Source organism: Elaeis guineensis, chromosome 4, assembly GCF_000442705.2.
Source record: "Elaeis guineensis isolate ETL-2024a chromosome 4, EG11, whole genome shotgun sequence".
Taxonomy (NCBI): domain Eukaryota; kingdom Viridiplantae; phylum Streptophyta; class Magnoliopsida; order Arecales; family Arecaceae; genus Elaeis; species Elaeis guineensis.
The window spans coordinates 61708642-61780730 of record NC_025996.2 but is presented as its reverse complement, the minus strand read 5'-3'; positions in this window follow the sequence as shown (position 1 = coordinate 61780730).

The window sequence follows — 72089 nt, the reverse complement described above, 5'->3', positions numbered from 1 at the left end:
TCTATTCTAAACGTGTTTATGATTCTAGATTTTATTTATAAAGATTAGATAACTACTTTTCACATAATGTATCACATACACAATCTTAGAGTTTTGTAAAAAAATAAATTTTTCTTATCACATTCATCTTCATGAGATATAATCACAATGGCACCCCTACACATCATAAGAGGATCCAATTGAATAGTAAAAAGAGAGATCTAATTTTTATTACCTCCTATGACCAGACGGCCTGGTCACAAACCTGATCCGATTACTTCGCTACTCAGATAATCTAATCTTAATAATTTAGATCTAATCTAAATTATTTCAGATCTAATTATTATATTTTGATCATATCAAAATCAGATAATAATCATCATAAATAAATTTTAATACTTCAATTTAAAATTAGATTTTATAAGAATAGTACAAACTAAGATAACTTTTGTACTATAAGAGGTAAACCTTACAGCAGGACAACCTTATATCAGTTTGTGCGATCAGATATATAACTAATTTTAGATTTAAATATTATATATCAGATTTAATATAAATAAAATTATAGATCTAAATATATATAATATCATGTCATATCGAACCGTGGCTTTGATACCACTGTTGAAATACGTAGGGGTTTCATGCATGCATTTCAAAAATTTTTCAGTGAAAGAATATTAGATTAAACTATTTAATCTATAAATATATGTATAAGATCTAATCTTAAAACTCATTCAAATGAATCTATGATATGAATTTATATGCATAAAAATCTGAATCTAAAATGACAAGCATGTGAACCAAAAATAACATTTAGTAATAGATCTAATCTACTAATTCTAGGGTTTCGAACCCAATATCTGAGTATGGATAGTCAAACTCCATGATCAAAAATATAGATCTGAAAGTCTTCTCTAATCACTCACAGCCGCACAAGTGTCCGACCTCTACGGATGGTCCATACGAAGCCCTCGGACCGATCAGTCCTCTACGAGAGTGCTAGCTCGTGCAGTCGGCTTCTGATGGTAGATCTGATTTGATCTCCTTCTTCGATCATCTCGGATCTTTTTGATATCGAAGATAGATTAGAGAAGATGATATATGGTGAAGAAAAATTTGATGAAGACTCTCTTCTCTTTGATTTTTTCCTCACCCAGAAATTCTAGAACAGTTCTAGGTCTCTTATCCGAGAGGAGATCGGTCTCCTCCTTTGTTCACGCCAAGGAAGATAGAAGCCCACCAAAACCTCACACCCCAAAGAAGGTTTTCAGCCCCTCTTTTCTTTTGGTATCTCATAGTGAAAAGCTCTCTCTTTTTGGCACACAAAATTATAGCCTTTTTATGGTTGTCACACAAACCAGGTTAGATAGGATAACAACTGGAGTTTGTTGCAATTCAAATCATTTTAATTTTAATTTGACTCTAATATTTTTTCACTCTTATCTGACTTAAAGAGGGACTTACCAAAAAAATTTAGATATAGAAAACAATCAAGAACACTTCCTTTTCTCACACACAATAGGAGCCTTCATAAGAAGCAACATGTGGAAGGATAGGGATAAGTTTTAGGTTGAAATTCAAACCATTTTGAATTCAATTCAAAACCAACCAAAACCTATCCCTAATGGATGACAAAGAATAGTTAGCTTCTAATTTTCTCATACATAAACTAATTTTGTGCAGTGAGAAAAGCATGAGACCTTTTAGGTGGTGCAAGGGAGAGAGTCCCATTCATCTAGGACTCTAGGGTTTAACCAATTGAATTTTTTTCAAACCCAATCCAATTAGATCCAAATAAAATATGATGAATCTAATCTAATTAGGCTCTTATAATCTTAATTAAATTAATAAATAATAAATTAATTAAGCCATAGATCCGATCAAATCAAGATCATTTCTCCTTACCGATTAGGTCATCTCATAACCTAATCAGACTTGATCTGATTGAATCCAATTCAATCAGACTTGATCCAGACTTTAATGCTCAATCAAATTGAGCTAATTAGTAATTTAATCACTAATTAATCTCCATTAATGATAGAGTCTAAGTTTAGTGGGACACTTCATTCGAGTCTCCATCCAGTAGGACTCTTCAGCAGAGTCTCCATCCACTGGACTCTTCAGATTAGCCATGTGATCGGAGAGAAACTTTTAATATGTGTGATCCATAGATTCGAACTAATCTGATAGCACAGGAATAGATTTCTATACCAATCGAAGTAACCACCTAGCAATAATATCCGACGTCCGGATAGGCTGAATGTATGCAAAGCAACACTTAAGAACCTATTTGGATATAGTTACCATATAATTCATCTCTTTGACCATTGATACTTGGATAACTTAGAATTTAAGCTATCAACTCTTAACAGTACATCCATTATATGTCTCACCTAATAAATCTTGTGACTCCTCACAAGGATTTGTTGGAAAATGTGTCCAAAAAGCCAATCGTCAAGCTGTTGATGGTTGAGCAACCAAGTATTGTAATTGATTTGTTAATAAATAAAATATATTTGCATCTTCATCATAAGCTTTCATCTTCTAATGAACTCTGTTGTTATGATGAAGTCCTTAGGACTATTTAGATTCGATAAAGAGAGGATTTATCGATTAGTCCTTAAAACAGTTCACGATCAAATGATAGGCTGTTAATAAGGACAACAGCTTCTATCGAGCATAGTCGCTGTAGGTCATATGGGTTGGTTGTCTTTTAACCAAAGAGTGTAAAGACACTGGTATGCATACAGATGAGATGTACTGTACATCATCATGAACGTGACCAACTCTAGATTCTGCTGTCGAAATATCTCTGATGGATATAGCTATAAGTGTCCTTAGACCTGAGATCGCCTCAGTGACTTGCAAGCAACTCACTGTGCTTTGATACTGGACTAACTGAATTTTAATTCAGAGATGGAAGGCTTCTGGCACAGTCAAGTACTGCGAAGTCAGAGTGTGATCGAGATGGGATTGACCACTCCAAGAGTTGGAGAGAATGAGTCGCTGTATTCAATTAGCAAACCTTGACCAGGATAATCCATCAGATGGATTTGATATTTGAAATACAATATGGACAACTTGATCAGAGTTGACAGTGAACTCTGGGTGTCCTATGATCATTTTGTCAAGGAATGAATTATATGAAAACTATATCCGCATGGTTCTAAGGATGTTGTTCTACACATTCGACCTATCCGGTCATCGGGTATCATTGCTAGATGGTCACTTGATTGGTACAGAAATTTATTCTTGTGCTACCGACTTAGGTTCGAACCTATGAGGTCACACACATTAGAGTTCATGATCCGATCGGATAGTTGATCAATGATTAAAAATCATTCTAAGGTTAGATTAATACGATTGACATTTAACCCAGTGCAAGTGTTGCAGGAGGATCGATTAGCAATTGATTGCTAATTGGCTTAATTTGATTAAGCCAATAGACTGAGATTAAGTCTAATTAAATATTATTTAATTAAATTTAGTTTGGGCTTGATTGGATCAAGTCCAATTGGTTTATTGGATAAGCCAAGTGCAAGGAAAAACTAGTCCTAGTTCAACTAGGACTTGGGTCAATCTAATTTCTAATTTGATTAGAAAATTAAATCAGATTTAAATCTAATTTAATCTAATTAAATTAAATTTTTAATTGGGTTAAGATCTATTTTAATTAGGTTGATCTAATTTTAATTTGATTTGGTTTGAGAAACCAAATTAAAACAAGTCATAAGATAGAATCCTAGTAAGACTAGGATTCCACCTTGCACCACATAAGCCTTCCCTACGTCCTCTCTCTCATTCAATGTCAATATCCTCTTATTTTGTGCAACAAAAGCCCTCTCCCAGGTCTCTCCCACATTCACAAAAGGTCTCCTCTCTTCTTTCTTATATGGAAGGTGGTTTGGATCAAATCAAAAAGGAATAAGTTTTGATTTCGAATTCTATGAGATAGAGTTTTAGAAATCCAAAACTCTTTCAATTTTGCACCGAATCTATCCAAATTTTTTTTGAAATTTTCATAGCTTTTAGGGTACACATTATGCATCCTTTGCTGATGATCCATGTATGAAAATAAGGAGGAGGTTCTCAAGAGTTGGGTGCCCCTTAACTTGCCATGTTTGGATAAGCCTTGACTAGGTATTTGACCTAGATAAAGACTCTATCATATCTCTCTGTATAAAATGAGTTTCTTTATGAAATTTTTGAAAAAGATAGATATTTGAGAGACCTTTGGCCATCCAAAAATTAGAGAGAAAAACCTTTGGGTCGTGGAGATATAAAAGATACAAGTTAGGGTGTTTAGAGAGAGAAACGAGAAGAAGAAGAGGGTCTTCTTCTAGGGTTGTTTGTTTTCATATCTTTCCTCCCTCCATCTTGAGTTTCCTGAGAGCATCTCAGATCTGAAACTCCTCTTTCTACTTTTCATCTTTAGAAGAGTCCAAATCAAGAAGAAGGAGGCACCTGATCAACCATCAAAGAAGGATCAGCGCAGTACTAGCATACTGTGCTGATTTCCTGAAGCAGGACTTTTGATCGAGATTCGTGGGCTCGTGTGGACGACTCCTAGAGGCCAGATGTGTGTGCGGTTTGCAACATCATCCTCAAGCCTGGATCAATGAGGTTAGAACATCTAACTTGCAAGGTAATAGATCTGATCTATTGTTTAATACATACATTAGATGTAGTATAGAAACATGTTGATATGATCAACATGTAGTTCATGTTATATTTATATATTTTAATTTTTGATTTAATGCTATATAATAATTATATAATAGGATCTTAGATCTAGAGATTTTCTGATTTTAAAAAATAAATTTTGATTTATTTTAGTCTTCCGCTGTATGATCTTGAAAAAGTTTCAAGATCTAATCCTGAAACCCTAGATCTGGTTCCTACAATTGGTATCAGAGCCTAGGTTCTTTATTACATGATTATTTATACATGCTTAGATTATTTTTTAGATTAAATCTAATTTATAATCTGATTATTAAATCTGAAATTAAAATTTTAGATTAATCACGAACAGCAAGGTTGTCCTGCTGTAAGGTTTACCCCTTACAGTGCAAAGGTTGTCCTAGTTTGTGTAGATCTATCTTTAATCATAAATTTGTTAGATATGATCTAGATTAAATTTATGATTTATTAGATTTAAAAAATATTTAAATCTGAAATAAAATCTCTTTGTTAATAATTTTTGTGCAAAGAAATTGTTTAGTTAAAATTATTTCAATTACATGAACCTGTTTAGATTAGATCTAAAGTAGTTTCATGTTTATTTCACTTGTATCTTGATTATGAATCAAACATGCAATATGGTTGGTAGAATCATATTATAAAATTATTTTACAAATATAAAAATTATTTTTGAAAAAGTCGAACCCAACCCTCAGTCCAAAACTTAATTAAGAATTAAGAAGTTGTTTGATTAGGTTCTAGGATTGTGAATTGAAGAACCTAAGACACAAATCATAACACATTGGGTTAATGGGTTAGTGGGAAGTAGGTCCATTAATTGGGTTAGACCTATGGTTAGATTAAAGATGGACTTAATTAGAGAATTGACTAAATCTAATCAATTGTTGTCTTAGATTAGGTCAAGGATTCTCTAGATCAATTATAATAGTTGTAGTTGGTCAAGTCCATGTCTTTAACGAGAACCAAATAGATTTGATTCTTGGCTAAGCGGTCTAGCACGAACTGTTAGGTTGATCTAATCGAAACTAATTAAACCAGTTGGTGTCTAAGGTAAACCAGACCGGTGGTTTTTAATTGGGAGCCCGCTTACCTGGCCATTTCTGATGGTGTCTAAGGCAAGCTTTGGCCGACCCTCCCACTGATCGAACTTACCTGGCCTCTTGGTAAAATTATGTTTTGATCGGATCACTTGACTATTTGAGCTGACCCATGTCAGCTAGGTAAATCAGTGTGACTGATTTAGGTGCTCCTAGACCAGCCCTTTTAATGGTCTCCCTTAAGCTGACTTGGTGAAGCCAGTGGGAGGATCATGATAAGCTGATTCATCTGACCTCATCCTTTATATTATTTAAATCTTCTAAAATTATTAAGTCCTTAAAATGATAAAGTTATCGAGATAACTGAGTCATAGCCTCCCATTAAGGTGTTTGATAATGAGTCCATTAACTCAATAATCATTGCAGACCCAAAGGCCTGGTGCTTGTTGACTAATGGAATTATCACTCATCATATGATGACTTGAAAATGTCTCTCTAATGGTGGTTAGGTGAGCCAACCAAAGTTGGGCTTAATCATTCATTGTTTAGATATACCAAGTATGATCATGTTAATGGTTGGACCTAACCGGATCCTTATAGTGGAGGCCAAAGCCTACTGATTAGGTTTCTGGGGCAAAATTAAAATTACTAAAAATTATTTAGAGAAATAATTAGTTATGAACCTACCCTTAGATGTACATGGGTTGGCCAACCAAAGTTGGGCTTGTGTGCAGTCTAAGTGGATTCTAGTACCCATTAAGGAATTAGGGTAATTCCTCGAATTGGAGGTAGAGGCTACCAATTTGAATAAAATAGTGGGAGAAACCTTTTGATTAAAGTCCAAATCTTTAGGTTTAATGAATCAATTACTAATTAGGTTATGGTTCTCCTTTGTGCAAATATGGCCACTTCCCTATCGCTCCGATCATTGTTGGACAATGATAAGTTGGTGGGACCCAACTTCGATAGCTAGTACTGAAAGTTGAAGATAGTCCTGGAGCATGAACAGATCCTATATGTGATAATGGATCCTGCACCTGAGGAGCTAGCTGCAAATGCACGTGGAACAGTCAGAGACACTTACCAGAAGTGGCTCAGTGATCGGACCACGGTGCGCTGTATCATGCTGGCTGCTATGAGCGACGAGTTCAGTCACAGATTCGAGACGGCTCAGCCAAAAGACATGCTTCAAGTGTTGGAGGATGCCTTTGGCACATCCGATGACGTGGAGAGGCACAAGACTAGTTGTGCCATCTTCAACGCCAAAATGCGGGATGTTGTCCAGCTATGCAACCCAAGAAGGGGGGTGAATTGGGTTTCTAAAAAATTTAAGCTTAACTTATGTCTTATGAAAAATATTTGACAATAGCTAAATAAATAGGGAGAGTAAAGTTAATTCAAGGCTAATGACTAAATGCAAGAGAATAATGAAGAGTTAAAGAAGAGCAATTAGGCACAACACAAACAAAAAGATTTATAGTGGTTTGGTGCCAACCTTGCACCTACATCCACTCCCCAAGCTCCTACTTGGGAATTTCAATCCACTAATCTTATATTCAACCTGAATACAAACGTCGGAAACTCTGACTCTAGCTATCCCAAGCTAGTCCACTTATTTTTTGGGTACAAACCAACCCAATACACTCCGATTCAAGGTTTGGATCAACCTTCCCTTGTTTTGGAATCCTTCCAAAATAAAAACAATAACTCAAGCAAAGTATAACAATGAATAGCACAAGTACAAAGAAAGCTCCTTTAATGAGCGAATGAGACTTTAAATATACTTTACTCAAAGAAAAGAAGACCCTTTTTAATTTTCTCAAGGTGGTTGGAGACTTGAATGTGCACTTGAGGAGTTGGTGAGCTTGGATTAAAGGCTTCTTGAATACTTTGAGTGAACTCTTGCTTAGGGCTGAAAAGTTTGCTTGAAATTTCTTTTTTAGAAACTCTCTTCTTTTTTTTCCTTTTTGATTCCCACCTTTTTGTCCCTTTTATAGCTTTAAGAAATGGTGAAAAATATTCTGGGCTGAAATAGAGCCGTTAGACCACATTAAATGAGTATTAAAAGCACTTAAAATAGGTTAAAAACTAGTCGTTGTGGAACAATCCCATCACAGGGGTCGACTCATGGGTCGACTCATGCCTGGGGGTCGACTCATGGGTCGACCTCTGTGGAAGAACACCAGAAAACCAACAGAAAATAAGGTTCTGTGATTTTTGACCTAAAAACAGCAGGGGTCGACTCATGGGTCGACTCATACCTTGGGGGTCGACTCATGGGTCGACTCACAGGTTGTGCCAAGCCAAAAAAATCTGCATGCCAAACAGCTCATTATGCGATAAGTTGACTCATGGATCGACTCATGTTTTTCAAACATGCATATCTTTTAAAATACAAGTCCAAAAATAATAAAATTTTCATCAATGGATCACAAATCTTTTGTTCTATCATTTGATGCTTTCAAATCAGGGTTTTGGTAAAATTATGATTTTACCCCTGAAGAGCAATAAGTCTTTTTCAAGTGAAAATCATTAGTACTCCTTTAAATGCTTTGTAATCATCAAAATCAATCCAAGGAGCAACACGGGATGGTGCCTCTGTCACTGATCATGTATTGTACATGATCGAGCTGATGGAACGATTGAGTAAGCTCGGCTTTCCCTTGCATGAGCAGCTTGGGAAAGATGCAATACTGAACTCACTACCCAAATCTTATCTCCCATTCCTCACTCATTATAGAATGACAAAGCCTGAAGAGAACTACCACAGATTACTGGGGTTGCTTCAAAACTTTGAGAAAGATCACCAACTCCATATGGAGTCGGTGAACTTAGTGGGAGGTTTGTCTTATGGTTCTCGACCTTTTAAGAAAGGGAAGAAGAACAAGAAGAAGAAAGTGAAGAAGGTGCAAGTTCAGGTTGAGAGATCAGTACAGAGCCAGACCAGAAAGATCAAGCTCGATAAGAATCTATTCTACTGGCAAGCACCCTAGATTAGATAGTTTGTCAGATATCTACTTATGGCACTGTAGGCTAGGTCATATAAACAAGAACAGAATAAACAGGTTGACTCAAGAGGAAATCCTCGAAGTCAGTGATTGTGAATCACTTCCAACCTGTGAGTCCTGTCTTCTTGGTAAAATGACCAAGTCACCTTTTACTGAAAAATGTGAGAGAGCTACTGAGCTCTTGGACCTAGTACATACTGATGTATGCAGGTCCATGAGCACTAGTGCTAGAGGTGGATATTTCTACTTCATAACTTTCACGAATGACCTATCCCGATATGGATATGTCTATCTGATGAAACATAAGTCAGATTCATTTGAAATGTTCAAACGATTCCGAAGTGAAGTAGAAAAATAAACTGGGAAGAGTATTAAAACTCTTCGATCTGATCGAGGAGGAGAATACCTTTCAAGTGAGTTTCTCACATATTTAGGAGAGAATGGGATTCTCTCCCAATGGACTCCTCCAGGAACACCACAGCATAATAGTGTGTCTGAAAGGAGGAATCAGACTCTGTTAGACATGATCCGATCCATGATGGGTTTTGCTAGTTTGTCGATATCCTTCTGGGGATATGCACTCGAATCGGCCTGTTATCTGTTAAATAGGGTTCCAAGTAAGTCTGTAATTAAGACTCCATATGAGATATGGACGGGACGTAAGCCAGCACTTTCACACCTTAGGGTCTGGGGGTGCCCGACCTATGTCAAATGATTAGTCACAGACAAACTTGGACCTAGGTCTGACAAATGCTCATTCATAGAGTACCCCAAAGAGACAAAAGGATATTTTTTTCTACCATGCTGATGAACAAAAGGTGTTCGTCAGCCTTAAGGCAATCTTTTTAGAAAAGAAATTCCTTGGTGAAGGAACCGTTGCCTCTAAGGTTGAACTTGATGAAGTTCAACAGGTAGAAGGACCGACACCAATAGCTGAACCTGAGTCTGATATGATTAGATCATATCCAGAGCCCAATGTACTTGCACCATTAAGACGATCTGGTAGAGTACCGTGTCAGTCGGATAGATACTACGGTTTCTTGGTCTGGAACGGTGATCCCATCGAACTTGATGAGAATAATGAGGATCCGATCACCTATATGGATGTAATGCAGAGATCTGATTCTGAGAAATGGCTTGAAGCCATGAAATCCGAAATGGAGTCCATGAAGGTCAACGATGTATGGACATTGGTTGACTCACCTGAAGGGGTTAAACCCATTGGGTGTAAATGGGTCTTCAAAAGGAAGAGGGGCACAGACGGAAAGGTGGAGACCTATAAAGCCCATCTGATCGCCAAGGGGTATCATCAACGTTATGGTATTGACTATGATGAGATATTTTCTCTTGTGGCAATGCTCAAATCCATTCGGATAATGCTTGCAATAGCTGCCTATCTGGATTACGAGATCTGACAGATGGATGTAAAGACAGCTTTCCTGAATGGAGAGCTGACCGAAGAGGTGTATATGATATAACCTGAGGGGTTTACATCCACAGATGAGTCCAAGGTGTGCAAGCTTCAGAGATCCATTTATGGATTGAAGCAAGCTTCTCGAAGTTGGAACATGCATTTTGATAAGGTGATCAAAACGTATGGCTTCATTAAGAATGGAGAAGAGCCCTGCATCTATAAATGGACAAATGGTCTAGTTGTGGTATTCCTTATCTTGTACGTGGATGACATTCTCTTAATCGAGAATGACATCCCCGCACTACAGGGAATAAAAGTTTGGTTGTCATCACAGTTCTCCATGAAGGACTTGGGTGAAGCATCCTACATTCTAGGGATGAAGATCTATAGGGATAGATCTAAAAGGATGCTTGGGTTATCCCAGTCCATGTACATAGATACTGTGCTGAAGAGGTTCAGCATAGAGAATTTCAAGAAGGACTATCTACCGATAGGCCAAGAAATTTCTCTCTCTAAGAAGGATTATCCGACAACTCCTGAAGAGAGAGAGCGTATGAGTAGAGTCCCATATGCTTCAACTGTGAGATCTATCATGTACGCCATGACATGTACAAGACCAGATGTGGCATACTCACTAGGAGTAGTGAGTAGATACCAATCTGATCCTGGAGAAAATCACTGGAAAGTGGTTAAAGCCATCTTTAAGTATTTGAGAAATACTAAGGACCAATGGTTGGTTTATGGCGAGTCAGATCTGAAACTTGTGGGGTTCACAGACTCTAGCTTCCAATCTGACCATGATGACAGCAGGAGCGTGTCGGGTTATATCTTTACTCTGAATGGTGGAGCCATCTGCTGGAAGAGTTCCAAGCAGCATACTGTGGTGGACTCTGTTTGTGAAGCAGAGTACATCGCAGTATTGGATGCCGTGAAGGAAGCTATGTGGCTGAGGAAATTCATCAACGAGCTCGGAGTAGCACCCTCCCTCGATGGTCCGGTCCTGCTCTACTGCAATAGCACTAGTGCCATAGCTCAGGCGAAGGAACCCAAAGCACATCAACAGACGAAGCACATCTTGCGCCGCTTCCACCTGGTCCGAGAGATCATGGATCGAGGTGACGTCGACCTTCAAAAGATCGACGGAAAGGAGAACCTGGCCGACCCCTTCACTAAAGCCCTGGCGATAAAGGAGTTCGACAACCACAAGTCAAAGATGGGTATTAGATACTGCGCCGAGTGGCTTTAGGACAAGTGGAAGTTATTGGGAAATGTGTCCCAAAAAGTCAATCGTCAAGCTGTTGACGGTTGAGCAACCAAGTATTGTAATTGATTTGTTAATAAATAAAATATATTTGGCATCTTCATCATAAGCTTTCATCTTCTAATGAACTCCGTTGTTATGATGAAGTCCTTAGGACTATTTAGATTCGATAAAGAGAGGATTTATCGATTAGTCTTTAAAACAGTTCACGACCAAATGATAGGCTGTTAATAAGGACAACAGCTTCTATCGAGCATAGGTCACTGTAGGCCATATGGGTTGGTTGTTCTCTTAACCAAAGAGTATGGAGACACTGGTATGGCATACAGGTGAGATGTACTGGTACATCATCATTGAACGTGACCAACTCCAGAGTATTCTGCTGTCGAGAATGTCTCTGATGGGATATAGGTATAAGTGTCCCTTAGACCTGAGATCGCCTCAATGACTTGCAAGCAACTCACTGTGCTTTGGTACTGGACTAATTAAATTTTTAATTCAGGGACGGAAGGCTTCTGGGCACAGTCAAGTACTTGCGAAGTCAGAGTGTGATCGAGATGGGATTGACCACTTCAAGAGTTGGAGAAGAATGAGTCACTGTATTTCAATTTACCAAAACCTTGGCCAGGGTAATCCATCAGATGGATTTGATATTTTGAAATACAATGTGGACAACCTGATCAGAGTTGACAGTTGAACTCTGGGGTGTCCTATGATCGTTTTGGTCAAGGGGATGAATTATATGAAAACTATATCCGCATGGATTCTAAGGATGTTGTTCTACACATTCGACCTATCCGATCGTCGGGTACCATTGCTAGATGGTCACTTTGATTGGTATAAAAATTTATTCCTATGCTACCGGCTTAGGTTCGAACCTATGAGATCACACACATTAGAGTTCATGATTCGATCGGATGGTTGATCAACGATTAAGAATCGTTCTAGGATTAAATGATCAATACGATTGATATTTAACCCAGTGCAAGTGTTGCAAGAGGATCGATTAGCAATTCGATTGCTAATTGGCTTAATTTGATTAAACCAATTGGTTGAGATTAAGTCTAATTAAATATGATTTAATTAGATTTGGTTTGGGCTTGATTGGATCAAGTCCAATTGGTTTATTGGATAAGCCAAGTGCAAGAAAAAATTAGTCCTAGTTCAATTAGGACTTGGGTCAATCTAATTTCTAATTTGATTAAAAAATTAAATCAGATTTAAATCTAATTTAATCTGATTAAATTAAGTTTTTAATTGGGTTAAGACCTATTTTAATTGGGTTAATCTAATTTTGGTTTGATTTGGTTTGAGAAACCAAATTAAAATAAGTCATAAGATAGAATCCTAGTAAGACTAGGATTCCACCTTGCACCATATAAGCCTTCCCCACGTCCTCTCTCTCATTCAATGCCAATCTCCTCTTATTTTATGTGACAAAAGCCCTCTCCCAGGTCTCTCCCACGTTCATAAAAGGTCTCCTCTCTTCTTTCTTACATGGAAGGTGGTTTGGATCAAATCAAAAAGGAATAAGTTTGGATTTCGAATTCTATGAGATAGAGTTTTAGAAATCCAAAACTCTTTCAATTTTGCACCGAATCTATCCAAATTTTTTTTGGAATTTTATGGCTTTTAGGGTATACATTATGCACCCTTTGCTAATGATCCATGCATGAAAATAAGGAGGAGGTGCTCAAGAGTTGGGCACCCCTTAACTTGCCATGTTTGGATAAGCTTTGACTAGGTATTTGACCTAGACAAGGACTCTATCATATCTCTCTGTATAAAATGAGTTTCTTCATAAAATTTTTGGAAAAGATAGAGATTTGAGAGACCTTTGAACCATCTAAAAATCAAAGAGAAAGACCTTTGGGTCATGGAGATATAAAAGACACAAGTTAGGGTATCTAGAGAGAGAAATGAGAAGAAGAAGAGGGTCTTCTTCTAGGGTTGTTTGTTTTCATATCTTTCCTCCCTCCATCTTGAGTTTCCTGAGAGCATCTCAGATCTGAAACTCCTCCTTCTACTTTTCATCTTTGGAAGAGTTCAAATCAAGAAGAAGGAGGTACCTGATCAACCATCAAAGAAGGATCAGCGCAGTACTAGCATACTGTGCTGATTTCTTGAAGCAGGACTTCTGATCGAGATTCGTGGGCTCGTGTGGATGACTCCTAGAGGCCGGACGTGTGTGCGGCTTGCAACATCATCCTCAACCTCGGATCAGCGAGGTTAGAACGTCTAACTTGCAAGGTAATAGATCTGATCTATTATTTAATACATACATTAGATGTCGTACAGAAACATGTTGATATGATCAACATGTAGTTCATGTTATATTTATATATTTTAATTTTTGATTTAATGCTATGTAATAATAATGTAATAGGATCTTAGATCTAGAGATTCTCTGATTTTAGAAAATAAATTTTGATTTATTTTAGTCTTCCGCTATATGATCTTGAAAAAGTTTCAAGATCTAACCCTGAAACCCTAGATCTGGTTCCTACAGGATTGCCTTGGCCAAGATCATACTAAATTGAAATACAAAGTATTCTCTCCAATCTCTTAGAGTGGTCAATTCCATCTTGACTCATGCACCGAATTCACAAGTACTTGTCTATGCCCAAAAATCTTTCGATCCTAAATTAAAAATTCAGATGTCCTATACCAAAGCATAGTGAGTTGCTTGCAAGTCACTGTGGTGATCTCAGATCGGACGGATACTTATACCTATATCTTTTTGGAGTGACTTTTGATAGTAGAGTGCTTCAAAATTGATCATGTTCAGTAAAATATACTCCTACATTTCACCTGCATGCCATATCAGCATCTCTACTCTCCTTGGTTAAGAGGATAACCAACCTATATAGTATACAACGACCTATACTTGATATGTCTATCATCCCAATAATAGCATATCATTTGGTCGTGAACTCATTTAAGGACTAAATGATAAATTCTTCTTTATCGATTTAAAATAGTGTTAAAGACTTTCATCATAACACAGAAGTTCGATATAAAAGATGTATAAGCTTATGATGAAAATTATCAAATAAATATTTTATTAATTAATTCATATATAATTACATCAAATAGTATAATCATCAATAGGCTGACGATTGATTTTGGGATACATTTTCCAACAATCAATTTATTGGTATATAAGAAAAGCAACGGGGAGACCCCCATCGATCTCTATTTATCTGACCAATTTGAAAGATTGAATCTTAAATATAGTTGCTTGATGGTCTGATTTAATCCATGCTAATTAGATCGATCATATGATGACTGATTAGATAAGATCTAAACCTTAAATCTCTCCATAAATATTCAGTCTAGAGGTCTTCCATCATTATAGATGTATGGGCGTGCTACTGGTATTGATTGTTCGTGGCTGGTTATAGTGGTTCAGTTGCACTGTGAACACGCAACCGCACTATTAGGAAAGAGTTGCTCCAGGGCAAAGATGGGGTTAGGCCCAATATCTGTCAGGTGAGGGATCCAATGACGGCTTTGCACCTGCTTGTAAATGGTGGGTCAGGTTTAACTAAAAAGTATGATTAATATCTATCAGGTGAGCCCATATGACTTAGAGATCAAATAGTTGTAACATGCTTAGAGAAGCATCTGGACAAGGAGTTGTCCACACATCAGTGTGTGTATTATCAATATCTATCAGGTGAGGTGCACAGTATCGGTGAGACCGTAGCACCCACTAAAGACCCAGTTGTCGCATTAGGATTTTTGCTTCCTATCCAGGGAGTGTAGGAATCTGAAAAAATAATAAGAGTTTTGTTTGCTTCTTAAAGTCTCTAGAGTAAATATAAAATTTAAAGTATAAAAATTTAATTTGAATCTCTACTCTTATAGTTAAACCATGTCAGCTTCAAATCCTCTAGCCCGTATCCTTGAATCTAATCATTTGACCGAAATCAATTTTAAAGACTAACTTAGAAATCTCAGGATTATCCTAACTTCTGAAAAATTAGGCTATGTACTCGATCAGGACCCTCTAGTATTACCAAACTATCCTTGTGCTGAGTAGAGAGTAGCATATGATAAGTGGATAGATGAAGACAGTCGGATTAAGTGTTATATGTTGGCTTTCATGTCAAACGAGTTGTAAATCTAGTATGAGTATATATCCACTATCAGAGCTATGATCACTCACCTACAAAAGCTGTATGGTGAGCAGAGCCGATTGCGTGCTTCGAAGTATCCAAGAGATTCTTCAACATGAAGATGCACGAAGGGTAATCAGTCCATGAGTACTGTATGATAGTAATCAAGGACATAAAGGAGCTTGAAAAGCTCGAGCTTAATATGCAAAAAGAATTACAGATGAATTTGATCCTTCAACCTCTTACAAATTTATGTAATCAATTTATTATAAATTTTCATATGAACAAACTGGATTGCACTATATCCGAACTGATCAACATATTGGTCACTACTAAGTGAAATCTTGAAAAGTTCAAGAGCCACTATTCTTGTTGTGGAGTGGTCTTCTTCATCCAAGAAAAAGTCTACTTAGAAGAAGAAGAATAAATTCGTAAATTAAGAAGCAGACGAAGGAGAGCAAGCCAAAGAAGAAAATTTCGAAGAAGGTTGCAGTGAAAGGAAAGTATTTCCATTGCGATATTGATGCCATTGAAGAAAAAACTATCCACTCTACCTGAAGAGCATGAAGACTAAGAAAAATGACACACCTTTGGAAGATATGTCTAATATGCTCGTAATTGAATCTAATCTAATGATTTTTTCTATTTCTAGTTAGATATTAACTTTGATTCTAGTGCTCATATATGTACTTCAATGTAGGGTCTAACAGAAAGTAGAAGATTAAAGAAAGATGATATGATCTTTCAGATCGATAATGGAGTAAAAGTTGCTGCAGAAGTCGTTGGTACTTATCCTCTTCGATTATCGTCAGAATTTAGATTAGATTTGAAAGACTATTATTTTATATCTGTAGCTAGTTAGAATTTGATTTCTATATCTGTACTAGTACAAAATGATTTTAATTTTAATTTTAATAAAAACTTTTATTCTATTTATTTATGAAATAAATTGATTGCATGTGGTCTTTTGATTGACAGTCTTTATCACTTACATGTTGATATGAATGTGAATATAAATGAGTAAGTAAAGAGTGCCATAGGTCAAAAGAGATCCAGAGATAAAATTAATTAGAAGTACTTGTGGCATCATAGACTAGGCATATTGAAAAGGACATGATAAATAAACTAGAAAAAGATGGAATCCTTGACTCTTTTGGTTCTGAGTCATACCTAGCTTGTGAATCTTATCTTTGAGAAAAAATGATCAAATTATCCTTTGTAGGACATGAAGAAAGAGCCACCGAGCTACTTGTTATGGTACACACTGATGTGTGTGGATCATTTGATGTACAGATCAGAGACTACTTCATCACTTTTACTGATGATCTGTCATAGTACGGGTATATGTTTCTGATGAGATACAAATTTGAAGTCTTTAAAAAGTTTAAAAAATTTAGAAATGAAGTAGAAAAATAAATAAATAAACCCATTAAGATTCTTTGATTTGATCGAGGTGAATATCTTAGTCAAAAATTTTTGAAATATCTTAAGAACAATGGCATAGTTTCTTAATGGACTTCTTTAGGAATACTTTAGCTCAATGGGATATCCGAAAGGAGGAATAGGACCTTATTAGATATGGTCAGATCTTTAAAAAGTTTAAAAAATTTAGAAATGAAGTAAAAAAAAAATAAATAAACCCATTAAGATTCTTTGATCTGATCGAGATGAATATCTTAGTCAAAAATTTTTGAAATATCTTAAGAATAATGGCATAGTTTCTTAATGGACTTCTCTAGGAATATTTTAGCTCAATGGGATATCTGAAAGGAGGAATAGGATCTTATTAGATATGGTCAGGTCTATAATAGCTTCACTGATTTATCCATATATCTTTAGGACATGCCTTATTAACTATAATATATTTATTGAATAGGATTCCATTAAAATCTACTTCTACCACACCATATGAGATATGACATGGTAAGAAGCCAAGTCTAGGTTATCTAAAGACTTGAAAATGTCCAGTCTATGTCAAAAAATAGATGGATGATAAATTAGATGATAGATCTGTTATAGCTCATTTTATATGGTATCCAAAAAAAACTATGGGATACTAGTTTTATCTTCCACAAGATTACAATATGATTATGAGTCATTATGCCAAATTTTTAGAAAATCAGTTTATCGAGGAAGGAGGTAGTGGGAGGTTAATTGAGCTTGAAAAGAATATCTCTTAAAAGCAATGTTCTATAGATCCTCAAAAATCTGTTATTCATGAGCCAGTAGTTAATATTCCACCACCACCTCGTAGATCTAGTAGAGTCTCCTATCCTTCGAAAAGGTACATAGATATGCTTACGAAGAAAGTAGAGAAAATATTTCTTGTGAGAGATAAGGGTCATGGAGATGATCCTAATATCTTTGACGAGGTGATGTCTGACATCAATTTTGAGAAATAGTTAGATGCAATGAAGTTAGAAATTAACTCAATGTACTCAAATCAAGTGTGGATCTTAGTGGATCTATCTAAGAGTATAGTTCTATTAGGTATAAATGGATCTACAAGAGAAAAATAGGTGCCGATGGTGAGGTAGAGATCTATAAAGTTAGACTTATGATAAAAGATTATAGTCAGTATGAAGACATTAACTATCAAAAAACTCTTTTGTCCGTAGTTATACTAAAATTCATTTATACTTTACTTACTGTTGTAGCTTATTATGATTATGAAATCTGACAGATGGATGTGAAAACTACCTTCTTAAATAGATATCTTGAGGAAATATCTATATAGAGTGGCCTTTGAGTTTCACATCAGGTGATGGTGATCACCAAATCTGTAAGCTGTAAAAGTGTATATACAGATTAAAGTAAGTTTCTCAAAGTTGAAATTTTTATTTTGATGATGCAATCAAATCATTTGGTTTCATCAAAAATGAGGAAGAACTCTATGTATACAAAAGGATCAGTGGGAGCACAATATATTTTCATATTGTACATGGATGATATGCTCCTTATTGAAAATAATATTCCCATGCTGACCTTGGTCAAAAGATGATTGTCCAAAAAATTCTCCATGAAAGATCTAGAGGAAGCATCTTATATTCTCAGAATAAAGGTCTATAGGGATAGATCTAAAAGGATGCTAGGCTTGCCACAAAAGCTGTATATAGAGAAAGTATGAAAAGGTTCAGTATGAAAAATTCTAAAAGAGGACTTTTACCTCTTAGGTATGGTATTCATCTTTATAAAACGATGTGTCCAATCACATATGAGGAAGTTCAGCGCAAGAGTAGGATTCTTTATGCCTCAACTATAGGGAGCCTTATGTATATCATGCCATATACTTGACCTAATATTGCTCTTGCTATGAGTGTCACGAGTAGGTATCAGTTGAATCTAGATGAGGAGCATTAGACAACTGTGAAGAACATCCTTAAGTACTTGAGAAGAACTAAAAATTTATTCTTGATCTTTGAAGGAGGGTCTAAGTTGCGAATCGAGGATTATACTGATTCAATCTCATATCTGATCCTGATGATAAAAGTCTACATCAGGATATATATTCGTATGCAATGGTGGTGCAGTCAGCTGAAAAGTTCTAAGCAACCCATTATAGTGAATTTGACTTCAGAAGCTTAATATATCGCTACTTTAGATGCTGCAAAAGAAGACTTCTGGTTCAAAAAGTTTGTTGCGAAGTTTGGGATAATGACATCAGATGCCACACCACTATATTGCGATAAAATAGAGCCATAGCACTTACTAAAGAGTCGAGATCTCATTAGAAATCAAAGCACATTAAACAACGGTTTCATATCATATGCGACTATCTTAAAAAAAATATGTAGAGATATGAAAAGTAGACTCTACGGACAACATGGCAAACCCACCAATAAAATAATTGAGCCAGCCAAAGATGGAAGTCCACTTTGAGAAGATGGGACTTAGATTATTGGCAATTGGCTTTAGTCCAAGTGGAAGATTACTAGATGTATATCTTAGAAGTCAATATGGCTGACACATTGTAATAACTCTAAGACATAATTTTATACTTAAAATATTAATTTGATCAATAAAATGGTAAGTTTTATTTTTATTTAAGGTGATGTATCCTTGAATCGTCCATGGAATTAATACTTTCGATACATATTCTTAAGATGTTGAAAATTAGAGGTATGTATAATTAATTTTAAACTTTTTTAGTCATAATATCATCATGAGGATGGTGATCGATCTGGATAAATCGATGCACAGATCAATTTTTTTAGGATAGATGAGTCTCTGGTCTATAGTGTAGAGATACTAAGTGACAAGTATAGATAGTTGTTAGAGAATAACTAGTACTGAGTATAATCATACGAGAGATCACATGAATTTTTACTCAATCGTTAGTGATCATCTCGATGCTGTACTTATGTGAATAGTTTTTTGACCTATGATGGCACAGTTGCTCATAGTGTGGCTACTGAAGTTTGACTAACATATGAACATGACCTCTTTAAGTCCTTATAGTGGATGTTGGTGATAGTTGATCCACTATAGAAGTAGAGTGTAATCTAGATGGAATCTATCGATCTTGATAGAAAGGAGTAGTCCTATGAGATTTGAAAGGCTAAGTCTGTAAGTCTGTGACTACAGTAGTGTGATTAATGAAAAAAATTTATAAAATCACAAATTGACTTGAGCTAGTCGAATCTATCATATGACTGATGATGAAGTTTGACAATTTATCCATGATCTGCCATCTTATTGGGACTCAAGTAAGGGATTGAATTATACGTTAACTATACCTTCAGGTTCTATTTTGATTTTGTTGGGTTGTCACTACATAATACTAGATGTCACTGGTAAATTGTGAGAACTCACTAGGATTGTTCAAGATCGACGATCCTTATTGAGTTAGAGTGGAATCATTTCGATCCATTGAAAAGAGTTTCCATAATACTATGATAGGAATTATGTTATATCTCACTATCAGATAGAATCAAATCTATAGGGTCATACAATAAAGAGATTAGATATAGAATAAGTAATTGGGCTTATGAAGTCTCAATTGGGTTTAAAGAAATTCTATTGGATTCAGAGTAATCTTGCTAGCACATGGTTGGACCCAATTTTCTCTTTACACTTGAATTACTTATTTGATAAGATTAATTTGAGTTAATTACCTACTAATAAGCTAAATGAATTAGATTCATTGGGATTTAATTGTTAGATGCTTAGGATTTTGGATCATATGGATTAAGGGTTCAAACCCTTGACTAATTCCTTGATTGTTTTTAGCGGGGCGCCACTTGATTTGATCAAGTTGGGGCATGCCCACATGGAGATGGTGTGTTGGACTAGGGAAGAGCACCACCTATCCTTTGGTTGGCATATGGAAGAATGCCCTATAGGGTGCCAACCCCTTTGGTCGTCTAGGCATGGTCAAAGTAGTGGGACTACAAGGAGTCCTAATGCGACTAGGACTTGTATAAAGGGGCTGATTTGATTTGTATTAGGAGTCCAATGGATCCTCTATTTAAAGGGCCCTTCTCTAAGGGTCTTAGGATCAGAAAATCATATTTCTCCAAGCCTCCCCATGCCTCCCTCTCTTCTCCCTTCAAGTTCTAATGCCCAAGCTTTGTTGGGCATCCTCCATCATCTGACGCCCAAGGCTGTTGCGCGGCATCTCTTGGGTGCTGTTTTCAGACTTTGGTTGCTGCATAACCAAAGAAAGAAGAAGAAGAAAAGAAGAGAAAAAAAGATCAAGAAAAGAATCAAAGAGTTCATCGTAATTCAGGCTTTGCTCAGATTCACAGGGTGATTGTTCTTGAAGAAGAAAGATCAACACCATAGAGGATTGTTCCAGACTGATCCCAAGTGGATACCCATAGAGGTCGGACACTTGCACGGCTAAGAAAGAATCTACTTTTTTTCAGATCTAGATTTAAAAAAAAATTATGAAATAGGTATGTAATTTGATCACATATTTAATTTCGACATAAAATTTATATGTGTTCTATTTTAGCAAATGAAGTAGATCCATGTGTTCTATATTTTATGCATGCATATATTAGATTAAAAGTATTTTAATCTTAATTCCACTGCATTGTTTAGAAAATAAATTTGAAATACACGTGCATGAATCCTACATGAAATTCCAACATTCATCGGCCCTAGCATCAATTGTTGGATGATTTTAGAAACCATATGAGGCATCCTAGGCTCTGTAAATATACTATAAAATTGATTTTAAGTAATAAATGTTAGTCTCTAAAATGATTGAATTTTAAATATATTCAATAAAGATATAGTACTTACGAGCGATTCTGAATATAGATAAGCTCTGTATCCTCCAATCGAGTCGGAGGTATCGTGAGCCAGGCGGGTCCACTACCATGCACTGACTCTGAGAGCCGGATGTTGCTCCATGTGATTACGGGGTCATTGGTGACCCCACGACATCCGAACTTGAGAGTATCAACACATCATAAAAAATATTATATTAGATAATAAAAGATAAAATAATATAAAAGAGAATATCTAAAGTATTAGAGTTTACTATATAGTTGTGTATCGCAGAACCATGCGAGCTGTCTGCATGAGAGCTCTCTCTTCGAAAACTCTCTCCTCGGTTGTGATGACTCCGATCTTGGAAGACATGATCTATAATTTTAAAAATAAAAATAAATAAAATTTTAAATTAATTTATAATTATGGGTGGCAACGTAAGATTTAAAATTTTATTTTTATTGGCTAATAATCCAATGGTCTGTAATTAAGTTAATTGAAACTGAAAAACTATTGTAATTGATATGCCTCAAGCCTAAACCGACACGAAGGGATATATTTTAAGATACTGCTTCAATTTTTGAACAGATTATTTCTATATATTTCATTCAATAATATGAGCTATAGATACCTCCAACCCATCTATCGGATGGTTAAATTGAATTTTGACCCCCTTGTATCCATCCATTCTGCCTTAAGTCTAAACTAGCATAGAGGAATATATTTTGATATTCTTCTTCATTTTCGAATGGATTATTCCTATATATCTCATTCGATGATATGGATGTATCTACACCCCCCCCGATATCTTTTTCCGACTCAAGCCTAACTATGTGAAGCTTCTAAATATAAAAATTTAAAGAAGTAAAGAATTTATTAATACTACTTGACTTACTTGCTATGATGGCTGTGATAATGAGCTTAGTTGAATGAATGACAAATAATGAAATGTTGACCTTTACATGCGAACGCTCTTAAGATAGGGAGCGTAATATCTTGGAGGTTTGAATCTTTCTTGTTTTTGATTTGATTCTATCTTTCAAGTGTGTATCTCGAATCCAAATATTGCAGATTTCTCATGATAAGTATGCAAAAAAGTTTGAAATAATCATGGTTAGAAATTAGCTTGCTGCAGTTGATGCCTGGATCTTGCCACCTCCAAAGATATGTTACACTTATATTCATCATGTTTACTTGAAAGTAGTTTATCTGTAGTAATTTAAAATCACATCTTTCAAATGCTTCAGCTAATGTATCATGACTTTGGGAGACTTAAGCCTGGCCTGAACCCAATGGAAACTTTTTAAAAAAATAAAATAAAAACTTAAAAATAATACTTAAATCAGAGACCAACAAAGTAAAAAAGGAAAGAGGAAAAGAAGAAGGCTCAGATTTGCCATTGGAAAATAAGGCATTGCAAATTTTTCTACACCTTTAAGCATTAGGTGGCTATAAGCAATTGTGATGTAATAGATCATCCAAGCTTGTCTTGCAAATATGACAATAAGAAGAGAAATGCATCACCTCCATCATCTCTCTCTAGACTCTTTAGGTGCATCTCGCACAAATAGTCATCATAGCCTCCTTGAACCCCCGACCGCCTCCCCAAGCCCCTGACCGCTACCCAAGCCGACCCAAAATTTTTTTTCGATCTTTGGATTGGGCTTAGACCCAATAATTTTAGAAAAACCAAGCCCAAGCTCGACCAGAACCCATTTGGGCGGGCCCGAATTATGAGGTGGCTGTAAAGTAAAAAGGCAACAAACTAGAGTAGAAATTTTAAAAAAAATAAAATAAAAACTTAAAAATAGCACATAAATTAGAGACCAATAAAGTAAACAAGGGAAAGAGAAAAAGCAAAAGGCTCAGATCTATCATCGAAAAATAAGGTATTGCAAATTTCTCTGTATCTTTAACCATGAGGTGGCTGTTGGGAAATATGTCCCAAAGTCAATTGTTAGACGATTGTGTTTATCTTGTAAAAATAAATTTTTATTAATAAAAATTGTTTGATATTTTTATTACAAATTGACCATCTTTGAACTCCTATGTTGTAATAAAGTTCTTAGGACTATATATATTAATCGACAAAGGAGGATTTATCATTAAGTCCTTAAAATTGTTCGGGACCAAATGATATGCTATTACTAGGATGATAGCGATATCAAGTGTAGGTCGTTGTGTGCCATATGAGTTAGTTGTTCTCTTAACCAAAGAGTGTGGAGACACTATTATAGCATGCGATGGAATGTAGGAGTACATTCGCATCGAACGTGATCTTGTGCCGAGCACTCTGCCATTAAGAGTAGCTTGTGAAGGGTATGGATATAAGTATCCCTCCGATCTGAGACCATCATGGTGACTTGTAAGTAACTCACTGTACTTTAGTTTCGACTATCTGAGTTTCTAACTTAGTGATAAAGGATACTAGATACAGTCAAGTACTTATCAAGACAGTATGTGAGTCAAAATAGAATTGACCCCTCTGAATTGGTAGGAGATATGCATCAGTATATTTTAATTTAGCAAAATCTTAGTCAGGGTAATGCATGAGATAGATTTGAAAGGTTGAAATATAATGTGGTTGACTTAATTAGGGTTGACGGTTAAATCCTAAGTCACCTTGAGCATTTGGATCAAAGAGATGAATTATACGATAACCATACGCCAGTAGATTCTAGAAGGTTGCTTTGCAACACTTTGACCTATCCGATCGTTGGATTATCATTGCTAGATGGTTAATCGATTGATATAAGAAGTTATTTCTATACTACCGCTTAGGTTTGAACCTATGGGATCACACGTATTAGAAGATTTGATCAGATCTGATGGCTGAAGAGTCCAATTAGATTGTGACTCTGGTGAAGAGTCCTAATTGGACTAGGACTCTGTGAGAGAGTCCCACTGGGATTAAGACTCTACCATTTATTAAAAATTAATTAGTAATTAGATTACTAATTAACTCAATTTGATTGAGTAAAGAGCTTTGGAATAAGTCTAATTGAATTAGATTCAGTTCGACTCAGATTGAGAATGATATGATCAAATCCGATTATGAGAAAAAATTGATCTTGATTCGATCAGGATTTGGACTCGACTAATTTCTAATTGGATTAGAAATTTGATGAGATATTTAGATTTCTAATTGATTAGGTTCATTTCTATCAGTGGTTTCAATCCAAATTTGATTTGGATTAGAATTGAATTAGAAATAAAAAGTCCAAGTCAGACTAAGACTCTATCCTTATCTTTTGTGCCACATCTGGATCCATGCCAATTTCTCCATGCCTAATTGGATTTGGGCTGTGATTTTTGGCATCATAAGAGAGGATCCAATAAGGGTGGTCAGCTATAGCTAATGAGTCATAATATTATCTCTTTCCTAATTCGAATGCGATCCGAATTAGAGATAAGATGCAGATTAGGAAAGAGATTTTTTATATATGGTATATTATTGGAGTCATATTATTTTTTTATTTTTCTTAAGAAATTTTTTGGTATGTAGGACTCCAAATTTCTTCTCTATATTTTAATAATTTTTTTTGGAATTTTTGGGGATGTCAAAAAGGGGTTTTGGCATTGATTCATGGCATCCTTTCTTGGAAAGTTCTAATTCCTAGTTTATGAAAAGGGGACCCCTCTCTTGGACATCCCATGATCAATTCTCTTGTAGATTTTTTATTTTCATAGCCTCTTATCCTCCTCATTTTTTTCTCCTCTAGATCTTCTATTACTTTAGAGTATCCAAGGTGCTTGTAGAAGAAAAAAGAGGTCAGTTATCGAAGTTGTTTGCAGACTAGCATCTCCGAGCCCCTAATCTGTGCCAGTCTTCGCATGGATTTTTTTATAGAGACCAGACAACTTTGTGTGATTGTGAGTAACCTAAGAAACATCCTCTCCAACTATTAGATCAGAAGAGATCAAGATCAAAATTTATTTGTGATAGGGTCAAGATGTTGTTGTTAGAACACTGTGATTATCAATCAAATTTCACTTCAATAAAAATTAAAAATATTAGAAAGTAGTGAGTCAGATTGAATCCACAGAGAAGGCAAGATTTTGATTTGAAATCTTTGATTTTAAAAAAAATAAAATTTTGAAGAAAGCAATTTAAGTCGAAAATAAAAATTAAAATGCAAAAAATAAATCGGGTACTAAGACTACTAACTAGATCCTAGCATCTACTTACAATAAAAATAAATAATAAAAATTTAAAAAGTATAAAAATAAATTAGTATTAAGATTACTAATTAAATCTACATCTACGTACAAAAAATAAAAGATAGAATTTAAAGTACAAAAAATAAATTTTACATTAATTGAAATTGAAATTCAAGTACAAAAAATTTAAAAGAAATAATAAAATAAAATAAAAATAAAACTATAATAAAGATCTGAAGTTGATCAGTCAAGCCTCGTCGAAAAGATGGTTGATGACCTTTCTGTCTTTCGTCGTACTCCGTAAAGCAAACCAACTTCTCTCCTTCTTTTCCTTGGGTCCCTAAAGCTATTTAATTTTTTTTTCTATTTTTTTTATACTTTCTACTTAATTTTTTTACTCACAAAGCTTATTCCCAGACCTCCTATTTATAGATAAATTTTTTATATTTTTTTGGTAGGAAAAAGAGTCCTAAAACCTTAGAAATCATATTAATCCTTTAAGAATATTCCTAACCGTCGGATGGAGCTTGAACCACCCAGATCTGATCAAAATCTATAGTTTGAATCCTTATCAAAGTTAGATCGAACCATAGCTGTCCGATCATACCTGGGATTGGTTTTGGACCATCAGATCATGCTGATAATCTGTTATTCTCAGTCTGGAGCATCTTCAGCCGTCGGATCTCATGATGGATTCATTTTCGGCCGTCCGATCATGCAAAAAATCTTTTATAAATCGACAACGAACAGCAGCCATTGGATCGATCTTCAGATTAAATCTCAGCCATTGGATGGTGCAAAATAGTTTCGTTATCTGTAGAACGCCTGTGGGCTGCGTAGCATTTTCGTTGGACCGCGCCTGTAGACCGCGTTGTATTTTTGGTGGACCGGCGTAGCATTTTTTGTGGACCGCACCTGTGGACCGCGTAGCATTTTCGATGGACCGCACCTGGCTCTGTGGATCGAGCGACCGGTCCACCATACACTGAAGGCTATTTTCTTTATTTTTTAGGATATTTTAGCTCCATTTTTGCTCTATTTTCACCTGAAAAATTAAAAAAAATATGCATTAAATTTTCAATTTTTTTTTCATTTTAATGTTTAAATTGCTCAATTAAATTATCATCTATTTTTTTATAAATATATCTAATTTTATATTTTTTTCAAAATCACTTATTTTTTAAGAAAATTTAATAAATTCATGAAATTAGGATTTTTAAGAAGATGTTAGCACATAAATTATCAAAAATACCTACAATAAATATAAAAATATACCATTTATCAACTCTCTAACTTAAACTTTGCTCATCCTCGAGTAAAGAAAGAATTTAAAATTAAGTACTGTTTAACTTAAAATTTTAAATTTCACCAAATAATTTTCAAAAGACCATTGATATTCAGTAGAGTGTAAATGAGGTATGTCATTGGGATATTAATACTAGTCAATATGAAAGTTAAACTAAGAACACTAAATTTTTTCTGAACTTTTTCAAATTATCCCTACCTTTATCTCCAAATCATTCACCTTCATATGACAAGTATATTGTTATTTCCATCCTTCATTTATTGATATTATTATTTTTTTAAATATGGTACTGCTATTGAGTGTCTTAACCCCTTAAGTTTTCTGTTTGACCTATGTAGTGAGTTTTCAGTCAATGACTCCAAATCAATGGCTTTAGGGCATTAGGTATAAAATACCCCTCAACCTACTTGCTCGAATCAAACAGACTACGAGTTAAAATTAGCTTTACAATAAAGCTTCTTTCCCTTCATACCTTTTGATGTGAAACTCAATACTTGCTGAGGCAAAGAGGCCCGGTTACTCAGCATGAAGTACTTGAAATTTTTTTTTTGAATATATAAAGAAATATATAGTTACTTTACATAAGTCCATAAAAAGTAAACTCTTCTTTGATGCTGGTAGAAAAATTTAGAAATACTCAAAGAAAACTATTTAAGTTCTAAATTTAACTCTTTATTGAGTTTTCTTAATACTTGATCCCTCAATATTTCACAAACTTCTGATCTATACATCAATTTTTTTTTAAAAATGCTTGGTTTAACTTGATTCTTAAGTATAATCAGATGCTTAAATATAAATACTAACTTACTTGAGGACTTAAAAATTTTTTTTTATTCTTCCCCCCAACTTAATCAAATTATCCTCAATGGAGTGGAAAAATGAATGGTGCATGTAAAAAAAAGAAAAGAGAGATATCACCTGATCCATAAGTTTTTCAAAACTGATTCTCTCTCCAACTTAGCCAAGATTATTTTCAGATCCCTACAAAAGACACAAGGCAAGACTCGATTATCCTAAATAAAATGCAAAAGAAAGCAAAGGTAAAAGCAAAAATTGAAAACTTGAAAACTGGGTTGCCTCCTAGGAAATGCTAAGTTTACCGTCTTCAGCCAGACCATGTCAATTCTTACTTATCTTGTATCGAATATTGGATTGATAAATTTTAATGATTTTGGATTGCCAATCTCAAGAAGATGATTTTTGATAAATTTTAATATTTTATTACCAATCTTCAAAAAGTATTTCACATCCCCATTTTTAATTATAGTAAGATAATTCTAGATCTTTGTTTGTTGAGAATTTCTCTTATTTGTTCTTCTAAAATGCTCATGAATTGAGTTTTTGTGTTAGGAGTTAAGTTTGAAGAAATAGGCACTGGAAGGATATCTTTTGATTTTAAACATGTGTTCTCAAGTGTGATCAATGATAATTCTAAAGTGAAAGAACTGGCTTCTAAGGCTGAAGAAAATGGGACTCTTGATGATATATCTTGGGTAACTCATCCGCTTTCTTCTTTTTTTTATCTTTTCTGTTTAGATCAGTAGTAATTTTGGCTCTGGTTCTTCTATCGGGTTAGTCTCTATTCTAATCTCTTCTTTCAAATTTTCATTTGGGCTAGCATCAGTACTAGCTTCTCTCACCTGATTTGGTATGGATCCTTAAGAATCCTACCACTTCTAAGTTCAGTAATTGCTTTGGCATTTTCAAATTAAGGATTCTTAGATGGACATTGGATTGATGACTAGGTCCAGATGGTTGATGAGTGGATGGGTTGTTCCTAGGATTTGGTACTGGTTGGCTTGGGAGTTGACTTGATTCTCTCCTCATGGTAGATTCAGCTAATTATCCTATTTGTGCTTCTAGCCTAGCGATAGATTGTTGTTGGTCATGATCAATTATTGTAGTTGGTTTAATCTATCATCAGCTAGATTAGTCTGTTGATGAGGTGGGTATGGTGGTTGATTTTGATATGATGGCTGATAGATTAACTGGGATGACCTCTATTGTAGGCATAATTCTGGTATGGAGGCCTACTCTGAAAGTTTTGCAAAGAAAGAATTTGGATCTGAGTTGAGTTTGCTGGGATCTCTAAGAAAAATTAGGGTGGTTCTTCAATCTGGTTATATATGTTTAAGAATAAATCATTAATACGACTGAAGTAACCTTGAGTAGCTTGAACTTATTCTTAGATGAAAGATGAAAATTGTGCAGTCGTGGGATATTCACTCACATGACGGGCTAGGCTAGCATAGATAGAAAAATCTTCTGATAATTAGGTGGTGGTGTGTATTTGCAGGAGATTGTTGACCTAATGCTAGGAACTGATCAAATTTCTGGACAAGAAGGTCGACTTTATCTAATCTTTGGGCTATTAAGTTCAGACCGGCCTTAGGACTAGAGTCTGTTTGCTTGATCTTAAAAATTTTGCCACTTTTGGTGAGGATTGATCTTTCGTAGGAGGATAATGAAGCATGATTGATTGAATTTTTACTTAAAGTTTCAAATAAAGTGTAGGCTTCATCCTCACTTTTACTCATGAATGCACCCCCACAAGATGCATCTACCATCTATCTGTATTGGTCACCTAAACCCTCATAAAAAGCTTGAACAATTTGCCACTTAGATAGACCATGGTGTGGCATTTTCTAAGAAGTTCTTAAGTCTCTCCCATGATTCATGAATTTATTCTCCTGGAAGCTGAGCAAATCCAGTGATGGCTCACTCATGGTGTTGGTTTGACCTATGGGATAGAATTTCTTAAGAAACTCGTGCTGCATTTCAGCCCAAGTTTGGATTGATCTCCCTATTGTGCCAAGCCAGTACTTAGCTTTGTCTTTAAGTGAGAAGGAGAATAAGTCAATCTAAGTGCATCATCAGTAAAATTTTAAATTTTCACCATAGAACAAATTTCTAAGAACTCATCCAGATGCTTGTAAGGATCTTCATTAGTATTCCTATAGAAAGATGGGAGTATCTGGATTGTGGTCGACTTGATCTTATAGTGGCTTGCAGGGATATCAGGTAAATGGATATAAGTCGATGGGTTATAGATGGAAGGAATAAAATATTCCTTCATCTGCCTAGGTGGTTCTCTAGATCTCCAGCCATCTGATTTTCAGGTTTAATATGAATCAACCATTCAATCTCAGGATTGGGTTCAACTAGGTCAGGATAGAGAGATCTTCTACCTTGCATATACCAGTGCAAATCCTAATGTATGATTCAAGTTTTATTTTATTTTATTTTTTATTTTTTTTAAGAGAAAAAGGAGAGAGAAGAAAGAAAGAGCCGTAGACCTAGATACGTAAGGTGGAAAGAATTAGTTGTGGTTTAGTGTTAATTACAATCAAGTTAGCAAACAATTAAACCTAGACACTTATGGATTTCTTAGACCTAACACTTTCTTCAACTAGCCAGATAAGAGGTGGGATCGTGGGGGTCCCTCCATTGCTTGCCTTAGACATTAATTGAATTGGTCAGATAAACTAACGGAACCAATTAAATAACCATAAATCTACTTAGGCTAAGCCTTTATAACCTCTAGCCTTAGACACCATTTCAGGAGTGAGTTAGACTTACTTTACACTTGACTGGACCACAATACTCAGAACTAAACTTGATTAATACTAGGAGCCAATGTCTACTTGATTTTAGTTAGGCTAGGGTTAATATGGGATGCTGGTTGGTTGTTTTTGGGCCAAAGGAGGGTGATGAAATTTTTACCTTATCTTGTTATGGGTATTGCCCTTAAATTGATTTGAGATGAATATGCACAACCAATTTCAAACAAGGGGCTCTATGCAACTAAATTAGATGCATAAACTAATAAAACTTGAAAGCTTACCTTGTCTCTAGCGATCATCAAAAATAAATCTACAATGATGAATGCTCCTAAAAATTAAGTTTCTACTCTTATCATGCAATTTTTATTAGGTTTATGTGGATGAATTTTAGGTTAATTAAAAAAATAATAATTAGTATTAAAAAAAATAGTTAAGGCTAGGGTTAGGATTGATCTCACCAACTTGGAAGTTTTCTATCTCCCTTTTTTTTTAAATTTTTGAATTTTTTTCTGCAAAAGATAAAAAAAGTTGTAAGCAATAGTCATAAGAAAATCAAAAAAATTAAACATTAAAATTGATGCCTTCCCTGACAATAGTGCCAAAAATTTGATAGGGTCAAGATGCTATCGTCAGGACACCATGATTATCAATCAAATTTCGACTTTAATAAAAATTAAAAATATGTAGAAAGTAGTGAGTCAGGTCAAATTCATAGAGAAGGTGAGATTTTGATTCAAATCTTTGATTTTATAAAAATAAAATAAAATTTTGGAGAAAGTAATTTAAGTCAAAAATAAAAATTAAAAGGCAAAAAATAAATCGGATACTAAGATCTACTAACTAGATCTTAGCATTTACTTGCAATAAAAATAAATAATAAAAATTTAAAAAATATAAAAATAAATTGGTACTAAGATCTACTAATTAGATCCTAGCATCTACGTGCAAAAAAATAAAAGACAGGAATTTAAAGTGTAGAAAATAAATTTTACATTAATTAAAATAAAATTCAAGTAAAAAAATTTAAAAAGAATAATAAAATAAAATAAAAATAAAACTATAATAAGGATCTGAAGTTGATCAGTCAAGCCTCGTCGAAAACATGGTTGATGACTTCTTCATCTTCCATCATACTCCATAGAGCGAACTGACTTCTCTCCTTCTTTTTCTTGGATTTTAAAGCTATTTAATTTTTTTTATTTTTTTCTACACTTTTTACATAATTTTTCTACTCACAAAGCTTATTCTTGGACCCTTATTTATAGATGATTTTTTTTAATTTTTTGGTAGGAAAAGGAATCCTAAAACTCTTAAAATCATATTAATCCTCTTAGAAATATTTCTGACCGTCGGATGGAGCTTGAACTACCAAATCTGATCAAAATCTATAGTTTTAATCCTTATCAAAGTCAGATCAAACCACAGCCATCCGATCGTGTCTGGGATTGACTCTAGACCATCGATCACGCTGATAATCTCTTATTCTCAGTCGGGAGCATCCTCAGCCGTTGGATCTCATGATGGATTCATTTTCGGCCGTCCGATCATGCAAAAAATCTCTTATAAACCGACAACGAACAGCAGCCGTTGGATCGATCTTCAGATTAAATCTCAACCGTTGGATGGCGCAAAATAGCTTCCGCTGCCCGTAGACCGTGCTTGTGGACCGCATAGCATTTTGGTGGACCATGTCTGTGGACTGCATAGCATTTTGGTGGACCGCGCCCTGCTTTGTGGACCAAGCGCCGATCCACCATACACCGAAGGCTATTTTCTTTATTTTTAGGATATTTTAACTCCATTTTGCTCCAATTTTTACCTAAAAATTGGAAAAAATACACTATATTTTTAAAAATTTTTCTTCATTTTGGTATTTAAATTTTCAATTAAATTAATATTTATTTTTTTATAAATATATCTAATTTCATATTTTTTTAAAATTATTTATTTTTTAAGAAAATTCAATAAATTCATGAAATTAGGTTTTTAAGAAGATGTTAGCACATAAATTACCAAAAATACCTACAATAACTGTAAAAATATACCACTTATCAATTTGGTAAAGATCTCTAACTTATTTTATTTTATGGTAGATCTAATAGTTAGATCCAGAATTTCAGCATCGATGAGATTGATGTGATTTTTATTTTCAGATCTAAAGTATATATTTTTATATCAAAGATTTTAATGTAGTAGTCTAAGATTATATCTTTTATATGTGATTAAGATTAAATTATTTAATCTATTATTTTTATTAACAAAATTTTTTAATTGTATGTACTGCACTACCATAAATTTCTTTCAACTGTATTAGAGCCAGGTTTTTTGATATGAATTAATATGATTTTAAATCTAATTTTTATTATTAGATATAATTATTTATATTTAAATTAGATTAAATTAGTTGATTTTTAGATTGATTATTATTTATTTGATTAGATGTTCTGAGTAGCAAAGTACTCGGATTGGATAATCACCAGGCCGTCTGGTCATAGGAGCAAGTAGGGTTTCATGACTCTCTCCTCCCATTCAATGGGGTGCACTTCATGGCATGTAGGGGTGCCATTGTGAGGTCCCATGAAGAAGAAAGTCAAAAGAAAAATCTTACTTTCTTGCAAAATTCTAGATCTTAAAACCCTAGGTGTTATTGTATGTGATGCAAGTTGCAAAGATAGTTAGTTACATCTAATCTTATTTAGTCAAAATTATTTTGATCTAAAATTATAAAAAAAATTTAGATTTGACCTAAAAAATTTGATGACTTGATGTAAAAAGTTTACATAAAAAATTATTTTTGAAACCTTAACCATGTTGATGTAAAACTTAATTGAGAATTAAGTATCAAGCTGATTGGATCTAGAATTGTGATTTAGATCTAATGACATTGCATAAAATATGGAGCATGGGTTAGCTCAAATCATATTTTTCTCTTTAATTAGGTCAGACCTAAGGTTAGAATCAAAAAATTGATTGATCATGTAGAGAAATTGATTAAGTCTAATTAAATATTGAATTAGATTAATCAGAGTTTTTTAGTACAATAGTTATAGATGGTCAAGTCCATATCTTTGATTAGACCAAATGGACCTTGATTGTGCTCAATGGTTGAATCCAAACATTAGGTTGGTCAACTCAAAATTAGTTAACCAATTAGTGTCTAAGATAAGTTTGACATTTCGATCGGTGGTTTTTAATTGGGAGCGGCTTACCTGGCTATTTCGATGGTGTCTAAGGCAAGCTTAGCAGACCCTCCCACCGATCTCACTTACTTGCCAATTTGATGAACTAGATTTTGATTAGATTCTAAGTAATTGAGTTAGCCCATGCCATTAAGGTTGATTAGTGTGACTGATCTAGGTGCTAGTTCAATTAGCATGACCTAACCCGATTCAGTGACTTGGTGAAGTCAGTGGGAGAATTATGATCTACTGATTGATTTTTTCTTCTCTTCTCTTTTCTCTAAATTGATTAAATCTTCTAAATTATTAAGTCTTAAAATAAGCTGGTTATGGTGATAACTAGATCATAGCCTCCCATTAAGGTGAGTGATAAGAGTCTATTATTTCTGATTGACATTGCAGGTGCCATCCGTCTGATGTTCTCTCTGAATGATGAATTATCATTCATCATATGATGACTCTGATGAACTATCTGATGATGGTTGGGTTATCGAGCCATCTTCAAGCTTGATCACTCATTAGATAGAATCACTGAGTAAGTTCATGTTAATAGTTTGACCTAACCAAAACTTTCAGTAGAGGCCCATCGCCTATTGTAATAAAATCTGGGGCTAAATTAAATACTAGAAATTGGTTGAGAAATAATTAGTTAAGAACCTACCCATAGATGCATATGGGTTGACCAAGCTATCCTCGGCTATATGTAGTCTGTGTGGATTCTAGTACCGCTAAGAAATTAAGGTAATTCTTCGAATTGGAGGTAGAGGCTATCAATTCATATAAATAGTGGGAGGATCTTTAGACTAAAGTCCAAGTCTTTAGAATTAATAAATTCATATACTAATTAGGCTTTTTCTTTCTTTATGTGTGCAAATATGGCCTCAAACATGTCACTTGATCACTGTTGGACAGTGAGAAGCTTACTGGACTAAATTTTGATAATTGATATCAAAAATTAAAAATTATCCTGGAGCACAAGTGGATTCTTTATGTGATAATGGATCTGGAACCTGAGGAGCCTGCTCCTAATACCCAAGAGCGATCCGAGATACTTATTTGAAGTGGCTCAACGACTGCACCACAGTTTGTTGCATCATGCGGGCCTACATGAATGATGAGTTTAGTCGGAAGTTTGAAGAAGCTCAGCCAGAGAAAATGCTTCAAGTATTGAGGGATTCCTTTGGTACTCTTGACGATGTTGAGCGGCACAAGAATAGTTATGTCATTTTCAATACTCGAATGAGGGAGGGTGTATTTGTTATCGATCATGTATTATACATGATCGAGCAGATTGAAAAATTGAGCAAACTCGACTTTCTTTGCATGAACAGCTAAAAAAGATGCGATTCTGAACTTTCTTTCTAAGTCTTACCTGCCGTTCTTTAGTCATTTCAGAATGATGAAGCCTGTAGTCAACTACCATGGTCTATTAGGGTTGCTACAGATTTTTAAGAAAGATCACTAGCTCCACAAGGAGATAGTAAATCTAGTGGGAGGATCTTATTCGGGTAGTCATCGTCCCTTTAAGAAAAAGAAAAAGAATAAGAATAAGAAGGTGCTGATGCTAGGAGTCAGTCCCAGAAACCCAAGTTTAAGGCTGATTAAAGTCAGGCAGAGTGCTTCTTTTGCAAAAAGCAGGGTCACTGGAAGAGAATTGTCCTCAGTATATCGCTTTCCTTAATCCAAACAGGCTAAAGAAGAAGAAGCAATCAGTTGCGGGACAAGGTACTTATGTGATAACACCTTGTAACTTCTCTCTTGTAGATACAATGACCTGAGTATTGGATACTGGAGGCCCTATTCATATTTGCAATTCGTTGCAGGATCTTCAGGTCACTATGAGATTTGGAGAAGGCGAGAGATTCCTGAATGTTGGAGATAGAAGATCAGTTTCAGTTCTAGCTTTAGGAATCATCAAGCTTGTATTCGAGTTTTAGTATATTATCCTTAATGAGTATCATTAATGTTCTAATTTTCTTTTAAATATTATTTTTGTAGGCCTTTTGGCTAATTCAAATTATGAAATATCAATAAAAAAATTTTTTGTGATATCATTTTGAATGGTGTTACAATTTTACGTGGACAGTTGAATAATGGTATCTATATTGTATCTAGGCCTAATGTAATGTATATTTCAAATAAACGCCCTAGAATAGATGACGTCATAGATTCCTACCTTTGACAATATAGGCTAGGTCATATCAACAAGAACAGGATGAATAGGTTGGCTCAAGAAAAAATTTTTGATAAACATGATTATGAATCATTACCTACCTGTGAGTCTTGTTTGTTTGAAAAGATGACTAAGTCACCTTTTACTGAAAAAGATAATGAGCCAGTGATGTGCTGGGTCTGATACATATCGATGTATGTGGACCCATGAGCACATGTGCCAGAGGAGGGTATAGCTACTTCATCACATTCACAGATGACCTATCTTAGTATTGGTATGTCTACTTGATGAAACACAAGTCCGAATCATTTAAAATGTTCAAACGGTTCCGTAATGAAGTAGAGAAACAAATTGAAAAAAATATTAAAATTCTTTGGTCTGACCAAGGAGGTAAATATCTTTCCAGTGAATTTCTGACATATCTAGGAGAGAATGAGATTCTCTTCTAATAGATCCCTCCAGGGACACCACAGCATAATGGCATCTCATAAATGAGGAATCAAATCTTGTTGGACATAGTTCGATCCATGATGGGGTTTGTAACTCTGTCGATCTCTTTTTGGGGATATACACTTAAAACAGCCTGTCTTGTGCTCAATAATATTCTGAGCAAGTTAGTTACTAAGATACCATATGAGATATGGTCAGGACGTAGGCTGAACCTCTCTTACTTTAGGGTCTGGAGATGTCCAGCTTATGTTAAACAATTACAAACTGACAAGCTCAGTCTTAAGTCTGATAAGTGTAATTTTGTAGGGTATCCCAAGAAAATAAAGAGATATTACTTTTATCTGCCTGCTGAACAAAAGGTGTTTGTCAGCAGTAAGGCATATTTTTTGAAAAAGAATTCCTTAGTGAAGTAATAAGTGGCTCTAAAATCAAGTTTGATGAAGTTTGATAGGTAGAAGAACCGACACCAATGATTGAATCTAAACGGATCTAATAAGATCAAATCTAGAGCCGAATGAACAAACATCCTTAAAGCGATCTGATAGAGTACCGGTTAGTCAGACAGATACTTAAGTTCTTGGTCTGGAATGGAGATCCTGTCGAACTCGATGAGAACGATGAGGATCCGATCACCTACATGGATGAAATACAGAGATCCACTCTGATAAATAGCTTGAAGCCATGAGATCCAAAATGGAGTCCATGAAGGTCAACGATGTACAGACATTAGTTGATCCACCTGAAGGGATAAAGCCCATAGGGTGTAAGTGGGTCTTCAAGAGGAAAAGGGGTGCAGACGAAAAAGTGGAGACCTATAAAGTCCATTCAGTTGCCAAAGTTATCATCAGCATTATGATATTGATTATGATGAGATGTTTTCTCTTGTGGCAATGCTCAAATCCATTCGGATCATGCTTGCGATAGCATCATATTTAGACTATGAAGTCTGGCAAATGGATGTGAAGACAATTTTCTAAATGGAGAACTGAACGAAGAGGTGTATATGATAACCTGAAGGGTTCATATCCACAGATGAGTCAAGGTGTGCAAGCTTCAGAGATCTATTTATGGATTGAAGCAAGCATCTCAAGTTGGAACATACATTTTGATAAGGTGATCAGAACGTATGGCTTCGTTAGGAATAGGGAGGAACCCTATATATATAAGTGGTCAAATAGTTCGATAATTGTATTTCTTGTATTGTATGTGGATGATATTTTTTAATCAAAATGATGTCTCTGCATTACAGGGGATAAAAGTGTGGTTGTCGTTATAATTCTCCATGAAGGATCTGAGAGAAGCAGCCTACATCCTAGGGATGAAGATCTATAGAGATAGATCTAAGAGGCTGCTCAGGCTCTCTAAATCACGTACATAGATACTATACTAAACGGTTCAGCATGAAAATTTTAAGAAAAGCTATCTTCCGATAGACCAAGAAATTTCTCTTTCGAAAGGAGATTGTCCAATAACTCTCAAGAGAGAGAGCGTATTAGTAGAGTTCCATATGCTTCGGCAATGGGTTCTATTATGTACGTCATGACATATATGAGACAGACATGGTATACTCATTAGGGGTAGTGAGTAGATACCAGTCTGATCCAAGAAAAAATCACTGGAAGGTCATAAAGATCATTCTTAAGTATTTAAGAAATACTAAGGATCAGTGACTTGTGTATGGTGAAACTGACTTGAAACTTGTGGGGTTCACCGACTCTAATTTTTAGTCAGACCATGACGATAGTAAGAGTGTGTCAGGTTATATTTTTATCCTAAATAATGAAGCAATTTGCTGAAAAAATTTCAAGCAGAATACTGTGGCAGACTCTATTTGCGAAGCAGAGTATATCATAGCATCTGATGCTATAAAAGAAGCTGTATGGTTGTGCAAGTTCATCGACGAGCTCGGAGTGGCACCCTCCATTGATGGTCCTATCTTATTATACTGATAATACTGGAGCCATTGCTCAAGCCAAGGAGCCGAGATCCCATCAGCGCACCAAACATATTCTGCATCGTTATCACCTTATCTGGGAGATCGTGGATCGAGGTGACGTCGATCTTCAAAAGATCGATGGAAGGGAGAACCTGACCGATCCATTTACTAAAGCTCTCAAAATCAAGAAATTTGATGATCACAAATCAAAGATGAGTATACGATACTGTACCGATTGGCTTTAGTCTTAGTGGGTGTTGTTGGAAAATATGTCCCAAAGCCAATCGTTAGACGATTGTGCTCATCTTATAAACTGTATATAATTTTTATTAATAAAAATATTTAATATTTTTATTATAAATTGACTATTTAAACTTTTGTGTTGTAATGAAGTCTTTGGGTCAAAGGGATGAATTATACGGTAACCATACACCAGTAGGTTCTAGAAAGTTACTTTGCAACACTTCGACCCATCCGGTCGTCGGGTCATCATTGCTAGATGGTTACATCGATTGGTATAGAAAGTTATTCTTATGCTACAACTTAGATTCGAACATATGGGGTCACATGTATTAGAAAATTTGATCAGATCTGATGGCTGAAGAGTCCAATTGGATTGTGACTCTAGTGAAGAGTCCTACTTGAACTAGACTTCGTGGGAGAGTCCCACTAGATGAGATTTTACTATTTATAAAGAATTAATTAATAATTAAATTATTAATTAACTCAATTTGATTGAGTAAAGAGCTTTGGAATAAGTCTAATTGAATTAGATTCAGTTTGACTCAGATTGAGATTGATATGATCAAACCCGATTACAAAAAAAATTTGATCCTGATTCGATCAGGGTTTGGACTCGACTAATTCCTAATTGGATTAAAAATTTGATGAGATATTTAAATTTATAATTAGATTAGATTCATTTCTATTAGTAATTTTAATCCAAATTTGATTTGGATTAGAATTGAATTAGAAATGAAGAGTCCAAGTCAGACTAGGACTCTATCCTTATCTTTTGCGCCACATCTGGATCCATACCAATTTCTCCATATCTAATTGGATTTGGGTTATGATTTTTGGCATCATGAGAGAGGATCCAATAAGGGTGGTCAGTTATAGTTGATAAGTCATAATATTATCTCTTCCTAATTCGAATGCGATCTGAATTAGAGATAAGATGCAGACTAGGAAAAAAAATTTTGTATATAGTATATTTTTGGAGCCATATTTTTTTTTTATTATTTTTCTTGAGAAATTCTTTAGTATGTGAGACTATAAATTTTTTTCTTCATATCCTAATAATTTTTTTGAAATTTTTAGGGATGCCAAAAAGGGGTTTTGGTGTTGACTCATGCATCTTTTCTTGGAAAGTCCTAATTCTTAGTCTATAAAAAGGGGTCCCTCTCTTGGACATCCTATGATCAATTTTCTTATAGATTTTTTATTTTCAGAGCCTCTTTTCCTCCTCTCTCTTCCTCCTCCAGATCTTCTATCATTTTAGAGTGTCCAAGATGCTTGTAGAAGAAGGAAGAGGTCAGCTGTCGAAGTTGGTCACAGATTAGCATCTCCGAGCCCATGATCTGCGCCAGTCTTTGCATAGATTTTTCTGTAGAGGTTAGATGACTTTGTGTGACTATGTGCAACCTGAGAAACATCCTCTTTAACCACTAAATTAGAGGAGATCAAGATCAAAATTTGTTTGATAAAGATCTCTAACTTATTTTGATTCCTATGGTAGATCTAATGGCTAGATCTAGAATTTCAGCATTGATGAGATTGATGTAATTTTTATTTTCAGATCTAAAGCACATATTTTTTATATCAAAGATTTTGATATAGTAGTATAAGATTAGATCTTATATATATGATTAAAATTAAATTATTTAATCTATTATTTTTGCTGCATAAATTTTTTTAATTGTATGCACTGCACTACTGTCAATTTCCTTCAGTGGCTACAAGCGATTGCCTGCGATATAATAGACCGTCCAAGCTTGTCCTGCAACAACAACAACAACAATAGAAATGCATCACCTCCATCTTTCTCTAGACTCTTTAGGCACATCTTGTACGGGCAGTCATCATAGCCTCTTTATGAATAAAGTGAAGAAAATATGCAGTAGTGTTATGCATACAATTTTAAAATTTTTTATACAACAGAAATAAAAGATTAAATAATTTAATCCTAATCACATATACAAGATCTAATCTTAGATTACCACATCATGATCTATGATATAAAAAATATACATTTTAGATCTAAAAATAAAAACACACATCGATCTCATCGATGCTGAAATCCTAGATCTAACTATTAGATCTAACATTGCAATCAAGATAAGATAAAAATCTTTACCAAACCAATTTGATATTAATCTCCTCTAGTCCAATAGTTGGAGAAGGTGTTTCTCAGGTCGCTTGTAGCCACACAAAATCATTTGGCTTCTATAAAAATCTATGCGAAGACTGACGCAGATCAGAGGCTTCGAGGTGCTAGCCTGTAAGCAACTTCGATGGCTGATTTCTTTCTTTTTCTTCAAGCACCTTGGACACTCCAAAGCAATAGGATATCTGAAGGAGGAAGAAAGGAAGAGGAGAAGAGCTCTGGAAAAACAAAAATCAGCAAGGGAGGAAGACTTATGACGTCAAGAAGAGAGCCACCCTTTTAATAGAATAGGATTAGGGTTTTTATCCACCCTTATTGGGTCAACCACCTTATTGGGTCAACTACTTTGACCCAATATGGTCAACTACTTATTACCGCCCAATAAGGTCACCCAATAAGAGAGCCACCCTTTTTATAGACTTATTGCTGCCCACCCTTATTGGGTCAACAACTTTGATGCCAAAAAAGTCAAGCCAAATCCAATTTATCATGGAGATGTGGGTCTGAGTCCAAGTGTGGTGCAAGAAGATAAGGATAGAGTCCAAGTTGACAAGGACTCTTCATTTCCAATCTGATTCTAATCCAAATCAAATTTGGATAGAACCCACTGATAGAAATGAACCTAATCCAATTAGTAATCTAAATATCTCATCAAATTTCTAACCCAATTAGAAATTAGCCAAATTCAAACCCTGATCGAATCAGGATCAATTTTTTTTTGTAATCAGGATGGATCATATCAAATACAATCTGAGTCGAACTAAATCTAATTCAATTAGACTTGATCCAAAGCTCTTTACTCAATCAAATTGAGTCAATTAGTAATCTAATTACTAATTAATTCTCTATTAATAGTAGAGTTTTAGTCCCAGTGGGACTCTCCTCAAGAGTCTCAGTCCCAATGGGACTCCTCACCAGAGTCACAATCTAATTGGACCCTTCAGCCATCAGATCTTATCAAATCATCTAATGCGTATGATCCCATAAGTTGAACCTAAGCCGGTAGTACAGGGACAACTTTCTATACCAATCGATATAACATCTAGCAATGGTGACCCAATGATCAGATAGATCGAAGTATTGTAAAGCAACATTCTGGAACCTACTGGCATATGGTTATTGTATAATTCATCCCTTTGACCCTAATGCTGAAGGTGACCTAAGGTTTAACTATTAATCCTAATTAAGTCGATCACATTGTATTTCAATCTTTCAAATCCATCTCATAGATTATCCTGATCAAGATTTTACTAAATTGAAATACACTGATGCATATCTCCTACTGATTCAGAAGGATCAATTCTATCTTGACTCACACACTGACTTGATAAGTACTTGACTACACCCAGTATCCTTTCATCATTAAGTTAGAAACTTTGATGGTCTGGTATTAAAGTACGATGAGTTACTTACAAATCATCATGGTGGTCTCAGGTTTGAGGGACACTTATACCCATACCCTTCACAAGCTACTCTTGATAGCAGAGTGCTCGACAAATGATCACGTTCGATGTGAATATACTCCTACATTCATCTACACACCATAACAGTATCTCCACACTCCTTGGTTAAGAGGACAACTAACTTATATGGCGTGCAACGACTTATACTCGATATTACTATCATCCTATTAATAGCATATCATTTGGTCACGAACATTTTTAAGGACTTAATGACAAATCTTCCTTTGTCGATTAATTCTAGTCCTAAAGACTTCATTATAACACAGGAGTTTAAAGATAGACAATTTGTAATAAAAATATCAAATAATTTTTATTAATAAAAATTTATATATAATTTACAAGATGAGCACAATCATCAATAGGCTAATGATTGACTTTGTGATATATTTTCCAACACATTTTCCAACAACTCCCACTTGGACTAAAGCTAATGGTACAGTATCGAATACCCATCTTCAACTTGTGATCATCGAACTCCTTGATTTTGAGAGCTTTTGTAAATGGATCGACTAGATTCTCCTTCCATCAATTTTCAGAAGATTGACATCACCTCGATCCACGATCTCTTGGATAAGGTGAAAATGGTGTAGAATATGTTTGGTGCGCTGATGGGACCTCGATTTCTTGGCTTGAGAAATAGCTCCAGTATTGTTGCAACATAACAAAATGGGGTCATCAATGGAGGGTGCTACTCCGAGCTCATCGATGAACTTTTACAATGATATAGCTTCCTTCACAGCATTGGATGCCGCGATATACTCCGCTACGTAAATAGAGTCAGCTATAGTGTACTGCTTGAAACTTTTTCAGCAGATCGCTCTATCATTCAGAGTAAAAATATAATCTGAAAGCTGAAGTCAGTAAACCCCACTAGTTTCAAGTCAATTTCACCATACACAAGTCACTGATTCTTAGTATTTCTCAAATACTTAAAAATGATCTTTACGACCTTTCAGTGGTTCTCTCTTAGATCAGATTGATATCTACTCACTATCCCTAATGAGTATGCCAGTCTGGTCTCGTACATGTAATGACGTACATAATAGAACCGACTACCGAAGCATATGGAACTCTACTCATACGCTCTCTTTTTTGAAGAGTTATCGGACAATCTCTTTTTGAAAGAAAAATTCTATGGCCTATCGAAAGATAATTTTTCTTAAAATTTTTCATGCTGAATCATTTTAGTATGGTATCTATGTATGTAGATTGGGAGAGCCCAAGCAGCCTCTTAGATCTATCCTTATAGATCTTCATCCCTAGGATGTAGGCTGCTTCTCCCAGATCCTTTTTGGAGAATTATGACGACAGTCACACTTTTATTCCTTATAATACAGGGACATCATTCTTGATTAAGAAAATATCATCCACATACAACACAAAAAATATAATTATTGAACTATTAGCCCACTTATATATGTAGAGTTCCTCTCCATTCCTAACGAAGCTATACGTTCTGATTATCTTATCAAAATGTATGTTCCAACTCCGAGATGCTTGCTTTAATCCATAAATGAATCTCTAAAGCTTGTACACCTTGGACTCATCTGTAGACGTGGACCCTTCAGGTTGTATCATATACACCTCTTCATTCAGCTCTCTATTTAGGAAAGCTATCTTCGCATCCATTTGTCAGACTTCATTGTCCAGATATGCTGCTATCACAAGCAAGATCCAAATGGATTTGAGCATTGCCATAGGAGAAAATATCTCATCATAGTCAATATTATAATGATGATAATAACCCTTGACAATCAAACAGGCTTTATAGGGCTCCACCTTCTCGTCTGTGCCCCTCTTCCTTTTGAAGATCCACTTACATCCTATGGGTTTAACCCTTTCAGGTGGGTCCACTAATGTCCATACATCATTGACCTTTATGGACTCCATTTCAGATTTTATGGATTCAAGTTATTGATCAGAGTTGGACCTCTGTATTGCATCCATATAGATGATCGGATCTTCATTATTCTCATCAAGTTTAATAGGATCCCATCCTGAACCAAGAAACCTAAGTATCTGTCTGACTGATGCGATACTATACTAGATCACCTTAAGGATGTTTGTGTATTGGACTTTGGATTTGATCTTATCAAATCCAATTCAGATTTAAATATTGGTGTCAGTTCTTCTACCTGTCAAATTTCTTCAAGCTCAATTTTTGAGGCACTTATTCCTTCACTAAAGAATTTTTTTTTCAAAAAATATGCCTTATTGCTAACAAACACCTTTTGTTCAGTAGGAGGTAAAAGTAATATCTCTTCATTTCCTTATGATACCCTATTAAATTATATTTATTGGATCTAGGACTGAACTTGTCAGTTTGTAATCGTTTAACATAAGCCGGACACCCCCGACCCTAAAGTAAGAGAGATTCGGCCTACGTCCTGATCATATCTCATATGGTGTCTTACTAACTGACTTGCTCAGTATATAATTGAGCACAAGACAGGCTGTTTCAAGTACATATCTCTAAAAAGAGATCGATTGAGTTGCAAACCCCATCATGGATCGAACCATATCTAACAAGATTCAATTCCTTCTTTTCGAGATGCCATTATGCTATGGTGTCCCTGGAGGGGTCCATTATGAGAGAATCTCATTCTCTCCTAGATATATCCAAAATTTATTGGAAAGGTGTTCACCTCCTCAATCGGATCGAAGAGTTTTAATACTTTTTTTTAGTTTATTTCTCTACTTCATTACGGAACTGTTTGAATATTTTAAATGATTCGAACTTATGTTTCATCAAGTAGACATACCCATACCTAGATAGTTATCTGTGAACGTAATGAAATAGCTATACCCTCCTTTGGCACATGTGCTTATGGGTCCACTGTTGTGTAGGATCTGGTACCACACGGTATAGTAGAAAGAAAGAAGAAACAAAATAAAAAATACAATACAAATACATGGATCAACCTCAAGCCTACCTCCACGGGGCATACAAGCTTCACTATGAGAGAATAAAATACAATAATACAAGAGAAACTCACCATTCAACCCTTGTACAAGAGTCTCTCAATAAAAACTTCAAAACCCTTATAAAAGTTTTTTGAAATCTCTCTTGAAGCTTTCTGTACTTCAAGACATCACTAGCTCTCCAACATAACTGACGGCTCATCAATCAGAGTTTTATAGACTTTAAAAACTTTGAAATACTATTATACTAGGAAACAGAATCTTGATCAAGTCTAGAATCATCCTGACGTCCGATCGTGATTGGCTCGCACCAGAGCCATCCAATCACATACATCAGGGCCACCAATCATCTGATCAAGTTGGATTTGTCCTCAGCCATTCAATCATGATCAATCATGATCTGGACCATCGGATCATGCAAAAAAGATCCTAAACCGCATGTGGACCGCATGTTCGGTCCATGCGGCTCACATGGACCGCCAGCATCCCGTGATCCATGGTGGACTGTGCAGGAGTGCTGGGCCTAGGCGCCCGTGCATGCTGGGCAGGCCCATGTGCTGGGTCACATGTGCCTGTGTGCACACACATCTCCACCAGGCCCACCCTGCCACTACGGTCCCCGTCGGCCCATTGCTTGTCACCGCTGCCTCATGCACCGTGTCATCCGCTCTAAGCTTCTTTGGCACATATTTTCTTTGTTTGGACTCTATTTGGATTGTTCTTGAGCTCGTTGGACTTCGTTCATCATCTTGGACCTCTTTATGGACTTAATGTGGGCTGAATCTCAAGATATATTCTCTAACAATCCCCACCTCAACTTGATATTCGGCCTCCACCTATCTTTTAGATCCTATAATCCATCTCACCCCTATGTCTTGGGGCATACTTGCTGTCTCATGGATGGACAAATGTAGAAGTCGAGCCAGGCCGCTCGATCTCACCTCCATCATGGCCTGTGTCCACTTTGACCAAAGATCTGCTCAAGGTATCATCCTGTGGCAATAAGAATCTCACCTTACGATGTCATCTCTTATCCTTCCAAGTCTCCTATCTAGTGTCCAATCCATCTCCACCTAGACCTCCACCTCGCTCTGGGCTCCTCCTGGCTTATGAAGCTCCACCTCGCACTGGATTCCTGGTCAAGTAGTAATATCCTCTTATCCTTTTTTTTTCTCCAGAACAATCCTATCACTGTGCAACACCTTCAGGATTCCTCCACCAACTACCATCCAGTAGCCTCTCGAATCAGTCTGCTCAATGAGATAAGATTTTGTCTGAATCGGGTATATATCGGACTTTCCCCAATCTCCTCGCTATACTATCATGTGTCCTCCAGCTGACCATTCGATACCTCTGATCACACAGTTCGATCCATCTGACAGATAAATAATGCCCTCACTGCTCTCTAAGGAGTCAAACTACTCCTCTCTGCAACATATATGATAGGTGTATGTAGAATCTAAAGTCCACTACTAGAAAGAAGTAGATATCTCGTTAGATATCTCTAGGACATCATCCTCTGACTCGCTACAGACCGTCGCTGCAGTTGAGGGCAATCTCAGACTAAATGTCCCAACTCATCACACCGATAATATCTGATCTTGCTCAAGTCTCTCATCCTGAACTTGGACCATCCTCACCGTGATTTCTTGTCGCTCAATTTGCCACCTCTTGCTCCTTCAAAAACCACTAAAGCAAGCTGCCGCACCTGAGCTCGAAGCTGGGTTCTTCCTCTTGAGAATCTCATTCTGAAGAATCATCACGGTAACCTCATCCATCTTGATGGTGCTCTTCTTTAATAGAAGAGCAGTCACCAAAGACTCATACAAAGGGAGAAATGATGCTAGCAAGACCAGCACTCTGATCTTCTCCTAAACTTTTTGCCAATACTGAGGAGGTTGGTGAGGATCTTCTGAAAGTGGCTGAGATGCTCCTGTACGCTCTGTCCCTCAATCATCCCAGCTGGTAGAATTGCCTCCAAAAGAAGAGGGTGTTGGTGAGAGATTTTGTCATATACAACTCTTCGAGCTTTGACCACACCATCATTGGGAAAGTCTCATCAAGTACATGGATCACCATTTGATCTGCTAGGTACAAGTAGATCATACTCACCACCTGCATCTGGAGCCACCTCCAATCCTGTATCTCCATAGTGGTCAGCTTCTCCTCGCATAAGAGAGCATCGATCAATCTTTGTTAATGAGCACATCCTTCACCCTTGCTTGCCACAAGGAGAAATTGCTTTTTTCATTAAATCTGTTGATCTCCATCTTGATTGTGTTTATCTTTTCCATCTTCTATCTCGATCACCACCACTGCAACTTACGCTCTGGTACCATCTTGCTCTGATACCAATTGTTGTGTAGGATCCAATATCACATGGTGCAGCAAGAAGAAAAAAGAAATAAAATAAAAACATAATATAAATACATGGATCGGCCTCAAGCCTACCTCTACGGAGTGTGCAAGCTTTACTATAAGAGAATAAAATATAATCAATACAAGAGGAACTCACCACTCAACCCTTGTACAAAAGTCTCTCAACAAAAAGTTCCAAAACCTTTACAAAAACCTTTTAAAATCTCTCTTGAAGCTTTTTATACTTTTAGAATATCATCAACTCTCCAACGCAACTGATGGCTCGTCAATCAAAGTTTTATAGACTCAGAAACTCCAAAATACTGTTATATTAGAAATAGAGTCTCAATCAAGCCTAGAATCATCCATGTCTTCGATCGTGATCGGCTTGCACCAGAGCCATCCGATCATGCACATCAGGGCCACGATTATCTAATCAAGTCTGGATTCATTCTCAACCATCCGATCATGATCGGCTATGATCTAGGCCATCAGATCATGCAAAAAACATCTTGAACCGTGCATGGACCGTGTGTTCAATCCACGTGGCTCCTATAGATCGCCAGCACCCCACATCCATTGTGGACCGTGCAAGAGCACTGGGCCAGGGTGCTCCAGGCGCCGCACCTACATGCACGTGCATCTCCATCGGGTCTGGCTGTGCCACCGGGCCACCGCTGGCCCGCGTAGGCCACCGTTGGCTGTCGCTACCTCATGCATCGTGCCGTTCGCTCCAAGCTTCTTTCATGCATATTTTTCCATCTGGACTCCATTTGGACTGTTCTTGGGCTCGTTGGACTCTGTTCGTCATTCTGGACCTTGCTGTGGGCTCAATGTGGATTGAATCTTGAGGTATATTTTCTAACATCTACATACATCAGTATGTATCAGATCCTGCACATCACTAGCTCATTCATCTTTTCAGTAAAAGGTGACTTGGTAATCTTTTCAAGCAAGCAACACTCACAAGTAGGTAACGATTTATAATCATCTTTATCAAGAATCTCTTCTTGAGCTAACCTGTTCATCCTATTCTTGTTGATATAACCTAGCCTATAATGTCAAAGGTAGGCATCTGTGACATCATCTATTCTAAGATATTTATTAGAAATATACATTACATTAGGCCTAGATACAATATAGATACCATTGTTCAACTGTTCACACGAAAGTATAACACTATTCAAAATGATACCACTAAATTTTTTTTTTATTGATATTTCATAATTAGATTTGGCCAAAAGGCCTACAGAAATAGTATTCAAAAGAAAACTAAGACAATAATGACACTCACTAGGAATAATGTAACGAGACTCGAATACAAGCTTGATGATTTCTAAAGCTAGAATGGAACTGATCTTTCATCTCCAACATTCAAAAATGTCTCGCCATCTCCAAATTTTCTACTGATTTGAAGATCCTGCAATGAATTGCAAATATGAATAGGGCTACCGGTATCCAATACTGTCATTGTATCAAAAAAAGAGAAGTTACGAGGTGTTATCACATAAGTACCTTGTCCAGCAACTGATTGCTTCTTCTTCTTTGGCCTATTCGAATCAAGGAAAGTGATATATTGAGGACAGTTCTTCTTCTAGTGATCTTACTTTTATAAAAGAAGCACTCCATCTAACTTTGATCAGCCTTGAACTTGAACTTCTGGGATTGACTCCCAACACCTGACACCTTCTTATTCTTTTTTTTCTTTCTTAAAAGGATGATGACTATCCGAAGAAGATCCTCCTACTAAATTCATCATCTCCTTGTAGTGATATTTTTTAAAAATCTGTAACAACCCCAATAGACCATGGTAGTTGACTATAGGCTTTGTCATTCTAAAATAACTGAGGAATGACAGGTAGGACTTAGGCAGTGAGTTCAGGATTGCATCCTTCCCCAACTGTTCATGCAAGGGAAAGCTGAGTTTGCTCAATTTTTCAATCTATTCGATCATGTATAATACATGATCGATAACAGATGCACCCTCCCTCATCCGAGCATTAAAAATGGTGTAACTAGTTTTATACCGCTCAACGGCATTAGGAGTACCAAAAGAATCTCTCAACACTTGGAGCATCTCTTCTGACTGAGCTTCTTCAAATTTTTGGCTGAACTCATCATTCATGGAGGCCCGCATAATACAACGAACCATGGTGCGGTGTTGAGCCACTTCAAATAAGTGTCTCGGACTATGCCTCAGGCATTAGGAGCAGGCTTTTCAGGTGTCAGATCTATAATCACATATAGGATCCGCTCGTGCTCCAGAACAATCTTTAGCTTTCAATATCAATTATCAAAATTCGATCGATTAGCTTCTCACTGTCCAATAGTGATCGAAGTGACAAGTTTGAGGCCATATTTGCATACACAAGAAAAAATCAAAACCTAATTAGTATATGAATTTATTAATCCTAATGACATGGACTTTAGTCTAAAGGTCCTTCCACTATTTTATATGAATTGGTAGCCTCTACCTCCAATTCGAAGAATTATCTTAATTCCTTAGTGGGTACTAGAATCCACACAGACTGCATATAGGTCTGAGGATGGCTCGATCAACCCATATGCACCTATGGGTAGGTTCTCAATCAATTATTTTTTTAAATAATTTTTAGTAATTAATTTAGTCCCAGATTTTATTTTAGTAGGCGATGGGCCTCCACTAAAAATTTTGGTTAGGTCAAACCATTAATATGAACTTACTCAATGATTCTACCTATTGAGTGATTAGGTTTAAGGATGGCTTGATCAATCCAACTATCATTAGATAGTTCAAAGAGTCATCATATGATCAATGATAATTTTATTATTTAGAGTGAACACCAGACAGATGGCGCCTGCAATGTCAATAAAAATAATGGACCCATTATCATTCACCTTAATAGGAGGCTATAATCTAGTTATCACCATAACAGCTCATTTTAGGGACCTAATAATTTAGAAAATTTAATCAATTTAGAAAATAGAGATTAATCAGTAGACCATAATCCTCTCACTAACTTCATCAAGTCACTGAATCAGGTTAGGTCATACTGATTGAACTGACACCTAGATCAGTCACACTGATGAACCTTAATGACATGGGCTAATTTGAATCACTTAGCGATCTAATCAAAATCTAATTCACCAAATTGGTCAGGTAAGTGAGATCAGTGGAAGGGTATGCTAAGCTTACCTTAGACACCATCGAAATGGCCTGGTAAGCCACTCCTAATTAAAAATTATCGATCAACATATCAAATTTACTTTAGACATCAATTGGTTAATTAATTTTGATTTGACTAACCTAATGATTCGGGTTCAACCACTGAGCCACAATCAAGATCCATTTGGTCTGATCAAAGATATGGACTTGACCATCTACAACTATTGTATTAGAAAAATTTTGATTAATCTAATTCAATATTTGGTTAGACTTAATCAATTTCTCTACATGGTCAATCAATTTTTTGATTCTATCTTTAGATCTAATCCGATTAAAGAGAAGGATCTGATTTGAGCTAACCCATGCCCATGTTTTATGCAATATCATTAGATCTTAAATCATAATTTTAGATCTAATTAATCCTAACACTTAATTTTCAATTAAGTTTTGCATCAACATGGTTAAGATTTTGAAATGATTTCTTATGTAAATCTTTTACACTAAATCATAAAATTTTTTAGATCAAATCTAAATTTTTATAATTTTAAATCAAAATAATTTTGATTAATCAAGATTAGATGTAATTAGCTTCTTCACAACTTGCATCTCATACAACAACACCTATGGTTTCAAAATCTAGAATTTTGCAAGAAAATAATTTTTTCCTTTCACTTTCTTCTTCATGGGACCTCACAATGGCACCCTATACGTCATGAAAAGTACCTTATTGAATGAGAAGAGAGGCCATAAAATTTTACTTGCTCCTATGATCGGATGGCCTGGTGATTATCCAATCTGAGTACTTTTTGCTCAGAACATCTAATCTAAACAGATGATAATCAGATCTAAAAATAAACTTATTTAGATCTAATCTAAATCATAAATAATCAGATCTAATATCAAAAATTAGATATAAAGTCATAATAATTTATATCAAAACAACCATGCTCTGATACTAATTGAAAGAAATATGCAGTAGTGCTATTCATGCAATTTTAAAATTTTTTATGTAGCAAAAATAAAGATTAAATAATTTAATCTTAATCACATGCACAAGATGTAATCCTAAACTATCACATCATGATTTATGATATAAAAAATATACACTTTAGATTTGAAAATAAAAATATACATCGATCCTTCGATACTGAAATCTTAGATCTAACTATTAGATCTAATATTGCAATCAAGATAAGATAGAAATCATTACCAAACCAATTTGATATTGATCTCTTATAGTCTAATGGTTAGAGAAGGTGTTCCTCAGGTTGCTCATAGCCACACGAAGTCATTTGGCCTCTACAAAAAATTTACATGAAGACTGGTGTAGATCAGGGCTTGGAGGTGTTAGCCTACAAGTAACTTCGATGGCTAATTTCTTTCTTCTTCTTCAAGCACCTTGGACACTTCAAAGCAATAGGATATCTGGAGGAGGAAGAGAGGAAGAGGAGAAGAGCTCTGGAAAAACAAAAACCAGCAAGGGAGGAAGACTTATGATGCCAAGAAGAGAGCCACCCTTTTTATAGACTAGGGATTAGGGTTTTCATCCAAAGAAGGGCACCACAATCACCACGCCACAAATCTTTTGGGCATCCAAAAATTTTTAGATTTGAGATTTGGTGTGGGGAAGGAGAGTTGTATCTCACATGCTTAAAAACTCTCCAAGAAAAATAGAAAAAAAATCAATTTGGCACCAACAACCATCCATGTATAAAAAATTTCTTTCCTAGTTTACATCTTATCTCTAATTCGGATCGCATTCGAATTAGGCAGAAGATAAGATTATGACTTGTCAATCATTGCTTCCCACCCTTATTAGGTCAACTACTTTGATGCCAAAAAGGTCAAGCCAAATCCAATTTGGTGTGGAGATGTGGGTATGAGTCCAAGTGTGGCACAAGGAGATAAGGATAGAGTCCAAGTTGACAAGGACTCTTCATTTTCCATCTGATTCTAATCCAAATTAAATTTAGATTGAACTCACTAATAGAAATGAACCTGATCCAATTAAAAATCTAAATATCTCATCAAAATTCTAACCTAATTAGGAATTAGTCAAGTAAAACCCTGATCGAATCAGGATCAAATTTTTCTTGTAATCAGGATTGATCATACCAAACCCAATCTGAGTCAACTAAATCTAATTCAGTTAGACTTGATCCAAAGCTCTTTATTCAATCAAATTGAGTCAATTAGTAATCTAATTACTAATTAATTCTTCATTAATAGTAGAGTCTCAGTCTCAGTGGGACTCTCCTCCAGAGTTTCAGTCTCAATGGGATTCCTTACCAAAGTTACAATCTAATTGGACCCTTTAGCCATCAGATCTGACCAAATCTTCTAATGCATGTGACCCCATAGATTCAAACCTAAGTCGGTAGCATAGAAATAATTTTTATACCAATCGATGTAACCATCTAGCAATGGTGACCTGATGATCAGATAGGTCGAAATATTACAAAGCAACATTCTGGAATCTACTGGCATATGGTTACTGTATAATTCATCCCTTTAATCCTAATACTCAAGGTGACCTAAGATTTAACTATCAACCCTAATTAAGTTAATCATATTATATTTCAACCTTTCAAATCTATCTCATGGATTATCCTGGTCAAGATTTTACTAAATTGAAATACACTATTGTATATCTCCTATTAATTTAGAGGGGTTAATTCCATTTTGATTCACACACCGACTTGATAAGTACTTGACTACACCCAGTATCCTTCTGTCACTGAGTTAGAAACTTAGATGGTCTGGTACTAAAGTATAATGAGTTGCTTATAAGTCACCATGGTGGTCTCAGGTCTGAGGAATACTTATACCCATACCCTTCACGAGCTACTCTTGACAGCAGAGTGCTCGATAAATGATCACGTTCGATGCGAATATACTTCTACATTCCATCTACATGCCATAACAGTGTCTCCATACTCCTTGGTTAAGAGAACAACCAACTCATATGACGTGCAATGACCTATACTCGATATTGCTATCTTCCTATTAATAGCATATCATTGACGTGAACACTTTTAAGGACTTAGTGATAAATCTTCCTTTATTGATTAATTCTAGTTCTAGAGATTTCATTACAACACAGGAGTTCAAAGATAGATAATTTATAATGAAAATATCAAATAATTTTTATTAATAAAAATTTACATATAATTTACAAGATGAGCACAATCGTCAACAGACTGACGATTGACTTTAGGATATATTTTTCAATATAAAGTATTGTTGGTTTTAGATTGGATGCAGACCAGCAGTATCGAGCCCACTCCCAGGGTGGATTTGGGTCGAGCCAAAGATATACCTAAGCCTGACTTAAAATTCGAGGCTCAAGTCCGGTCTAAACTATTTCAAGCATAGCCCGAAGCCTAATCCGAATTCGAACCAACCCTACCGTCAAAGATAGTAGGGCTACTTTCACTAGAGAGCTTCCTAGGGTGGTTCCATCTCTCAAAAATAATATTAATTTTAATAATATTATTAATAATATTATTAAAATTAATAATTTTATTTATAATATTATTAAATTTAATAATATTAATATTATCATTAAAATTAAATTAATAATATTATTAACAATATTATTAATTTAAATAAATTAAATATTATTAATTTAAATTAATTTAATTAAATCTTATAAATATTAATTTAAATATATTAAAAAAATTTAAAATAATGATATTTGGAGATCGCTATGGAACCGTCATCATCGCCATCACTAATACTCACCAAACCTACGAAGACAATGCTGCAGCGTGGAGGTGGCATTGCATGGTAGGAGATGGCGGTGTGCGATAAGAGAATGGGGAGGAAAGAGGAAGGTGAGGGGAAGAAGGGGAGAGGGGGCTGGAGGCTTGGGGAGGTGATCAGGGGGAGGTGAGCTAGGGGCTCGAGGAGGTATGTCGAGGGCTCAGGGAGGCTTGAGGGCTCAGGGAAGCCGGATCCAGTGATGGAGGAAAGAGGGGTCCAAAGGTGGCTGGAAGGAGGCAGACAGAGGGCTTGGGGAGGTGGGAGGCAACTGAGGACTTATGGCCAGGGCTCCGGGAGGTGAGAGGCAGTCAAGGGCTCGAAGAAGCAGTTGGGGGCTCGGAGAAGCAGGATCTGACGGCCAAGGGCTCGGGGAAGCAGCCGAGGTTTTGGAGAAGCAAGATCTAACGACGGGAGAAAGAGGGGAACCAGAGCCAGGGGAAAGAAGGAAATGGCGAGATGAGCGAAAATGAAAAGTCAAAAATTGATGGGAGGCTTTTACAGTTAGTATTAGTGACGGCTAAATTTTTGTCTCTATAGTCATCGCTAATATCTATAGCGACAGCAACTCCATCGCTATTGCTGTTGATAACACTTTTAGAGATGACGTACGAACCCATCATCAAAGTCCATCGGTAAAAGGTTTATTAGAGATGGCAAAATGGTCATTAGTAATGTCATTGCTAACACATGTTATTAGCGATGGCAAAAATACCATCACTAATGTCGGTCACTAATAGTTTAATTTCTTGTAGAGTTTGCTGTGATAGAGACTGAAGAGAAAATAGCATCAAGCATAGTAGAAGACAAAGAACTTGCATTCATAATATTGGATCTTTGACTCAAGGAAGCTAAAATCATATGACAGATGATAAGGGGAAGCTCTACAATCTATCAGAACATAAAGAAAGAGGTGTTATGGTGACTGCCAATAATTTGAGATAATTAATCACACACATTGGCAATGTAATAATTGGATCTTGTTTCAACTCCAACCAAGTGCAAGTAGAAGAGATCTATCATATGTCCGAGATGAAGAAGAATCTTCTGTTAGTATCACAATAGAGAACCGAATAACTTTGTGATGTTTGGTCCTAAAGATGTCAAGGTATGTTGAGAGATAAGAATAATTGGTACATCAATCATGAAAGAACAGAAGGTTGATTCTATTTATGTGATGTCAGCAGAAGAAGCATATGTAAATGAAACTAAGAAGAATAAGATCATGGATTTGTGGCATACAAGGTTAGGACACGTTATCTATTACAATTAAAGTAATGATGAGTAGGTCCATGCTAAAGTTCTCCCTCAGCTGAATACTCATAGCAATATAGTCTGTGCTGGATGCCAATATCGTAAGGCACATCAATTGGCAAATACTCCAAGTTCAAAATGAAGCAACCACAGGAGCTTGTTCATTCAGATGTATTTGGATGGATAAAACAACCATCACTTAGCGGGATGCAATATATGGTGACTTTTCATTGATGATTACTCTAGGTACATTTAGGTTTATTTAATGAAAGAAAAATTAGAAACTTTAACAAAGTTTAAGGACCTTAAAGAAATAGTAGAAAGTTAAATGGAAGAAAAATATGGTGCCTACATATGGATAATAAGGAGAGTATACATCCAAAGAATTAGTTCTACAATTATTTATGAGAATGCAAAATACATAGACAATTGATATGTCTTAGCACACTAAAACAAAATAGTGTGGAAGAAAGGAAAAATAAACACCTCGCATAGATACGTTAGAGTATGTTGCATGCCACAATATTCTCGGATGTTTCTAGGTAGAGTGTATGTAGATCACATCCCATGTGATCAATAGGTTACCACAAGCAAGATTTGGATTCATGTCCTCTCTTCAGAAGCTGCGGAACAAGAAATCTGCTTCCAAGTATTTAGGTGTGTGAGCTATGTATTCATACCAGATCGCCTATGTGCAAGTTTGATAAGAAGGCAATCAGATAAATCTTTGTAGGATATGTTAATAGAAGAAAAGTGTGGAGACACTATGATTGTATAATTGGCTGATGATACATATCTCGAAATGTAGTGTTGATGAGGCATCATCTTGGTGGAGATCCAAACATGTGGCATTACTATCATGCTTCTAACTCGAGATCGTGAGCTGAGGGTCACGACAACCACCATATACTTATAAAGAATTCTTTCCATAAGCATGCAAGATATTTCAAAACAGATATCAATCAACATAGTGGTATTAGTTAAAATACTAAAATTTAAAATTTAAATTTATTAACCAACTCAAATAGTATCCAAAATTCATATATCTCACATCAAATAAAATTCTACTAAAAATAATAAAAAAATAGATCTAAGTTTAATAAAACTGATAGTGCCAAGTCTTGCCTTTAAAAACTCTCCCTCAATAATGCCCATGTTCATTGTCAATTATCTAGATCTGAAAAATAAAAGAGAGAGATGATAAGCTTGATAGTATAGTAAATAATGAATATCTCAACTAAATATTTTAGATATTATTATAGATATAATATTTGAAAATAAATCCATGAATAATTTATGAACATATTCCATGCTAACTTCCAATGCAAACCAAATCCTTACAAATATGTGTATATATATATAATCATAAATTTAATTTGAAATAAAATAATATAACTCAATAGTTTTTGACCATGACCATACTTATCCTTATGGCAAGGCCAGAAATTGTGAGCTCAATCAGAGTGCTAACATATAATTTCCATTGACAGGGTCGAAAAATAATGCAGCATCCTCATTGCCAAGGCCGAAAACTAATGTATAATCTCTATTAGCAGAGTCAAAAATCAATCAATAACCCTCATTGGTAGGGTCGAAACATAGTTAGACTGAGAGCATAAAATCTGTATATCAAATACTTTTCCAAAATAACATATAGATTTCATAATTCTACTAAATATATACATAATTAATAAACCATCTATTTCAAAAATCACTTTTCATTCAATATATAGTTTCATAATTATGCATAATTCAAAAATCAATTATCTAGTTTCAAATAAATTATAAAATATTTTGAAAAATTTTTCTTTACTTATCTTTTTGTAGAACACTGAACGAACCGATCGATTAACCTTGAAGAGATTCTTTAAAATCTATTATTCAAAATTATATTTTTATATTAATTTTAATTTATAATTAAATCAAAATAAATCTCAAATCAAAATCTCCACTTAAGATTGGATCAAAAATTGGATGTGTATTTTTTTTGAATTAAATTTTAAAATAAGATCAAATTAATCATGAAAGATAGGTCTCCAATTTTATAAATCCAAGAAAAGAGAGAGAGACAACAAGCATGGTAGAGAAAAAATATTGAAGAGAGAAAAATAAATCTAGAGAGAAAAAAATTTGTAGAGAGAGAAGATAAAAAGAAAAAAGATTAAAAAGGAAAGAGAGAGAGAGAAGGAAAAGGAAGAAACATATTTATTTTATTATTATTTTTTATTCTTTTTTTCACATAATAGAGGACTTGTGCGTCCTCATTCTCTTCTCTTTTCTTTCAAGAAAAGAAGGGACCTTCTTCCCCAAATTCCCAATGCCAAGGAGGTCCTCCTCCTAGCCGACAATGCTCCAGGTCGGAGGGGCAACCGATGGTAGCAACACCAGCCTAGTTCATTGATCGATAGTGATCAAACGATGCCAAAAATTCAGAAATGAGGTGTTGAAAATAGAGTATCCAATAATCAGTGTTTTTGAAAATTTTTGTTAGAAAAATTAGCTAAAATCCTAGCTTAAAACCTATAGAAGATTGAATGGAAGATGATTAAAGGATTTTACTTGAATTTTGATGGAAATTGGTCCAATTTTCATTGGCCAAATCAAGGTAAACTGCAGTAATCCATAAGAAAAGAAGAGGAAAAAAGGGTGCTGAACTTATGATTTTTGAAGGATCTCTTAGGTTTCTCAGGTGTATTTTAATTAATCTTATTAATTAAAATAAAACTTCATATGATATTTAATTAACCTCATTAATCAAGTAAGGTTGGTAAAGATGATATCAGATCTAATCTATAGGGTTATGATTACATAGTGGAAGTATGAATTTCATAACTTTGTATAATGAAATTATAATTATCAAACCCTAACTCAAGACCTCCTTGGTGACTAACAATCATATATCTAAACATGCATGACATTATGGAAGATATAGAAGAATACCTGTATCGCTAAATTCAAAAAAATTTGGTAGAACTTCCACTAGGTGCCCAAGTATTCATCCTCCAATAGTGATCCACACAGAGACTACATCAGGATACAAACTCCTTCAAGACTTTTCTTCATTAATTTGGGTAGCACAACACTCCTCTTATGTTTTTCTAAACACCCTCCTCCCTTGGCTTTTGTCTTTCTCTACCTTTCTTATCTTTTGTCTTCCTTTACTATCTTCTTAAGCCCTTGTCCTAAATTGGACTTGCCCTTACTATATTTGGACTTATCTAATAAGAGAAGGAAGAAAGAAATTGGACAATCTAGAGATCGATGTAAGAAAGAAGAGAGAACTTCTGAAAACCAAAGCACTGGAGACTCCACGCTATTTATAATTAGCATGGAGATGCATATCAACCAGTGCCATCCAATCCACATGCCCCATATTGATTTTTAGAGGTTTATCCATATTCTAAATCAATAAAAAGTCATATCTGATAAGACTCCTTCTGTAGGTGAAACATTCTTATTAGATACGATGTTTCATTCCTCTCTCATGCGTGCCCAATAAAAGGTGCAATAAGCATCTATCCATTAATCAGATTAATTCCAAATTTTTACACATGAAAACTCTTTTTTTAAATGATTCAAAACTAGGAGATTATCTGATATAAGTGGCACCTAAGAGTCTTAAAGTAAAAGGAGTCTTCACAGACTTTTCATCGATGTTTCTGAAGAGTCGCAATGCATTATTTTTAGCGCTCTCCTTCTCTACCACAGATCAGCACCATATACCATCCAAGGCCTATATTAGAGGCACCATCCTTCTCTTTAGACATGAAAAATTTCAGATCAAGGGGTGGTGTGCATGTTTGGTTATGAGTCCATAACCACACTGACTCTTTAGTCCATATCTATCCATAATGCCAGGTCAAAGCTAACCCAATCCAATTAGGCCAAACCAAATAAGAGGAATTCAATTAGGTGACAACATTTGGCTAACCTAAATCAAACCCAAATAAATCATGAGCTTAATTAACTCAATTCTATTCAAATTAAAATCAAAATCAAAATCGATTCGATTTTAGGAGCTAGTGTTTGCAAATGTGCTAGCATGTTAATTCTGCAAACTTAATCTAATTCAATTAGATCCTTGATTAGTCTTTTTTGTGTATGACCCATTAGATTCTTCATCTAGCTAGTAGTAGATCTAAGTGCAAGTTGACCAAATTTGATTAGAACCTTTCTAATCGATTTAGATCCGAAACAAGCTAACCTGAGTTCAGCAATTAGAACCCTATCTAATTGGTGATCGAATTAAAATCTTTAATTTGATCAAACTAACAAATTAACATTGACGTCTAGCAATGTATTATAACTATCCAAAAAATATGAAATTTGATGAAAAAAATCAAATATGCCCTTCAGTGGTAAGTTTCCATGCAATCCAGTCTTTCGATCATCCTACAACCCGAATATGTTTATGAGTATAAAATCATATCAAACTCAATACATATTCTTATTGATTCTTTATCAATCAATAATAACTCTAATGAAGCATTAGAATCCCTATCTAACCTTCATTTGCTATAGCCAAAGTTTTCCTGAGTTTATTAGGAGATAAGAATACATAAGATGTTATTTCTTCTTATTAAGAGTGATCAATTCCTTGTTAACCTACTCACAATCTTCATACACACTCCACCATATTTAGAACACCTCGTATATGATTTAATATCATGTTTGAGTGAGAATCAAAATATGGGTTCATATGTACAAGATTCCATGGTGGTCTCAGGTCTGAGGACTACTTGCACAACTCCACTTAGAGAATTATATTTTGACATGTATGTAAGATTTCATAAGATATTCTCTATCAGTGGATCAATTTAATGACCTCATTTCTTAATGAGAACCCACATCTTTGTATTAGTATCTTCACACAAATGGCTTGTGAGATCAACCACCCTCTCTATCGAGTATACAAAGAATGTACCAATCTTTCCGAACATTGATCCCCGACTCAATATTTTTATGATAAAAAATATTTAAGATTAGAATTTTAAGATTTTAGATCTCACAGGTATGACCCATCCATATCCTCTAAAATCATTGCTCTAATTTTTTAGGTTCATCATAATACTTAATGTTGGTGCAAAAATCCGCTTGCGCCGGAGAAGCTGGAGTCGAGGGAGTCGCGGTCGCCGTCGAGACCTGCAAAAAAAGTCTAAACCGGAGGTGGGGTTGCTCCAGAAAGACCCTCCGATGCTCAAGTCAGTTCTCTGCCTCAACAAGAATGGAGTGCTCGAACGAAAATTTTAGCAGAGTTTCTAAGTAAAAATGAGAGCTTATGGAATAACGTATCTGGGGTTCCCCCTTTTATAGGCGGAGGGGCAACAAACTGATGGTGACGCTTGTAACCATTTGGTAGTGGGCCGTCCATGGTCAGAAAAAGTTTGTTGCGGAGAGTAGTGGGGTGGACCCATGGCTATTACCGGGGCGTGCCACGTGGAGTCTGCCACGAGAAGCGGAGCGGCGTCCGTTGTCGTGACTTGCCAGAGGATAGAAGAATCACGCGGTATCCATCACAGGAAGTGGAGCAGGGCCGTAGCCATTATTACGGCCTACCAGGGAGTGATGGAGCCGCGTGGAATCCATCGCAGGAGGTGGAGCAGGATCGTGGGGTGATGGAGCCGCGTGGAATCTACCGCAGGGAATGGAGCAGAATCGCGGCCGTTACTGCAGCGCGCCAGGGGGCGAAGGTCTGCCGGCTGAAGTCTGGATGGAGTGTCTAGCGGAGAGAGGTAGTTAGCCATCTATCCAAGAGGAGCTTGAAATCCGGCTTTCGCAAGAGTTCGGAGGGAGTCTTCCTTCAGTCATAGCCGGGGGTGGAGTCTGGCTCCCAAGGGGTCTGGGCGGAGCTCACCGGCAGTTGAAATCGAGGATGAGGCCCGGCTCCCGTAGGAGCCCGGGCAGAGTCTTCCTGTAATTAAAGTCAGGTGCGAAGTCCGGCTCCCGTAGGAGTCCGGATGGAGCTTACCAGCAGTTGAAGTCGGTGACAGAGCCCGACTCCCGTAGGAGTCCGGGCAGAGTCTTCCTGCAACTGGAGTCAGGTGCGAAGTTCGACTCCCGTAGGAGTCCAGACGGAGCTTACCAGCGGTTGAAGTTGGTAACGGAGCCCAGCTCCCGTAGGAGTCTGGGTGGAGTCTTCCTGCAGTTAAAGTCGGGGACGGAGCCCGGCTCCCGTAGGAGCCCGGGCGGTTGAAGTTGGTCGCGGAGCCCGGCTCCCGTAGGGGTCCGGGCGGAGTCTTCCTTACAGTAGAAGTTGTAGACAGAGCCCGGCTCCCGTAGGAATTCGGGCGGGGTCTTCTTGCAGCTGGAGTCAGGTGCGAAGCCCAGCTCCCGTAGGAGTCCGGACGGAGCTTACCAGCGGTTGAAGTTGGTGACGGAGCCCGGCTCCCGTAGGAGTCTGGGCGGAGCCTTCCTGTAGTTGAAGTCGGAGACGGAGCCCGGGCGGTTGAAGTTGGTGGCGGAGCCCGGCTCCCGTAGGGGTTCGGGTGGAGTCTTCCTGCAGTTGAAGTTGGTGATGGAGCCCGGCTCTCGTTGGAGTCCGGGCGGAGTCTTCCTGTAGTTGGAGTCGGGGATGGAGCCCGGCTCCTGTAAGAGCCCGAGCGGGGTCTTCCTGCAGCTGAAGTCAGGTGCGAAGTCTGGCTCCTGTAGGAGTCCAGATGGAGCTTACCAGCAGTTGAAGTTGGTGACGGAGCCCGGCTCCCATAGGAGTCCGGGCGGAGTCTTCTTGCAGTTGAAGTCGGTGATGGAGCCCGGCTCCCGTAGGAGTCCGGACGGAGCTTACCAGCGGTTGAAGTTGGTGACGGAGCCTGGCTCCCGTAGGAGTCCGGGTGGAGTCTTCCTTGCAGTAGAAGTTGTGGACGGAGCCCGGCTCCCGTAGGAGTCCGGGCGGAGTCTTCCTTGCAGTAGAAGTTGTGGACGGAGCCCGGCTCCCGTAGGAGTCTGGGTGGAGTCTTCCTTGCAGTAGAAGTTGGGTGCGAAGTCCTGCTCCTGTAGGAGTCCGGACGGAGCTTACCAGCGGTTGAAGTTGGTGACGGAGCCTAGCTCCCGTAGGAGTCCGGGCGGAGTCTTCCTGCAGTTGAAGTCAGGGACGGAGCCTGCAAGGGTCAATCCTGCTGAGAACTTCGGCTGAAGGTATTTTATACCCAACACCAGTCCCTCTACTTTCGAGTTTGAATTTCGAATGAAGGAAGTATAGAGAGATTGGCATAGCCAAAGTTGTTCCCTCGAATCCTGTGCACGACCGCCCCCAGATATTTTGGCATTAAATGTGCGTGTGCTGGAGTCTTTTCGAATCGGGGCGATACGAAGGGACCCTTCGAAATTCCTGCTGGTACACTGGCCCAGGTATGGTGCAATAATGGCCCTGCCAACCATCAGCCGCTTTTAGCCGCCTGCCATGGCGAGTGGGACACATGTCGAGTGCGGGCTGGCCTGGGAGGATTCGCGATCATTATGGCGTCGGATCCCAGGGTCTATTTAAACCCGTCCTTCCACCTTTAGGGGCCCTATTCCACTCCAGAGTTCTACCAGTATCTGCCCTTCCTTCGAGAGCCCTGTTTCTTCGAGAGCCCTATTTCTGTTGGCGTCTTCTCGGGCCATAGGCGCCCTTCGAGTCGTCCCTGTCCTCGCCCCTCTGCATCCCTCAGAGCGATCTAGGTTAGTCCCAGAACCTTCATCTTTCTTCCCGCCACTTAGGGGCCTTTTCTTTGCCATTTTTTTTCTCTGTTATATTCCTGTGAGTTAGTCTCCTGTGGCCTCTCGTCCTTTGTCCTGTCCGTCTTCTTTGGGATCTTTGGAGTCTTCATTCGAAGTTATTCGAAATGTCTTCCGGCTCTTCCGCTCCTAGCGGTTCTGGGAGTTCTTCCGCCTCGACCCCCCAGGTCCCTCGTTCTGTAGACGAACCCGCATCTGGGGCTGGGCTTCGTCCGATTTTTACATCGGGTGCCATTCCATGCTCCCTGACTCCGGATGAACTCCTTCTGATAAGGGTTCAGTATGGGGTTCCTCCGAAGTACGACCTGGAGCTGCCTGGCCCCTTCGACCGGGCTAGCACTCCCCCACCCGATCGTTTTTGCCTGTATCAGGAGGCATTCCGTGCCGGACTCCGGCTTCCACTTTCATCTTTTGTTGTCGCCCTCTTCCGCTTCTTAAACATCTCTTTGGCTTCTGTTGCTCTGAATTCTTTTAGGTTTTTGATAGGGTTTCTCTCCCTTTGTCACGTAGTCGAGGTCCAACCATCCCTCTCTCTGTTTAGGCACTTCTATACCTTCAAGCGTCATCCTTCGGTGAAGGACTGGTGGTATTTCTCCCCTCAGTTCGGCAAAAAGGGGTTGTTGAAATGTGCCCCTTCTTCAATCCACAACTAGAAGGGGAAATACCTCTTCGTCTACTGCCCGACCCTGAGGCTGGGCCTGCCCCCTTGGGGCTCTCTGAGGGATTCTGTCCGTCAGGCCCCCAGCCTGGGGGAGGACGACCTCCAGGCTGCCCGAAAGCTTCTCGCCTATTCCGCTCCTTTCCTTCCCAACCTTCTGAGGGAGCAATTTTTGTTCAACATTGGCCTGAGCCCCCAGGATTCTGCGAGTACTTCATCTTTTCCTTTCTCTTCTTTTCTTCTGTCCTTCTTCTTTCTCTCTTTTTTCTTCTTTTTTTTTTTCGTGCCACTTCTTTTTCGTTCCATTATTGATTTCTGACCTCTCTCCCCTTTCTCTTTTTTTTTTCTTTTTTTTTTTTTAAAGAATGGATACCGAAGCAGCACGGATGCTTGTTAGGGGCCTCAAGGCCCACAAAAGAAAGGGTGCCGTGGCCTCCGGATCGGCAAAGAGGGCCAGGGCGGAGGAGTCGAGCTTTGTTGCGCCCGTCCAGGCGGCTCCAGTGATCGACATTCCCTCGGATGCCGAACCTACGGCCCCCCGGGCTTCTTCGAGGAGTCCACCGACTGGGGCTCCCGTTTTGGGGGTCCACCCCATGGAGGCGCCCGTAGTCGAGAGGGGGAAGAGAAGGAAGTTGGTGGCCCGCAGGGTGAGTGGCCGCCGAGCCACCGCTGACGAGTCCCTCTGTTCCGAAGAGGAGCCGGAGAATCCCTTCAATGACAGGGACTTGATCAGGCGGTTGATCGACGGCTGCATCCTGCCCGAAGTTGTCGAGAGGATCGACCGTGTCGATCCTGAGCAGCGGGTTTGGAACTCCCTAGGGTCCTTCCTTGAGGTAAACAAATCTTCATTTAACTGGCTATTCGGCCCTTGTTCTGATCCCCTTATCGCCCTTGCAGATTGGGCACCAGCTCTTCGCCAATATCGAGGTGATGAATCGGGTGAGGAGAGACGCTGTCCAGGTGGAGGAGCGTTGCCGGGTCGAGGTCGCTCACCTCAAAGAAAAGGCAGCCGAAGTAGTTGTCCTCCAAGAGGCCCTGGAAAGAGAGAAACAAGCCCGGGAGGAGGAGAAGCAGACCTTGGAGGAGACAACGAGAAAGGCGGAGGTCGAGGTCGCCAACTTGGCTGAGCAGATTCTAGTCCTGGTCTCAGAGGCCAGGGTTCTTGCGGTAGAGGAATTCAAGACCTCCACGAAGATGAGGGACCTGAATGTCCAATTCGGCCAGTAGGCATTCATCAAGGGGTTCGAGCTCTGCTAGGAGAAGGTGGCCAGAAAATTTTCGAAGCTCGACCTCAGCTTCCTGGGTGAGGAGTCTGAAGATGAGGCCGGTCCCTCTCCCACTACTACTGCTGCCGCAGCCCCCCTTCCAAGAACGTCGAGCTCTCCAACTCCTGCCCCTGAGGTCTGAGACCTCCGACCTTGTATTTTTATTTTACCATAATTTTTCTTTTCCTTTTTGTCTTCAAGAATCATCCAATCAATAAAGTTGAATTTCTTATTGTGGGTGGCCTCTCCCTCCTTCCTTTCTTCTCTCTGCTTTTCTTTCTGCGATGAGGCGTGTCTTGACGCTTTTGCCTTCCGATGGCAGTGCCCTGCTGAAGCACTTCCCTGCCCCTGGGGATTCCACTAAAGTCGACAATCCAGCGACTGAAGAAGGAAGTCCTTCACTTGACAAAAAGGTCAAAGAAGATGGAAGGCGAGCTTCGCAGATTGAGAGAGGGTTATTCTGAAGCCACCGCGGAGGCCACCCGCTTTCGAAATCTCCACGTGAAGGGATCATGGAGTATAGCCGAAGGAAGGCGGACTTCACGAAGGAGCTTGAGGAATGCAAGAAGAGCGTCAGCGGCCGAATTTGGGTTCAAGCTATCAAGATTAGCGCTCTCAGGGTGGAACTATCGGCTGCGATAGAGAAGATCGACCAGCTGGGAGGAAGTTCGTCCCGGCTCTTGGCTCGGGCCGATGGCGACCGGGAGTGGTCGAAGAAGGTCTCCGACCTTCAGCAGCAGCTTTAGGACGCCGAGGTGAGCTACGACGTGCATCGGGCCGGTTGGCGTAGGCAGGTAGAGGAATATAAAGGGAGACTCAGGGTGGCGACCGATGAAGTCGCCCGTCTTCAGAGGCAGTTGGCTGATAGGGCTCAGCTGACTTCTGCTCGGGATTCCAATGAACTCCAGTCCCTGAGAGGAACCGTCGAAGGGCTTTCTGTCGCCCTTGGGGAAAGGATGGCTGAGCTGCAGCAATTGAAGATCCAGCTAGCATACGAGCAGTAGGCCGTCATGGACGTAGAGGCAAAATCTGAGATCCTGAGAAAGTGGCATCGAGAGGCAGAGACCGAGAGCTAGCGACTTCGTCGGGCGCTCCAGGACGCGCTGCTGAAAAGGAGAGAGCTAGAAGAAGAAATTGAGAATCTAAGGCAGTCCTGGATGAGGGGTGGAGCGGATAATTCTAGGTCGGAAGGAGCAGAGCTTCCCTAGGGCTCTTTTTGTCCTTCTGTCTTTTCATGTATACATTTTCCCCTTTGTTGTTTTGTCTCGCTTTTGTCATTTTGCTTTTCTTACTTTGGCCTTCTGGGCTTTGTGGTGTATATTTCGCAAATGAAATGAAAAGGAGATTTTGTGTTACCTCGCCCGTATATTGTATTAAATTATCATCCGCCGAACTTCTCTTGTCGTTCGACTTGTTCGACGTTGACGTCGTTGGGGGGTGCCCAGTCGTCGATGCACTGGTTTGCTTTCCTCGTCGTTCACGGCCGCAGGCTCGAGCTTGGTGGTCCAAACTCCGCATTACTTTGGAGACATCGCTGTCTTCTTGACCTGTGTCGAGAGCCTTCTTAGAGGTCGGGGGTGTTTGATAGGAACTTCCTGTCTTTGTTGAGACGAGGTTCCTTAGGTCTTTGGTATGGTTTGTCCTTCATCTGTTTCTGACGTTGCTCGTCGCTCTTCCTCTTTGATTTCTCTCCTCTTTTCAGAGTGAGGGCTCTCCCCTCGCTTTTTGTGGGGTTGCATAGGAGTGTGAGGGTGCCGCTGAGGGGCCTTTCCCCTTTATCCGATCTTGTCGGGCGATCGAGCTTCGTCACTGTCAGGGCGAGGTTCTCCTCCTGTTCCAACGAGGCCGCGGGGGCACATAAGGGCCATTACAAGGGTCTCTCCCCCATCCGATCTAAAAGAACCGGGCCTTCGACTTTGCTCATGTCAGGATGAGGTTCTCCTCCTGTTCCTGACATGGCTGTGGGGGCACATTAGGGTGTTGTAAGGCCTCTCCCCCCATCCGATCTAAAAAAATCGGGCCTTTGACTTTGCTCATATCAGGATGAGGTTCTCCTCCTGTTCCTGACATGGCTGTGGGGGCACATTAGGATATTGTAAGGCCTCTCCCCCCATCCGGTCTAAAAGAATCGGGCCTTTGACTTTGCTCATGTCAGGACGAGGTTCTCCTCCTGTTCCTGACATGGCTGTGGAGGCACATTAGGGCATTGTAAGGCCTCTCCCCCGATCCGGTCTAAAAGAACTGGGCCTTTGACTTTGCTCATGTCAGGACGAGGTTCTCCTCCTGTTCCTGACATGGCTGTGGGGGCACATTAGGGTATTGTAAGGCCTCTCCCCCAATCCGATCTTAAGATAATTGGACTTTCATTTTAGTTATGTTAGGATGAGGTTCTCTTCTCGTTCCTAACATAACTTTGCTTTAATTGTTTGAAGGGGTTATACCCAGTCGTGACAAATCCATGCCAAATGGGAGGAGCATGCCAAGTCGAAAGGAATTTAGATTCAAGGCGAAATCGTAAGCGATACATTTACAGGTTTTCTGGGTGCCATAGTTGTGGAAGGTCTGCTCCTCCTTGAGGCCCTCCGATGATGGAGTCGATGGTCCCGATTGGAGGCCGATCTCTGGGCTGCTCCTCCCTCCTTGTGGCTCAGGTTGCGGCAGGACCCTTGGCCGATCTTCTCTACCCTCGGCCGGCGTCGGATGAACCTGTCGAGTCGACCTCGCCGGATGAGCTCCTCGATCTTGTCTCGGAGCTGGATGCATTCCTCTGTGTCGTGGCCGTGGTCGCGGTGGTAGAGACAAAACTTGTTGGGGTTGCACTTCCCGGGGTGTGTGCGCATCCTCTCTGGCCTAGGGAGCTGCTCCTTGACCTCTATCAGTACCTGGGTCTTCGAGGCATTGAGGGGGGTGTAGTTGCGAAACCTTCCCGGTGGAGAACCCCGTCGAACCCCACGATCCGGACTCCTCTGCCTACGTACCCATGGTGGAGTATGGGCACGCTTGTGCCCAGGAGGGGATCGAGAATGCGGCCGAGCTTCCCTTGATCTTTTTTCGACTGTGGGCTTACTCGAGTCTCCCACCTGCCGCTCTCTCGCGTCTCCTCATCCTTCATTTTGAAGGCTTCTTCCGCTCGGGCGTACCCTTCAGCCCGAGCCAACAAATCAGCAAAATTTCTGGGGTACTTCTCCAGGGAGAACAAAAGGTCATTCTTCTAAAGGCCGCCCTTCAGAGCGGCCATTGCGACTGATTGGTCCAAGTTCCAGACCTCCAGCACCGCGATGTTGAAACGGTTGATGTAGGCCCGAATGGACTCCCCTTCCTCTGCTTGATATTGATGAGGGACTCCGAACCCTTTCGGGGGTGCCGGCTGCTAACAAAATGGGCACGAATTTGTGGCTCATCTGATCGAAGGAAAAGATGGTACCCAGCTTCAGAGCCGAGTACCAGTTTCTCACCGCCCCCTTCAAGGTGGATGGGAAGGCTCGGCATAGAATGGCGTCGGGAGCGCCATGAAGCAGCATCATCATCCGGAAGGCTTCCAGATGATCAACCGGGTTCGAAGTCCCATCATAGCTTTCGAACTGGGGGAGCTTGAAGTTTGGCGGGATCGGTTCCTGCATGATCATTTGAGAAAAGGGAGGGTCAGTGCAAATATCTTCACCATAAGCGGGGGGAGCATGACGGAGTTCTTCAATCCGTCGGTTCATCTCTTGGAGTCTCCGGTCTAGAAAATCCTCTCAACTTCGAGTCTCGAGGGTCCTCTGGCAGAATGGGGGCAGGGATCTTCTAGGGGTGGAGTCGTGATCCGATTGAGGGCTTTCCACCCCTCGGGATTCATTTTCGCAGGAAAGACGGGACAGTTGGCCCAAGTGGCCCGCCCCCACCGTCAGATTCTGGTGTTCCGGTGATACCTTTCCAGGCGCACTGATGCCTGCGGCTGCTGCTGCTGCTGCATAGCCTGCACAGCTTCAGTGAGGCTCTGACCTGCTGCTTTAGCAGATCAAACTGCTCGCACCGACTGCCATCGTCGGAGGAGGAGGAGGAGGTTGGGAAACAGGAGGTGAAGCCGGAGCCTGAGATCTGGCTGCGGAGGCCGTGGATCGTCGCATGGATGCCTTGGGGAGGCATCGAGCAAGGACCGAGTGGAGAAGGAGGAGGGGACTCGGAAGAAATGCCCGGGGCGGTCCGTTGAGGCTCCTTTAAGAACAAGGATACTGCGAAGACACAGGCCCCTTCCTCTAGCGCCAATCCTGTTGGTGCAAAAATCTGCTTGCGTCGGAGAAGCTGGAGTCGAGGGAGTCGCGGTCGCCGTCCGGGACCTGCAAAAGAAGTCTAAACCGGAGGTGGGGTTGCTCCGGCAAGACCTCCGATGCTCAAGTAGTTCTCTGCCTCAACAAGAATGGAGTGCTCGAACAAAAATTTTAGCAAAATTTCTAGGTAAAAAGAGAGCTTATGGAATAACGTATCTGGGGTTCCTCCTTTTATAGGCGGAGGGGCAACAAACTGATGGTGACGCCTGTAACCGTCTGGTAGTGGGCCGCCATAGTCAGAAAAAGTTTGTTGCAGAGAGTAGTGGGGTGGACCCGTGGCTATTACCGGGGCTGCCACGTGGAGTCTGCCACGAGAAGCGGAGCGGCATCCGTTGTCGCGACTTGCCAGAGGATAGAAGAATCGCGCGGTATCCGTCACAGGAAGTGGAGCAGGACCGTGGCCATTATTACGGCCTGCCAGGAGTGATGGAGCCGCGTGGAATCCATCGCAGGAGGTGGAGCAGGGTCGTGGGTGATGGAGCCGCATGGAATCTGCCGCAGGGAATGGGCAGAATCGCGGCCGTTACTGCAGCGCGCCAGGGGGCGAAGGTCTGCCGCTGAAGTCCGGCTGGAGTGTCCGAGGAGAGAGGTAGTTAGCCATCTGTCCAAGAGGAGCTCGGAATCCGGCTTTCCAAGAGTTCGATAGGAGTCTTCCTTCAGTCACAGCCGGGGGTGGAGTCGGCTCCGTAGGGGTCTGGGCGGAGCTCACGGCAGTTGAAATCGAGGATGAGCCGGTCCCAGGAGTCCGGGCGGAGTCTTCCTGCAATTAAAGTCAGGGCGAAGTCCGGCTCCCGTAGGAGTCCGGACGGAGCTTACCAGCAGTTGAAGTCGGTGACGGAGCCCGGCTCCCGTAGGAGTCCGGGCGGAGTCTTCCTTCAGTTGAAGTTGGTGATGGAGCCCGGCTCCCGTAGGAGTCCGGGCGAGTCTTCCTGCAGTTGAAGTTGGTGACGGAGCCCGGCTCCCGTAGGAGTCCGGGCGGAGTCTTCCTCAGTTGAAGTTGGTGACGAGCCCGGCTCCCGTAGGAGTCCGGGCGAGTCTTCCTGCAATCAAGTCAGGTGCGAAGTCCGGCTCCCGTAGGAGTCCGGACGGAGCTTACCAGCAGTTGAAGTCGGTGACGGAGCCCGGCTCCCGTAGGAGTCCGGACGGAGTCTTCCTTCATTGAAGTTGTGACGGAGCCCGGCTCCCGTAGGAGTCCGGGCGAGTCTTCCTGCAGTTGAAGTTGGTGATGGAGCCCGGCTCCCGTAGGAGTCCGGACGGAGTCTTCCTGCAGTTGAAGTTGGTACGGAGCCCGGCTCCCGTAGGGTCCGGGTGAAGTCTTCCGGCAGTTGAAGTTGGTGACGGAGCCGGCAGTTGAAGTTGGTGACGGAGCTCGGATCCCGTAGGAGTCCGGGGAGTCTTCCTTCAGTTGAAGTTGGTGACAAGGTCCGGCTCCCGTGGAGCCCGGGTGGAGTCTTCCTGCAATCAAAGTCAGGTGCGAAGTCCGGCTCTCGTAGGAGTCCGGACGGGCTTACCAGCAGTTGAAGTCGGTGACGGAGCCCGACTCCCGTAGGAGTCCGGGTGGAGTCTTCCTTCAGTTGAAGTTGGTGACGGAGCCCGGCTCCCGTAGGGTCCGGGCGAGTCTTCCTGCAGTTGAAGTGGGTGACGGAGCCCGGCTCCCGTAGGAGTCCGGGCGGAGTCTTCCTGCAGTTGAAGTTGGTGACGGAGCCTGGCTCCCATAGGAGCCGGGCGGAGTCTTCCTGCAATTGAAGTTGGTGACAGAGCCCGGCTCCCGTGGAGCCCGGGCGGAGTCATCCTGCAATCAAAGTCAGGTGCGAAGTCTGGCTCCCGTAGGAGTCCGGACGGGGCTTACCAGCAGTTGAAGTCGGTGACGGAGCCCAGCTACCGTAGGGTCCGACGAAGTCTTCCTGCAGTTGAAGTTGGTGACGGAGCCCAGCTCCCGTAGGAGTCCAGGCGGAGTCTTCCTTCAGTTGAAGTTGGTGACGAGGTCTGACTCCCGTGGGAGCCCGGGCGGAGTCTTCCTGCAATCAAAGTCAGGTGCGAAGTCCGGCTCCCGTAGGAGTCCGGACGGGCTTACCAGCAGTTGAAGTCGGTGACGGAGCCTAGCTCCTGTAGGAGTTCGGGCAGAGTCTTCCTTCAGTTGAAGTTGGTGACGGAGCCCGGCTCTCGTAGGGGTTCGGGCGAAGTCTTCCTGCAGTTGAAGTTGGTGATGGAGCCCGGCTCCCGTAGGAGTCCGGGCGGAGTCTTCCTGCAGTTGAAGTTGGTGACGGAGCCCGGCTCCTGTAAGAGCCCAGACGGAGTCTTCCTGCAATTGAAGTTGGTGACGGAGCCCGGCTCCAGTGGGAGCC